Genomic DNA, 72,089 nt, shown 5'->3' with positions numbered 1-72,089 from the left:
TGTGTGTGTCCTAGGGTCACTTGGGGTCCAATTTGAAGACACTGAAAAAGTCCGGTATCGGTTGACCGAAGTGTTTTCCCTAAGGTCTGTCTAAGGTCATTTTCATTTTGAGCTTACGTATTAAGTCATGCAAGTTATGCATGCAATTATTACAATCAAAGCCCTATTTACTATACAAACCTTTCCTACTTAAATATTACAGATCGGAATATAAATGACAACAAATAAATTATATCTAGGGTCTTCATTTTCCTCCGGGTCTTCGAGTGCCATCATAGGATACTACCAAGATAAACCTGCACATCAACTTGGCAGTCATTAAATACTTGATTATTTGTCATAATCAAAAGAGGGTATGATCCACAGAGTCAACAATCTGTGTCTGTACTCATGGTTGCCTTGAGGATATCTCTCCATGTTGACTTTTTGAGTTTGATATCTGTTTTGATGCTAACAAAGCACAAGTATTTCATGTGAGCATTTAGTGTTTTTGAACAGGTTCATGATTCAGCATACACATTAGGTAAAGGACATAGAAGCTTGGAGGAACATAAAATAATATTTTTTTGGCGTATTCCATGAAGACTGAAGAGAAAAATACAAATACGTTAATTTAATTTGTATATGAATTTAATATTATATCTCTGGTCTGTAATAATGCATGTATTTGCATGATGTGTTTGAATGCTCATAACGACCATAGATAGACCCTAGGGACCAGCACATCTCACGAAAAACTTTTTTCTAAATAGACCAAAATCATACAAAGTTTTTGGAATAGCTTTAGGGTCAAAATTGGGGCAAAAGTGAAGTTTATGAAAACTTAGATCGACCAAAGGTCGACCGACATCGAATTTTTTCGCTGTCTTCAAAAGGACCTAGAAATGACCCTAGGACACTCACCTATACACTTATATATATTAGTCATTTGAATAGGGTGTTTGTTGTCTGAAATAGGACTGAAATGCATAAAGCGTGCACACTCGGTCGACCGACTGTTCACGTTCAAAAGTTCTCGATCGACCGAATCCGGACCAGGTCAATAGTTTGACCACAGTCTGGTCGACCAAGCTTATGTAGTTCATTTGACCTCGGTCGACCGAACCTCCTAGGGAGTCAACTTTTTGACTACCTAGTTGACCGAGCCTAAAATGTACACCAACACTCTGGTCGACCGAGGGTCCTCGGGAGATGCACCAACTACCTGGTCGATCAAACTTCTTAGTTCAAAATGTCCCAATTGACCGAACCACGCTAAATTGGAAAATCGCCTTCGAACTTAGATGTCCAGTCGACCAAAACTTTAGTTCATTTCATGCCTGGTCGACCGAACCTTAAGAACTTCGGTAGACCGAACTTGTCCTGGTCAACCGGTGCTCTCGGGTTGGAATATTTTTTAAGTGTTTAAACGTCATTAAAACTTAATTAAACTCTTCCAAAATATTGAGCGTGTCCCCAATGGTCATATTTTTCACAAACTCTATAAATATTCCTTCATTACTCCAAATTAGCAACTTTGATTAACTCTAAATTTCTTTCTAATCTTTTGTTAATCAAAGTTCCCCCAACTCATTTTTATTGCAAAAATTCCTTCTTTGGGGCAAATTTTTTTATACAAAACTCTCTAACACTATTCCACTTTTTCATTTCAAAATTACTTTTGAAGAGAGCACATTTATATTTGGGTATTTATTTTTACATGCTTACTCTCACTTATTCTTTACTTTTCAAAATCATTTTGAGAGTATAGCTTTGGTTTTCTCTTGGATTATTTTCTTGAAAAATATAATTTGGGAGAAGTTATTTATTTTACAAATATTTTATTGAGCTTAACTCCTAGATTCTCCAAGTATTTCTAACTTGCATAAATCTTTGTTGGAGAACATAATACACACTTTTCATACATATTCTATTTGTCCAAAAATCATTGAAAGAACAAAACCCTAAGTTCTACTATATTATTATTGAAATATCTTCTTGGAGAAAAATTTTTATTAGGTTTTAAATTTACTTAAGCACCCTTACTCTACTGAGCATTATTGCATATCATATCAGAGTGCATTTATTTGAGTTTAAACTTGTACATCTCAGCTTGTATTTTCAGAAGCAATTTCATGTACAAAAATGGTTTTTATGTAATGGTTGGGTTCAGCCCATTAATTGAATTGGGAAGTCTCAGCCTCGTAAATGAGACCGGTTCAGTTCAGTCTAAAATTGAACTGGGGAGTCTTAGCCCTGTAAGTGAGACTAGTTCGGTTCAGCCTAATAATTGTGCTGGAGTTTTCCTCGCCCCCTAAGGAGAGGATGTAAAAGGCTTTTGCTCCTCCTGGTTAAGTGAGTAGGTTTAGTGGAATCCTTGGGGGTATGCCCAAGGCGGGGACGTAGGCAGTATTGGCCGAACCTCGTTAACAAATCTGTGTGTCATTCTCTTTCTATCTTATTTAAATTCCTGCATTTAAATTTGAGCATGTGTATGAATGTTTGTTTAATGTCTTAATTATTTACATACATGCATTTGATTTAAATAAGATATACTGCGCACGCGTATGCTTGCTTTCAGCGTTAAAAATATTTTACATACATGTGTATATGTTGAGTGGGATATGAAACGTGGTGAATCAGTGAAATGTTTTAAATTAGCTGAAAAGTTTTAAAACTCAATTCACCCCCCTCTTGGGATCACACCAATTACAGCAATTGGTATCAGAGCCTGGTTGCAATAAGCTTAACCACTATTTGCATAAAGATTGCAAATGCTCATTTTTCGGTGTATCCCTGTTTTGAGGGTCAGCGCCTTGCAAGTCCTCGACTGGTTTTATTGCGTAGATTTTATCATGTGATTATCGAAAATGATTTTGTAAAATCAAATGATTGGAGGATTTGGAAAGTGTTTGTCATGCTTATCATATCCCATTGAAAATGTTTTCAAATTACAAATTTCCAAAAATTTGAAAATGAATTGAATTTGCATGACTTGTATTTCAATGCATATCATTTGAGTGCCATGCATACTTTTACTATGCCTTAGTTACTAATGCTTTTATGAGTGTTTATTCTGTTGAGTCCTAAGATCCTTTGGGAAACATAAGAGGTATAAAAAACCGAGAGAGAAATGTACACCACTCCGAGCTTAAATAAGGAGTAAAATGGAAATATATATATCTTCCTCCTTCTACTTTATTTGATGTTTGATTCACATGCTGTATGCTTCATGCTTATATTTATCATGTGAATTTTGTGACAATTGGATACCATCTTATGACGTGTACTTTCAAAGGACTCTTTTTAAACTCATAAGATTTTTGGATAAAGTATTTAAGAGGTTATAATGTTTTGAACACTTAAATAGTGTCTTGTGCTTAAACTCTAAATTTTAATATACACTATCATCATACTATGAACCTTAGGAAGATCAAGCCAGTATGAGAACTTTAGTGAAATATCCAATCCATTGGCCTTAGGTATATACATCATTATGATTGGATGTTACTTGATAATATTGGCTATAACATGCTTATATAGAACTATCAATTCTTCATTCAAATGTCATAAGCTTGTTTTAAATAAAATTCCATTCAAATGGACAAAATGATTTTAAAATGTCATTATATTCGTAATGCTATATATATGTGCTATAATTTCAAAAATCTTAAATGTAGAATGTTTTGTCCATCACACAGATTGAGGTTTAGGGAATCTATCATAGTATTATATATCATGCTACCCTAAACTCATCATGGAGCTTAAACGCTTAATCATATTCAAACACATTCATAAGCTTATCCTCCCATTTGAAATTATCAGTTATGCTTGATACTTACTTGAATATAAAATCCTTTAGCTGCATAACTGAGGGGCAGCAGAAAATTTAAAATTCATCCAATAAACATCTTAAATTAGTGCTTATACTATTTGGATGACTCCTGTGGAGCTAAATGCAAATATCCATCTGTGCTAAATGAATACAATCTGTGATGGATGGATATTGTTTAAATTTGATCTGATGTAAGCTGAATGCCTACGTCCATTCTTATTTAAATGACTATAGTTTCTCAGGAATGGACAATTTGTTTTTAAATAAATGCATATATCCATCTTTTGGTTTAAGTTCAATTATATTTGATGGATAACTTATTTGTATTGAATGCCACTATCCATCGATTACCTAATGATTATATCTTCATATGAAGTTTATATTTTATTTGATATATTAATTGAACTACGTGATTGCATGCTTAGTCTAGAATGCCTCCTATATGGCGGATGCAGTTGATAAGAATTGCATGCTGGTAGTGGAAATAGGTTCTCGCATGTTTAAAATGGATTATTATTTGTTAATTGTGTGAATCTATCAGGTTTTAGGTACATGGAAAAATGGGAAATGTTCAATTTATAGACGAAATGTTGTCGAAATTTTGGTAGAATTTTTACCATAAATGAAACCATGTATTACGATAGATAATTCAATAAATGCTAAAATATTTTTGAAAGGATGAGTAAATCATAAACGAATATCATTTTTCATTCTTAGTTATAGGTGCATGCTGAACCATCCGATTATGCATGTTAAATTTTAAATGATATATGCTAAAACTGAAAAACATGCACAAACTTCATGTTTATTTCCTAGGATGCTAGTTAATTAAATACATTACTACATGTTAAATCCTATTTGTTTGTGTTGAATTGAAAACATGTACACACTTTATGGACCTAGGAGTAACTAGTTCATGGACACCACTTGGTCCTAATCTCTAGAATGTGAACTTCATGTTGGACCCAAATGGTTAATAATCATGTCATACATTTCAGGTCCATGTACCTAGGAGAAGTGCATGACTCAGGCGGAGCTTTATATTCTGTGCATACTCATTAAGCATTTTGAGTTGTGTCATTCTTTTAATCCCCTATTGCATTACCTTTGAGTATATTCTTGATTGACTATCTTGTATTAAAATGAAATGCAATATGTCATGCTGGTATGTGCTAAATGCTTATATTTGCTGCATACTGAAAATCTTTTGAAAGGATGAATTTTTGAGGAATGCTCTTAAATGACTATCATCTTGAACTTAATGCAAGTATGTATGCATGAAAATATACAGGGGGAGTTAAGTCCTACTTTCAAGAAAAATGAACTTAATGCTTATAATCTCCTGCATGCTAAGTAATATTTAGAAGGATGAACATGTGTTGAGTGTACTTAAATGAAATCCATCCTTGAACATCAATGCACTTTTGTATGCTTGAGACTATACCGAGGAGGTTAAGCCCCATCCTTGAAAAAGGAAAAGAATCACCTGACCCATGGACTCACATAGTTTCTATTGTTTCTACTTTTTGAGTCTGAAAGCCTTTCTAAATACCTTAAACATCATATCCTGTCTTGAGTGAATATCTTTGACATGGATTGTTCTGAGTACACATGAACACCATGCATGACTTAGTACTTGATATTTAGCGCATGTGTGTTTAGGGACATTTTACTGGTGAAATTTATTCGCCTAACACATATCCAGTAAAATATGAAATTAATGCTTATATTGTTTGGACTTTCACAAATTATATCAGTGTAAGTAGTTAAAAGAATCTAAGCTCATATTAAAAATGATAGGGGGAGCATCTTTTCTTTAAATCTCTATCTTATTATGCTCGCCAAATTTTTCGCTTAGATTTGTGTTATGTTAGCTTATTGTGACATGTGTTTTATTGTAATGTCCTCATTGAAAATAATAAATGAAAATATTTTGTTTGCTACAGTGTTTTAGGTTTTGCCATATGATCCCTATTCTTAAATTTATTTAACATCCTTGGATCTATATGGTTGCATTTTTCTGATACTTTGTGATTTGTGTTTAAATGATAAACCAAGAAAATAATGCTTGCTTGAGTTTTTAAATTAAAGTTTTTTTTAGCAAGCATAAACCCTCAGTATTTATTGAAAATTTTAAGGGGATATATTTTTACACACACACACACACACACACACACACACACACACACACACATATATATATATATATATATATATATGTGTGTGTGTGTGTGAAAGCAAGAATTGAACTTATATAGAATATATTTTATGTCTTGCTTGTGTGCTTAAATGCTTTTATGACTTGTGCCTTTCTGTGTTAAAATCTTGTGTTATAAAATTTTAATTTTAAAAGGGTGCTACATGACGGTTCATTGACTTATATAAAATGCATGTGAACTAGTTAGATCATATTTATGCTCAAACCTTCTTTTTGGTATCATATGCAATGTGTCTTTAACTCAAATCTTCCATGAGTCTTATGATATGTTTTCAATTGCAGTGGTTTGTGTATATTTCTTATCTAGCTATATTTTACATGTCAGTTTAATCCTTTAAATGACTAGTTAAACTGTTCTATATGCCTAATGGCTATATCTTTAAAACAGTTTAAATTTTTATGCCCAACCACTATATCACATAAGGGGCAAGTTTTTCAAAAAGGAGGAGTTCTCTTTGCTGAGTCTGTTTTAAATAATAAAATTATTTTCTACTCAGCTTAGCCCTTTTTGCTGATGTCAAAAGGGGGGAAATATTTTTGAGTAAAATGTTTATGACCATAGGGGCAAATATCTTGAGGGGCAAAAACATAGGGGTAAATATCTGAGCATGTGCTTTAACATTGAAATTGAATGCATAATCTTTTGAAATGTCTTCTTTCGTGAATATGTGTGAGCATTAATGTTTATATTTTACTTTATGCATATTCTTAGGGGGAGCTTTTTCAGGCTGTACCCATTTTGCTCTTGTGCGTTTGTCATCATAAAAAACAGGGAGATTATTGACTTTTTGAGTTCGATCCCTTTTTTGATGATGACAAAATACAAGTATCTCATGTCAGCATTTAGTGTTTTTGAATAGGTTCATAATTCAGCATACACATGAGGTAAAAGACATGGAAGCTTGGAGGAACACAAAATCATATTTTTCCAGTATATTCCATGAAGACTGAAGAGAAAAAGATGAAGATGTTAATTTTAATTTGTATATGAATTTAATATTATATCTCTGGTCTGTAATAATGCATGCATCTACATGATGTGTCTGAATGCTCAGAACGACCATAGATAGACCCTAGGGACCAACACATCTCACGAAAAACTTTTTTCTAAATAGACCAAAATCATACAAAGTTTTTGGAATAGCTTTAGGGTCAAAATCGAGGCAAAAACGAAGTTTACGAAAACTTAGATCGATCGAAGGTCGACTAACATTGGATTTTTTCGGTGTCTTCAAAAGGACCTAGAAATGACCCTAGGGCACTCACCCATACACTAATATTTGTTAGTCCTTTGAATAGGGTGTTTGTTGTCTGAAACAGGACCAAAATGCACAAAGCGTGCACACTCGGTCGACCGACCGTTCACGTTCAAAAGTCCCCGGTTGACTGAATCCAAACTAGGTCAACAGTTTGAACACAGTCTGGTCGACTAAGCTTATGTAGTTCATTTGACCTCGGTCAATCGAACTTCCTAGGGAGTCAACTTTTTGACTACTTGGTTGATCGAGCCCAAAATGTACTCCAACGCTCTGGTCGACCGAGGGTCCTCGGGAGATGCCCCAACTACCTGGTCAACCGAACTTCTTAGTTCAAAATGTCCCGGTCGACCGAACCACGCTAAATTGGAAAATCACCTTCAGACTTAGATGTCCGGTCGACCGAACCTTTAGTTCATTTCATGCCTGGTTGACTGAACTTCAAGAACTTCGGCCGACCAAACTTGTCCTAGTCGATTGGTGCTCTCAGGTTGGAATATTTTTTAAGTGTTTAAACATCATTAAAACTTAATTATACTCTTCCAAAATACCGAGCATGTCCCCAACGGTCATATTTTTCACAAACTCTACAAATACCATCTCATTACTCCAAATTAGCAACTTTGATTAACTCTAAATTTCTCTCTAATCTTTTGTTAATCAAAGTTCCCCCAACTCATTTTATTTCAAAAATTCCTTCTTTGGGGCAAAAATTTTTATACAAAACTCTCCGACACTCTTCCAGTTTTTCATTTCAAAATTACTTTTGAAGAGAGCACATTTATATTTGGGTATTTATTTTTACATGCTTACTCTCACTTATTCTTTACTTTTCAAAATTGTTTTGAGAGTATAGCTTTGGTTTTCTCCCGGATTATTTTCTTGATAAATATATTTTGGGAGAAGTTATTTATTGCACAAATATTTTATTGAGTTTAGCTCCTAGATTCTCCAAGTATTTCTAACTTGCATAAATCTTTGTTGGAGAACATCATACACACTTTTCATACATATTCTATTTGTGCAAAAATCATTGAAAGAATAAAACCCTAGGTTCTCCTATATTATTATTGAAATATCTTCTTGGAGAAAAAATTTTATTAGGGTTTAAATTTAGTTAAGCACCTTACTCTACTGAGCATTATTGTATATCATATCAGAGTGCATTTATTTGAGTTTAAACTTGTACATCTCAGCTTGTATTTTCAGAAGCAATTTCATGTACAAAAATGTTTTTTATGTAATGGTTGGGTTCAGCCCATTAATTAAACTGGGGAGTCTCAACCCCGTAAATGGGACCAGTTTGGTTCAGACCCAAATTGAACTGGGGAGTCTTAGCCCTGTAAGTGAGACTAGTTCGGCTCAGCCTAATAATTGTGCTAGAGTTTTCCTCGCCCCCTAAGGAGAGGATGTAAAAGGCTTTTGCTCCTCCTGGTTAAGTGAGTAGGTTGAGTGGAATCCTTGGGGGTATGCCCAAGGCGGGGACGTAGGCAGTATTGGTCGAATTTCATTAACAAATCTGTGTGTTATTCTCTCTCTATCTTATTTAAATTCCCATACTTAAATTTGAGCATGTGTATGAATGTTTGTTTAATGTCATAATTATGTACATACACGCATTTGATTTAAATAAGATATATTGTGCACACGTATTCTTGCTTTTAGCATTAAAAACATTTTTTTATACACGTGTATATGTTGAATGTGATATGAAACGTGGTGAATCGGTGAAATGTTTTAAATTAGCCGAAAGTTTTAAAACCCAATTCACCCCCTCTCTTGGTAACACTCAAATTACAACAAGTTAGATACTTTTCTACATCTATATATACACCCAAATTAAATTGTTTTAATTACCAAAAATTAAATTCAGCATTCAAAATCTCTCTCAATTGCTTTCAAATTCCCAAGGCTCTCTCTTACTCTCAATTTGCAGGAAGCTTACTAAGTTCTTACTGATTCTACTCACTGATATTGTGCTACATATACAAATTCTTTCGTCCATTGAATGAATCATATGGTGAAATACTTTTAAAGCTTCAATCTGAATTTCATATTGTGAATTACATTGAAGTTTATAGTTTTGAACTATACTAATAAGCTCTTTTAGGAGCAATTCTTGTACATCTTGTTTCAAATCTCTTTAACAGATTGATTGACGGTTTGCTTGTTGAATCGTTGGACCAAACGAGGGTATATAGTTTGGAGAGGAGGGCTCTAGCCTACTTAAAGGAGTGGTTGTAAAGGTGTTGTTTTGCCTGGTAAAGGAACTAAGCTAATGGAACCCTTTGGTGATTTGCAAAGGCGATGACTTAGGTTGTGTTGAAGTCGAACCTGGTAAATCTCGGTGTTCTTCTCATCCTTACTTTATTTATTTTCTGCACCATATATCCTTGTGTATGCTAAGTGCATGTTACAGGGCTTAAAATTCATGTTTAAAGAAGACTCTTGATTTTTAGAAAGTACGTTTTAATTAACCATTTGCAGAAACCCACAAGGGAGTACGTTGGTTATTTTTACGGAAAACTTGATTAAGAGAAGCACAATAAAAATTTCATTCAAAGCAGGTTTGCAAACAACTACTGGGCAACTGACAAGACGCATAAAAAATCTCGAATGATTGTTTCACTTTCCTACTTTGGTTGGTTGGATTGTATGTTTAATTTTTCAGTACCATTTGGTTGTGATTATAAGCTGATTAAGTTGCTTTCTTGTTGTTGCATCAAAACAAGTAAACAGTTAAAAAGAGGTTAAGCTATTCTAATTTCACTATTATTTTTAAAATTAGAATTTTCAAAGAGTTAGTCGACTAGATCATGAAGGGTCAGTCCCCTAGGTCATTAAAAACACTTAAAATTCAAAGGCAGTAAGGTTTCAGTTGACTAGGTCATTACGAGTCAGTCACCTGGGTCCTCTCGGATTTGCCAAAAATCCTTCTGTCTACTTGTCAATCACCTAGGCCAACCATGTCAGGCGCTTGGACAAACAAAATTACTGATTTTCAAGTTTGTTTCCAAATTCTTTTTGCTCTTTTGTTTTCCCCAAAGCAATTTAAGACGTTTGATAAATATTTTCTGAGATTTTTCAAAATATGATTTATAAGCTTCGAATCCAACCATATCATCATTTTAATAAAGTGCTTACATAAAGACTCTCTTAAGACTTAAACATGTTCTAAACTTGGAGTCTTCATGCTTGTCATTTGCTGAGTCCATCTAGCCTTTAAGCTTCAATATACTTTAAGCTTCATTAGATTTTTCCATCTTTGAATCCAAGCTTTTCTTTCTTTAATTTTCTTTTATTTCATCATGGGCCAAGCATAATCTTCATGTGAGCTTCTTTACAAACACTTAAGCTTGATGCTTTGGAGAATTGATCTGTTATAAAAACTTTTGAGCTTGATCTCTTTTTTTGAAAGCTTTAGAGCCCCGTAACATATCTTATCAAAACATTTTGTTGGCCTCACAAGGCTTAACATCTTTTTTTGATGATGAAAAACGAGAGGAGCTTAACATATTTGGTTAAGTGATGACATTTTAGGACTCAACTATGAAAATGCAACGTCAAGTATTCACAAGAATCCGTTGCAAGTTTATACTTCAAAGAAGGATGATCATCTGAAACTTAAAGCATGGATTCAAGGATGACTTATTAAAGCTTGAATAAGAGCTCAAAGAAAGACAAGCATGAAGGCTTTAGTGCTTAGAATGTCAAAGTCTTAAGAAGTTTTTATGTAAGTACTTCAAACAATTTCAATATGGATGCATGAAACTCTTAGGTTAATTTCTTGGACCTAGATAGCTTTTAAAATACTTAAAAAATATTTTTATAATGTCAAAAATTATTTCAAAAGGTTAAAATTATTTTTGAAATGAAAAGCACCAAAAATAGGATTTTCCAAATGCTATTATTTTTTCTATATCTGCATTGATATACATTTTTATCTATCCACTACTCCTTATTTTAAAAAGTATTCAACATAAACATTGTGGGATTTTCTCTTAGCTTTCCATTGATACCAAGAACGTATAATTTGGAGTTTTATATAAAATGTTATGACTAAAATACTGAAGGGGGGCCGAAGTTGTCAAGAAACTGAAGATTAAGTTCAGTCTTCTAAAGAATTTCCGGATGAATTTCTGAATAGACAGAATACTTTCAGACGTCTGAACCGTGAGTTCACTCATCTGAAATGGGGTTTTAGAAAACTGAACCCTTAGTTCATTCATCTAACCCTGTGTTCAGTTCAATTTTTTCAAAGCATTAAGGAACTTCAGAAGACTGAACCCGAAAGTTCAGTCGTTTGAACACTGTTAACGGACATATTTTAAAAAAATTTTAAATTCAAATTCGTATTTATTGTGCTCCAAACTTTCTATAAACTTGGGAAACACTCCAACTCACTTGGGGAACACAAAATAGACTTGATTTCTCATCTATAAATAACCCCCTAAGGCTAAGGATTAATTGCACCAAGAAAATATAACAATTAAGCTTTCTTGCTCTCAAATCTCCCAATTCTCTCAAAGTTCTCTTGTGCAATCAATTTCTAAATTTCACTACTGAGATTTTGTTTATTTAAATGCTACGGTTCTTGTGTTCTTAACTAAGTTTTACAACTAAGAAAGAAGCCCGATAATATCTTCTTGAGCTTCATCTTTCCATATTGTGATTTTTCTTGAAGTATATAGTTTTAAATTTTGCTAATCAACTATGTTGCGAGAGTGTCCTTGTACACCATTTTGCTTCTTGTTTCTTTGATGATTCTAGGTTGTTGGATAGTTGACCAAGTGTGGGGTATCACTTGGAGTGGTGTTGTTCTAGCCTATTGAAGGAGCGACCAAGTGTGGGGTCACTTGGAGAGGTGTTGCTCTAGCCTACTTAAGGAGTGCTTAAGCGTGGGGTATCACTTGTAAAAGGTTTTTTCCATCTAGAAAGGAACAACGTAGTGGAATCCTTTGGTGGTATTGGCCAAAGGCAAGAACGTAGGTTGGGGAAAAGTCGAGCCTCGTAAAAAACCCGGTGTCACTCTCTTTCCCTTAATCTCTTTATTTTCAACATGGATTAACTTTGTTGATGATTTATATTTCTTAATCATAAAAACTACGTGGTTTGGATTTTAAATAAACTAAATTTTAATTTATTTTTGGGATTGCGGAAACCGAAAGGGAGTACGTTGGTTGATCAATAATTTGCAAAAATCTTAAGGGAGTACGTTGATTGGTTAATAACCCAAAACTTATTAACGGAAGATTTATTTGAAATCTAAATTTTGGAAAGAGTGTGGATGTTTATATTGATTATCATATTGAAAGATCAATTACATTAACCACAGGTCTTGAATCAAATAATCATATATACAAGGTTGCATAAAACTCAATATCTTGAATTCTTGAAAAGCTGTAAATTGCCAAAAGAAGTTGCATAGTATATCTTGATTTGAATATTGATTGGTTTGATTGGTTGACTAAGTTTTGTTGTGTGATTATGGATTGAATAAAAATAACTAAGTTTTTGTGTGATTGTTAAATCAACAAAAAGTCAAGAAGCCATTGAAAGAATTAAAAGAGGTTAAGAATCTTAAAAAGAATTAAAAGAAAATTTTAAATAACCTAATTTACCCCCCTCTTCTTGAGACTACACTTTAGTTTTAAATTGGTATTAGAGAGGGGTTATAACAATTCCTAACAAGTAGTTATATAAAGATCTAGATGACACACTTAGGCGTAGCTCCCTTTGGAGAGGGTCAAACCTCAACTGGGCCTCCTATCTTTTGTGGTTTAAACTACACATTTTGGAAACAATGCATGAGAATTTATCTACAAACCATGGATTGGAAAGCATGGAAGGTTTTCACACATTGTGACCTTATCCCTACCAAACTTGTAGATAGTAAAGAAATACCCAAAGAAGAAAAAGAATTGACCGACAATGACCATAGAATGTTACAAGTAACTTCAAGTTCTATGAATGCATTGTATTGTGCCCTTGATATGAATGAATTCAATAGGGTCATGGCTTGCAAATCAGCCAAAGAGATTTGGGATAAATTAGAAGTTACTTATGAAGGAACCATTGATGTTAGAGATAGTAGAATAAACATGCTCACAAGCAATAACCGAAGGAAGAAATTTGAAGAACACTTCCTTAGATGAACTCATAGGTTCTCTCCTCACATATGAAATGGCAATAAATGAAAGAAGTGGAAAAAATAAAGCTCAAGAATCTATAGCTTTCAAAGTTTCAAAAGAAAACTCTAGTAGTGAAGATGAAGAGGATGAACTAGCCTTCATATCCAAGAAACTTGCAAGAATACTAAGGAGAAAAAATAAATTCAAAATAAAAATCCAAAACTCAAGTTTAGATGAAGAAACTAAGAAGAAAGAAACAAAGAAAGAACTACCTACATGCTATAATTGCAAGAAAATTGGACACCTAAAACCGGATTGTCCAAAACTTAAGAAAGATTCTAAAAAGAAAAAGAAAAAGGCAATGAAAGCTACTACTTGGGACAATATAAGTATAAGTAGTCCCGATAATAAATCAAGTGATCAAGAGGTTGCTTGCTATATGGATTGGAACGATGAGGAAAGCTCCTCATCCAAATCCTTAAATAGGTCTTGTGATGATTCAGTAGAAGAATCCAATGATGAGTACATGCCATCTTATGAAGAACTTCTAAATGATTTATTCAAAGTGCATAAGATGTTAGTTAATGTGACTAAACGATACACATCATTGAAAAACAAGAATGAAGGAGTTATGAAAGAGTTAGAATCCCTTAAACTTTCTAAAAGAGAAAAAAAGATTCAAAAATCAAGAAAATAGAAAATAAGAATGAAGTTCTGATGAATGAATTAGAGTCTAAAAACCTTGCTGAAAAAGAAAAAAATTTGAAAATCAAGAGATTAAAAAGCAAGAATGAGAAGATAATAAAGGAACTAGAGGATTTAAAGTCCAAAACTTTCATGGATAATGAAAAGGACTTATATATTTTTGAATTAGAGAATAAAATTACTAAGATGTCTCAAAACCAAGAAAAGGTGAAAGAAAAGAGCAAAAATATAAAAAATTCAAAAATTTATGATCTTAGGAAAGAAATTAAGGATCAAGCCAAAATCATTTACAATTTCATAAAAGGAAAATAAAATTTTGACAAAATGATTGGCTCACAAAGAATGTCCTTAAATAAATAAAGCATAGGATTTAATGGGGTTGAGAATACAAAGAAAAAGAATCTCTACATGGGATACTTTACAAAAGCCTCTAAATATTACGCTAGCATTTCTTCAAATGCTTACACTCACACTACATGCTACCCATGTAAAAAGAAGGGACATATAAAGTTTAAATGTCCATTAAAGAGAAATGGTGTAAAAACTAAACAAATTTGGAAAGTAAAATAAACATCCCTTATTAAACCATTGAGACCCAAGAAAGTATGGGTACCAAGATGAAATAAGAAAAATCTTAGTAATATTGTTGGCCTTAATCAATAAATGAATCATACAAGGCTTAAGTTAGAAAGTATTAAGATTTGAAAAGCAATACGAATTTTGGGTGTTCATATGAAATCAAAAGAAAAAGAATATCTGAAGCAAATTGAGCTTATTGCATGAGTATTTTGATAAAGAAGAGAGGTTGGCAGAGAAATTTTGAAAGAAACAAACTTCAAAAGAAAACAAAGGTCAGCTGGCTGACTAAACAACACCTTTAAGGAGAAAGGATAAGTCAGCCGATTGACCATAAGCATAACCGACCAATTGAAAGTAAAATTTTAAATAAGTTTTAATGGAACTTAAATTTAATATGAAATATATTTGAGAATAAGAGATACTTGAGCAACATAAGAGCAATTTAAGTAAAAGTGTATTACTATACAAATAATAATGATATGCTTTCTGCTTATATCTTATGCTACATGCTTACATGCTGATATCTTGATAGTGCCAATGATATGAAAATGATTGATGATTTATGACTTACTATATATTGAAAATATGAGCATGAAGTTACTAAGCATGATTTAGAAGCATAAATTTTTATATGATATTAATATATGAATATGAAATTAATCCTTGACCATAGATGCTAATGATGGATCACATGGATAAATTGAAAAATTTGCATCTAAATAATTTAGTATCCATGAGCAGTGCATAATGTGACATTGGCATCCGTATCTATAAAATATATTGGTATCTATGAATATATCAATTAATATTTGAGCATGATAAGCATAATTATATCTATAAGCATGTTATGATGATACTGATATGATAATTGGTATTTGATATTAGTATTCATGAGCACATACATGATATGAATCAATGTTTGAAACATGGGATGATAAATTTAAAAACATAATTGGTATCAAATCTGAATGTATTAAATTCAGGGGGAGTCATATGACTCATTTATTGTATTATGATTTTTCCCTAATTTTTCAATCGATATCATTAATGAAATTTTCAATTGATATCATGAATTAATGAAATGTTCAATTAGTACTATTCTTTAATGTTTTAATTGGTATCACAAATTCAAAAATTCAATTGGCATCATGAATTAGTGAAATTTTCAAAGAGGGATAATGTTGTTAGTAAAGATGTTACAACACATATATGAATATGAAATATACATGACTATTTGACTATTGAAACACACTACATATGCCATACTGAAAAATAATGAGTTGAGTGTGTACATATGCTTGATATGCATGTTTGATATTCATATGCTCAAAATATGTTTTTATTTGAACCTAATCATTTTTTGTATCTTACTCTTTTTGATTGATGTCAAAAGGGGGAAAAGTTTTGAGCAAAAATTGAGCTTGGTATTGAAAAATTTTGAAATTTTGAAAAATTTGAACATGATATATGTATCAAAAGGGGGAGAAGCATTTGATACTAAATGATGATCTTGAACTTAAATAATGGATGATCATAGTAAAAGAGTTTTTGAAATTGATATATTGTAAAGTTTGTTGAGATGATACTTATTGTAAGGGGGAGTCTTTTTAAGGTTCACTCAAATTTTTGCTCCTTATTTGTCATCATAAAAAATGGGGAGATTGTTGGCCTTATAAGACTTAACATCTTTTTCTGATGATAACAAACAAGAGGAACTTAACATATTTGATTAAGTGATGACATTTCAGGACTCAACTATGAAAATGCAAGGTCAAGTATTCACAAGAATCCGTTGCAAGCTTATACTTCAAAGAAGGATGATCATATGAAACTTAAAGCATGGATTCAAGGATGACTTATTAAAGCTTGTATAAGTGCCAAAGAAAAGCAAATCAAGAGAGCTCAAAGAAAGACAAGCATGAAGGCTTAAGTACTTAGAATGTCAAAGTCTTAAGAAGTCTTTGTGCAAGTACTTCAAACAATTTCAATATGGATGCATGAACCTCTTAGGTTAATTTCTTGGACCTAGATACCTTTTAATATACTTGGAAAATATTTTTATAAGGTCAAAAATTATTTCAAAAGTTTAAAATTATTTTTGGAATGAAAAGCACCAAAAATAGGATTTTTTAAATGCTGTTATTTTTTATATATCCAAATTGATGTGTATTTTTCTCTATCCAAAACTCATTATTTTACATAGTGTTCAACATAAAAGTTGTGGGAAATTATCTTAGCTTTCCGTTGATACCAAGAACGTATAATTTGGAGTCATATAGAAAATTTTATAATCAAAATACCGAAGGGGGGGCGAAGTTGTCAAGCAACTAAAGATTAAGTTCAGTCTTCTAAAGAATTTTTGGATGAATTTATGAACAGATAGAACACCTTCAAACGTCTGAATCATGAGTTTAATCATCTGAACAGGGATTTTAGAAAACTGAACCCCCAGTTCAGTTGTCTGACCCTGTGTCTAGTTCAATTTTTTCAAAACATTAAGGAACATTAGAAGATTGAACCCGAAAGTTCAGTCGTCTGAACACTGTTAACGGACATATTTTTTAAAATTTATTTAATTCAAATTCGTATTTCTTGTGCTCTAAAATTTATGTAAACTTGGGAAACACTCCAAGTCACTTGGGGAACACGAAATAGACTTGATTTCTCATCTATAAATAACCCCCCAAGGCTAAGGATTAATTACACCAAGAAAATATAGCAATCAAGCTTTCTTGCTCTCAAGTCTCCCAATTCTCTCAAAGTTCTCTTGTGTAATCAATTTATAAATTCCACTACTAAGATTTTGTTGATTTAAAGGCCATGGTTCTCGTGTTCTTAACTGAGTTTTACAACTAAGAAAGAACCCCGATAATATCTTCTTAAGCTTCATCTTTCCATATTGTGATTTTTATTAAAGTATATAGTTTTAAATTGTGCTAATCAACTATGTTATGAGAGTGTCCTTGTACCCTATATTACTTCTCGTTTCTTGTTTCTTTGACGATTCCAGGTTGTTTGATCGTTGATTGAGTGTGGGGTATACTTGGAGAGGTGTTCTTCTAGCCTATTGAAGGAGTGACCAAGTATGGGGTCACTTGGAGAGGCATTGCTCTAGCCTACTTAAGGAGTGTTTAAGCATGGGGTATTGCTTGTAAAAGGTTTGTTCCATCTGTAAAGGAACAATATAGTAGAATCTTTTGGTGGTATTGGCCAAAGGCAAGGACGTAGGTTAGGGAAAAGCCGAGCCTCGTAAAAAACCCGGTGTCACTCTCTTTCCCTTACACTCTTTATTTTCAACATAGATTAACTGCGTGGATGATTTATATTTCTTAATCATAAAAACTACGTGGTTTGTATTTTAAATAAACTGAAGTTTAATTTGTTTTTGGGATTGCGGAAACCGAAAAGGAGTACGTTGGTTGATCAATAATTTATGGAAACCTTAAGGGAGTACATTGATTTGCTAACAACCCAAAACCTATCATATTTTGGAAAGAGTGTGGATGTTATATTGATTATCATATTGAAAGATCAATTACATTAACCACAGGGCTTGAATCAAATAATCATATATACAGGGCTGCATGTAACTCAATATCTTGAATTCTTGAAAAGCTACAAATTGCCAAATGAAGTTGCATAGTATATCTTGATTTGAATATTGATTGGTTTGATTGGTTGATTAATTTTTGCTATGAGATTATGGATTGAATAAAAATAACTAAGTTTTTGTGTGATTTTTAAATCAACAAAAAGGTCAAGAATTCATTGAAAGTATTAAAAGCGGTTTAGAATCTTAAAAAGAATTAAAAGAAAATTTTAAATAACCCAATTCACCCCGCCCTCTTGGGACTATACCTTAGTTTTCACATGTTAAAATCCTTTGCTTTGTTATCATCAAAACAAGATTCATAAGCCTTGTTTGGTCAACAATCTCCTCCTTTTGATGATGACAATCAAGAAGCAAAAAATTGAGTTAGCCTTAATAAGGCTCTCCTTTACAATAAGCATCTTAACAATATTTATAATATCAGGATCAATTTCATTTTAATTTCAATATCATGCTCATATACCAAGATCAATTATCATGCTCATATATATCATCATATATCACCATTTGCAATATCAAGATTAATTTCAATATCATACTCAAATTTCAATTTATAGTGAGCCAATATACATGCTTAGGTATGCAATCTCATGCAAGCCAATATACATGCTTAGGCACGCAATCTTATGTTCAATTTTTGCCCAAAACCTCTCCCCCTTCTGACATCTATAAAAAAGAGTATGATATCAAGAAAAACATACAAACAAATGTTAAGGCAAAGAGCAACCATAAGCAAAAGTATATATCCAGTGAAGGCACAAAGCAAAACTTTGCATTTATCATGCATAAAAAGATAGACAACAAGTTCCAAAGTAGCATGAGAAAATGCAAACGATTATATGTCAAAATTTTCAATAATTTCCATAAATCATGATTTCATAGCTTAACAAATCTAACTCTCCTTGAATGAAATGTATTTCATGTTCAATAAATTCATAATTTCATTCTTGAAGGACAAACTATGTATCTAAGTATTGTATGAGTGTAAATATCATGTGAAGCTATCATCATTCTCAATCATGCTTTTAAATTCATCATGTCATGCTCATGCTCAGTTTGCTAAATTTTATCTCCCTTTTTGTATCAATAAAAAAAAAAAAAAAAACCAAAGGAAATATTATGCAAAGGTAATAAGGACCAAAACATTTGCATTTAAATTACAATAACAAAGTCCATAATCCAGCATATATTTCAATCATAACATGATTGTCCATCACTAAGATGTTCAAGAGAAAACAAAAAAAAAAAAAACTAAGCATAACAAAATAATATTTCAGCCCAACTTAGTGTTTGGTTTCACAAAATATATATGCATCTTGCATTTCCATCAGATTTGTATTCTCATGCTCATGTTTTCTTCAAACACTTATCCTTATTCCTTCTTTGAAATTCTTATGCAATAAAATCAATTTGCTTCAAATTTTCTTTCTTTTGATTTTAGATAATTCTTTTGCATATGAATATCAAAATTCATATGGCTTTTCAAATCTCAATACTTTCTAAGTTTTAGCCTTGTTTAATCTAAGCTTTCTTGATTTGTGGCCAACAATGACATTCTTGTATTTATTTGTTTCAATATTATAGTTGTCAATAAACTCATAAACTCTTCTTTAAGATTTTCCATTTCAACTATATCAATATCCTTGTATTAATTAGGATTAAGTGACTTTCCATATATTGAACAAAGAGAAATTTTCTTCTTATATTTAAATTTGACTATCTTGAATCTTGTAGACTATTCCTAATATATTTGGAGTGAACGAGGTCTTTTATCTAGGTACTCATACTTTCTTGGGTCCGGATGGCTTAACAAGTGATGTTTCATTTATTCTCCAAACTTGTCTGATTATTACATCCTTTCTTTTTAATGAACATTCAAACTTAATGTGTCTTTTCTCCTTACATAGAAAACGTGTGGTATGTGTGTAAGCATTTGAGGAGGTGCTAGCATAGTCTTTGAAGACTTTTGCAAAGTACCCCATGTAGAGGTTTTTTTACCTTGTATTCTCAACTCCATTGAATCCTATGCCTTCTTTATTTACGGACATCCTTTGTGTGCCAATCATTTTATCAAAGTTCTCCTTTCCTCTAGTAAAATTGTAAATTATTTTATTTTGATCCTCAATTTTACTTTCAAGGCAAAGTATTTCTAAATCTTTAATTCCTTTGCTGTTAGCTTGCAACCTTACTAGTTCACTAGTCATTTGATTCATTTTGCTTTCAAGTTCATTAATGACTAGATCTTTTGCAATCGGAGTTTGAGATCTTAAATCATCTAGTTCTTTTATCACTTTATCATTCTTTCTTTCTAATCTCTTGATTTATAAATCATTTTCTCTTTCACCAAGATTTTTAGATTCTAATTCTTTCATTACAACTTCATTCTTATTTTTTAATGAGGTGTATCATTTAGTTATATTAACTAGGATCTTATGAACCTCGAATAGTTCACTTTGTAATTCATCATAAGATGGCATACTCTCATCATTAGATTCATTAGATGAATCATCACAAGAATTATTGAATGATCTGTATGAGGAGCTTTGTACTTCATCGTTGTCCTATGCCATAAGACAACCATTTTCAATCTATTGGTCACTTGATTCACATTTTGAGCTACTTGTACTTACATTGTCCCATGTAGTGGCCTTCATTGCCTTTTTCTTTTTACTTTTATAATCTTTATTGAGCTATGGGCACTCCGGTTTAATGTGGCCCACTTTTTTGCAATTATAGCATATAGGAGGTTTATTCTTTGTTTCTTTCCTATTAGTTTTGCCTTCATCTGATTTTGAGTCCTGAAATTTTATAGTGAGTTTATTCTTCTTTCTAAGGATTTTTGCAAGTCTCCTGGTTATGAGGGCTACATCATTTACATCCTTCACTTCTTCATCTTCATCACTAGAGCTTTCACTTGAGGCTTTGAAAGCAATGGATTCCTTGTTTTTGGATTTTCCACTTCTTTCATTTATTGCCATATCATATTGAGGAGTGAACCTATTACTTCATCTAGGGAGGTATTTTTTAAATTTCTTCCTTCTATAATTGTTGTGGCCTTAGGTTCGCAAATTGGTGGAAGTCCTCTAAAGATTTTTCGAATCATTTCATAAGTTGAGTAATTTTTCTCGAAGGCATTGAGGGAGTTTATTATATGGGTGAACCTAGTGTACATACTAGTGATGGTTTCATCTAGGTTCATCTTAAAAGCTTCATACTCGCTTGTAAGCATGTCAATTCTATTATCTCTAACATCAATCGTTCCTTCATACGATACCTCTAACTTATCCCAAATTGATTTGGCTGACTTACATGCCATGAACCTATTAAACTCATTTACATCCAAGGCACAATATAGTGCTTTCATGACACTTGAATTAACTTGCAACATCTTAAAATCATTATCGGTCATGTCTTTTTCTTCTTTGGGTACTTCTTTGCCATCAACTAATCTAGTGGGGATGTGGTCACCATGTGTGACAACTTTCCATGCTTTCCAATCCATGGTTTGTAGATAAATTCTCATTCTTTGTTTTCGAAAAGTTTAGTTTACACCAAAGGAAATAGGAGGTCTAGTTGATGATTGACCCTCAGCAAAAGTTGATACACCTAGTTGTGCCATTTAAATCTTTAAGTAGCTTCTAAATTAGGATTTGCTACAACCTCGCTCTGATACCAATTGAAAAGGAAGGTGTATTCCCAAGAGTGGGGGTGAATTGGGATTTTATAATTTCTTTATACCCTCTTTAATTAATTCTTTCTTAACTCTTTTTGGTTTTAGTAAACACACATGCTAAGTCGATTTAAAATCACAAATATTGCGGAAAATTAATATAGTTATAAACCTTTATGAAGAAGAATTCCAATTCGAATACTTCTTTCGGCAATTTATTTCAACCAACCAAGATAACCAAGACAAGATTCACAATATAGAATAATTCCAGCAATGCTTCCAAGATTCATCAATTTATTAAGTCAAAGTAGAGTTTAAGTATGTAGCTAACAAATGCTTTGTATTGATAGACTTGATTTCTCAATATAAAGCACTATAGAAATTTGCAATCACTCTTCCCAAACTCATAATTTAAACAAACTTTTAATTAATTAATAAGTCTTGGGTGTTAATCAATCAACGTACTCCCTTACGGTTTCTGCAATTAGTATTGATCAACCAACATACTCCCTTTCAATTTCAGCAATCCCAAAGTCAAAATAATTTTCAGTTTATTTAATATCCAATCCACGTAGTTTATATGAGTATAAAATTAAAAAATCCAACCATGCAGTTTATACGAGCAGAAAATTAAATGAGAGTAGGGAAGAGAGTGACACTGCGAGTTTTATGAGGTTTGGCTATACCCGCCTACGTCCTCGCCTTAGTCAATACACCCAAGGATTCCACTATAGCACTCCTTTCGAGGTAGGAACAACCTTTTACAATCCCATATTCAATAGGGTAGAGTTCGCCTCTCCAAACGATACCCCATGCTTGGTCCAACCTTTTATTCTTGCTTGTTTTAATTCAAAACTATAAAAGTAAATTAATCTATTTCCAATTTAAACAAAATCACACCACAAACTTAAAACAAAATACAATCCAATCAAATATAAAACTCAACCAATAATTCAAGAATAATTTTTCCCTTTGATAGAAGTCCTGCAACTGTTTTGCAAAGCCTGTTTTGAATGAATTTTTATTGCTTTATCTCTTAACTAGGATTTCCGAAAATTAACCAACGTACTCCCTTTTGGGTTTTCGCAAACGGTTAATTAAAAATGTACTTTCTTAAATCAAGAGACTTCCTTAAATATGATGTATAAGCCTTGCAACTTGCACTTGGTATACACAGCATATAATGTGAAAAGTAAAGAGAGTAAGGAGAAGAAGAACACCGAGATTTATGAGGTTCGGCTTATTCCTAGCCTACGTCCTCACCTTTGGTCAATTCCACCAAAGGATTCCACTAAGTATGTTCTTTTACAGGGCAGAGCAAACCCTTACAAAAATTCCCTCTTTTTAGGTAGAGAAACCTCTTCAAGCGAACAATCTTCACTTGGTACAACGATCCAAACAATCCTTGAACCGTCAACAATACAAAGAGATTGCTATAATGATCTGTGTACAAAAGAAACTCTCAAAACAGAGTAGAATTGTACAAGTTAGAGAACAATCAATACTTCAATCAAATAAACACAAAAGAAACTATGAAGCTCAAGTGTTTAGAGATCACCAAGATTTTGTTTTGGATAATCAAACTCAGAGTATGAATCTTGGCTTTGGTACTTCAGTAGAGTTTCAGAACTTTTCTCTCAGATGGAGTGTAAGCAAGAGAAAGCTTTGAGAGATTGAATGCTTTAATTTCAAGAGAGCTGAGTAATTGCTTGGATTATTGAATTCTTGAGTTTAAAGGAGTATTTATAGGCATTCTTGGCTTAGTTTCCTTGTTCCCTAAGTATCTTTGAGTGGTCTCCAAGTTTTTACAACGTTCAAATTTTGAAAAAGCAATTTTTGAAATTTTCCCGTTGGGGTTTAAAAAATAAAACCCGTGCAGTCAATCGGTTGGACAGGCGACTGGGTAGTTCAAAAATCATAGGGTCAGTTGGCTAGACATGCGGCTGGTACCATTTTGTCTCCCAAAAATTATTTCAAGAAATTGTCAGTCGGTTGGATAGACAAAAGACTTGATTTTCTTTTTGATTTTTTCATTTCAACTTTACACTTATGATTTGATTTTTCATAAAAGATTTCAGGGATTTAAAAATGAGTTTCTTAAGTTCATACTGGTCCCTTAAAGAGCTTCATATTTTCTAAATTGTCACTTGATACGAAGTACTTACATTAAGCTTTTCTTAAACATGATGCTTCAAGTCTTTGATAAGCCTTTTGACTTCAAGTCCCTTTTTATCTTTAAGCATTTAAGTACTGAGGCTTCAAGTCTTCTTCTTTACTGCTTGAAAAGATTTGTTGAAGCTTTCTCTTAATATTCATAACTTGTTCTTTTGACATGATAAAAATGCACATCTTGTTCTCTTGATGATACTTTAATTCATGTCTTCTTTCTCTTGTTTTGAGATATGTATTCCTAAAACAAAATCACTCAACAAGCAAGTTATACCAGCATCATTTGTTAGCATCAAAATAAGATTGAAAAGCCTCGTTTGGCCAACAATCTCCCCTTTTTTAATGATGACAAATGAGAAGCAAAGATAAGAATAAAAATAAACTCTCCCTTACTATATGCTCCCCCTTACTATATGTATATGTATCTAGTATCAAATCTCAAAGGTTTTTTTTTTTAATGCACATACTCATCCATAGATATACATTCACATAAGCATCAGATTCACAATATTCCATTCATAGGGAAAAGTGCATTGTCATAACATATGTACTCATATACTTTCATCAAAAAGTGCATAGTTATAACAAAAGTGCATAGTCATAACATAGTCATAACAAAAGTGCATAGTCATAACATAACTTAAGTACTCATATACTTCCATCTTTGCTTGTCACACACAAAAACTCTCCCCCTTTTGGACATCAATCAAAAAGTAGGGGAATAAGTAAGCAAAGCTACCATCCAAAATTATAGTACATATCAAAATAAAAAAAACATTTTTTCAAGGAAATCAGTTATCATCAGCTTCATCTTCATCAGCTTCATCTTCATCTTCATCATCATCATCATCATCTTCTTCTTCTTCTTCTTCGTCTGATTCATCAGCTTCACCTTCCTCATGTTCTTGTTCTGTGTTTGTCTCATCATCATCGTTGCCATCTTGAGAGCTCTCTTCATCAGTACCATCATTACTTGCAGGAGATGAACTAATATCCATAGGATCTAAAGGATGAGATAAACTAACAAGGTGTTTTTCAATGCGACCAACACATTTATCAAGTGAGGAATAATTTGCTTGAAGAGCGAAGAAGTTGGCTTAAAGAGAGTGAAGTCCGGTTTGCATGTTTTGACTAAAACTAGTAAACTGCTGAAAAAATGGATTGAACCAAGCACGAGGTCTAGAAATAGGAGGAGGAGGAGGTGCTTGACATCCACTTCCTTTAAGAATCCATTCATCATTGTCTTTTTCATATCCCATCAACTTAAGAGTAGTCGAGTTAAAAATGTCATAATGAGTACGTTTGACAAAAAGATTGGATGATGAGGATATATGTAATTTGGAAAAAAGTATATTTAGAGTTCCTCTATAAGGCAGGGTAACTCGTCGTGCCTTTACACGTGTGATCATCCATTGAAGCATGAGGCTTGGTAAGTCCAGCTTCTTGCCCTTGGTAGGCACCAGAGAACGAAGCAATCAGCATAAGAAATATAAGCATGAGATCCTGCTTGAGGAAGGATGTTATATGTGATGATTTTCTGCAGTAGTTATGCCTGAAGATTTAAATGTTTATATAAGGGAGGACCTTCAAATGAAATAGGAGCATGGTCCAATACCAAAGGAAGAAATTCTTCTGGAGTGAAGTTTTGTTCGTAAATCCAAGACGTTCCAAAAGTAGGACATCTAAACTCGCCATTTGGTATGTGAAAAACTTTTGTAAGTGATTTCGATGTAAAAGATATGGACTTCCCCATGACTTTTGTTGAAAGTCCGTTTGCTTCTTGAATAAGATTTGCATAGAAAAGTTTGATAAGAGTCAGAAAGTGTCCCTTAGCTTGGAATAGTATGAAGTTTTTCCATCCAAGAGTTTTGAATAATGAAAGGACATGTGGAAAATCAGAGGAAAAGAAAGAAGTGTCAAGAATTTTACTAAGAAGAGGTTCCGTCATGCTTAGTTGATTGTGGTAGAAGGTTTTGGCATAAGGAGCCACGAGCCATTATTCAATGGCTGGATCTTTAGTGTGTTGCTGTGAAGAGGTAGATGCTTTCTTGTTTCTAATGGATTTGATCCTCAGCATTTTGATGATTTTTTAGTTTTGGAGGATGATCTTTGGTGATATTTTGAGAGAGAAGAATAGAGGAGAGGAAGAGGTAGAATGTAAGGTTGAGAGGAAACCCTAGGTCAGTTGGTTGACCACGCGAATGACTCGTATTTATATAAATAAAGTTAAGGTTTTTCGTTAGTCAGTCGGCTGGGTCTAGAGCCAGTCGGCTGACTGCTCTCTGTTTCGAATATTAATCATTCAGTCAATCGGCTAGGTCTGGTGCCAGTCAGCTGACTTCACCCTGTTTGTTTATTCTACACTTAATTTCATTATTGTGCAATTGACCTAGCTCTCTCCTAATATTTATAAATCTGTCTTCTGTGAGAGGTTTAGTAAATATATCCACCCATTGATCAAATGTATTTATAAATTCAAGAATTATGTCTCCTTTTTGAACATGATCTCTTAAAAAGTGATGCCTTATATCTATATGCTTGGTTCTTGAGTGTGAGATAGGATTTTTTGATATATTAATCGCACTTGTATTATCACACTTTATTGGTATTGTTTTGTAATCTAGATTGAAGTCTTTTAGTTGTTGTTTCATATATAGTATTTGTTGACCTTATCGATCACGCTCGATTTTGATTATGACAAATACTCTTTGTATCTAATGAGTGTTTGAGGTTTTGTGTAGGAACTAAGATTGTTAAGATCAAGATGGGCACAAAGCAAGTAAAGTCTGAAGACCGATTATCGATCTTACTTGTAATATAATTCATTTGTGAAAATCGGTCTATAATAGTAAGTAGGGCTCTGGTTTGTAATAAGCTCACACACATCACATGTATGATTTACGTAAGCTCAAACAAACCATAAATGAAAAGTGACCATAGAATGACCTTAGGGCTTTGGTCAACTGACACCAAACTTTTTCGGTGTATTCATAATCATAAATGACCTTAGGACACACACATTTGCACCCATGTTTGTTAGGCACTTCATTCGGATTTATGTGTGTTAAAATGGGACCGAAATGCACACTTTGTACACTTTTGGTCAACCGAACCAGGTAGTTCATTCTGCCTTGGTCGACCGAACCTAGTAGTTCAAAACGCCTCGGTTGACCAAAACCTCCCTAGGTCAACATTTTGACCATCTGGTCGACCGACCCTTTTTGTACTCCAACTACCTGGTCGACCGGGGGTCCTCTGGAGAAATCCCAGTGGTCTGGTCGACCGAACCAACCAGTTCAAAATGGCCTGGTCGATTGAACCTCAGAAAATTTAGAAATCGCCCTCTCCTGGTTGATCGAGCCTTTAGTTCAAAATCCTCCTGGTCGACCGAACCATATGAGACCTGATCAACCGAAACATTTCTGGTTGACCAGACCTCTCGGGTTGCTCTAATTTTTACTGCAGTTAAACAGGGTTAAAATTCTAAAAACATCATTAAAATTTCTTAATAATACCCAATAGGTCCCTAACGGTCATATCTTCTCCCATGCCTATATATATGAGATCATTTGTGAAAATGAAGTATGATTAGCCACTTTGATTAGGGGAGAATTCTCTGAAAACTCAAAAGCCTATACTACTCATTTTTTAGCCTCATTCACTCATGCTTATCGTTTATTAGTGCCTACATCATTAGTAAGTGGATTAAGTGTTTGGAAAGGTTTGCTCTCCATTGTTCTATTTGATTGACACGATTTTATTTGAGGGCAAAACCAAAAGATTCTTAGGGGACTTTGGTTGATACGTCTATCCTAAGAAGACTTGGATAGATCTTCTAAGCTTGCACCTTCATTGCAAGATCTTGAGAAGATTGTATTTGCTGTTGGTTGCAAAATACTTTCAAAATACCTTCAAATATCTAGTGTGCTTTATCTTGATAAATATTTTAAAGAGATATTTGTTTGTGTAAGAAAAATCTTTGTTGCAATATTCATTGATTCATATCTCTAGTTGAATACAAAGGTTGAACTCTTTTTCGCAATCCAAGCATATACTTTAATTGATACTTACATGTTTGAGATACCCTGCTGATTGAAATACTTGAGACTCGACATCTTTGTGTGAACTTATTGGTTGAATATCTTGTGATACAAAAATTGCTTGTTTGACATTCTCACGTTTCTAGAGTTGAACATCTAGACCACATTGAGCTTACATATTGAATCATATTTGTGGTGTATGTTATTGCATGAATTTGGGTACACATATGCTTTACTTGAAAGCAAATTCATTGTACCATTTGATTGTAATACACATCTGTTGTATTTTCAGGAACGGGCCTGAAAAGGGAGACTAGCCCTAGAATAGACCCGGATTGGCTTAGACTCGGTTAGGAAAGCTAGGTGCGTCGTCCTGTAAAGGCGTGTAGGTTGAGGTCAGCCCCACTAATTGACCCGGTTAAGGTTGAGGTCAGCCCTGTATTAATTTGACCTGGTTGTAAACGGTGCTGCTTCACCATTAAGTGAGCTATTAGTAGAATCCTTAGGCTTGCGAGCTAGAGGCGGGGATGCAGGTACATTTGGCCGAACCCTGATAACATATCGTGTGCCTTGTCCATATTTTTACATTTTACATTTACCGTACATGTATGTTATTGTGTGAATGATGCACTAAATTTAAATTTCCGTATACTATATTTATCAGCGCATTTGGAATTGCATCAAAAGACCCTAGGTTTGTGTAATACTGATTGTAGGATTAGTTGAACCTAGGAAGAAAGTTTAAAATTCCAATTCACCCCCCTCTTGGGAATACACCTTTTCTAACAATATTTGTGCACAACAACTTCCGGCTGCTACATATTTAGCTTCGGCAGTTGATAAAGCTCTGGAGTTTTGTTTCTTTGAAAACCATGACACTAAGGATTGTCTGAGAAAGTGACATGTGCCACTTGTACTCTTTCTATCAACTTTACATCCAACATAATCAGCATAAGAATAACTTATCATTTTGAAATCAGTATCTTTTGGATACCATAAACCTAGATCAAGTGTTCCTAGTTGATTACGCGCCGAAACTGCGTAATTGGACGTTTAACCCGGGCTTTACAGTTTATATTTTTAATTAAATGTCCAAAATCATCTAATATTTTAATAAAGTGCCAAAATCATCATTCTTGAACTTTATTGCACTATTTATGAAGTTTTGGTAATTTTTTTGTCGCAGGAAAATTCCAAGGAATCAAAACTAACACCTGTTCGTATTTCATGCATAACTTTTCCGTCCGAGCTCCGATTGAGACGATTCAAATTTCTAGAGAAAGAGAAAAGGATCATATACAAATTTTGTATTTTAAGTTTTATGAGATACAGGCTCCAAAAGAGTCATATTTGTGACGAACAGAGAACAAATAAAATGAGAAAATAAAAAAATATATTTGAATGAATAGTTGATGTGACCCGGCCATGCATGGCTGGGTCAGGTCAGTGCTATCCGGGTCTAGGGCACCTGTTGCCTCCTATTTTAGCTCCCCTGTTTCTTCCCCCTGCATAGATAGCTCCGGCGGGATCCTCTTCTCTTCCTTATTTTTCCTTAGCTTTTGTCTTCTCTCCTCTCTTCTTCTTCTTCGTCTTCTTCTTCTTCTTCTTCTCTTCTCCTGTCCCCTCTCTTTCCCTTAGTTTTTTCTCTATCTTCTCTCTTGTTCATTCTTTTCTCCCCTGTTTTCCTTAACCTTTTGCAGTCTCTCCCTCTCCCTGTTCCTTCGTTGCTGCGCCGGCTTCACGGACCACCCCAGCACTCCTTAGCTCACCGGAGTACCTCCATCCTCTGCAGCATCCTCAACACTCCACCCGAGTCCCTATTCCACTCCAGCAGCAGCAGCAGGTCCTCTGCAATTTGCTACAATTCTCCATCTCAAACCAGCCTCCACAGTCCCCTACTGCAGCCGAGACCCAAAGCCACAGCAGAAAACCACCAGCCCGAGACTTCTCTGCCAGCAACACAGCACGACAGCAGCTGCCATGCCCAGTTCCTCCAATCTGCCAGTACCCGAGAGCTCCATCATAGCAGTTTCTGAGTCTTCCACGGCCTACCATGGCCGCCTCTCTCTCTCTCTCTTCTTCTCTTTCTCTTCCAGTTTTCTTCTTCACTTTTTACTGTTATTATTATTGTCATTGAGTCTTGAGTTAATTTGTATTGCAATTTATTAAAGTTTTGATTTTTTTTTCTCTTACTCTGATTACTGTTTAGGGATTTTTGCTTGAAATATTTATTTAGTTTTTTTTTCTATTGCAGTATTCAGTTATTTATTTATTTATTTCTTTTCTTTCAATTAAGTTTGTGTTAGATTTGTTTAATGTTTCAATTTAGTAGTTTAATATGGTGATGTCTAGTTTTGTCCTAAAATAAAATAAAAAAAAGAAGAAAAAAAAAAGATACAAAATATAAAAGTATATTTTTTTTATATCAAAATTCGGTTTAGTTCAGGGTCAGTTTCATTGAAGTTTTCGTTTTTATTGTGTTCAGTTACCATTTGAACTACTTGAGTTTTTATTCGTGTCTATGTTTACGTGAGTTTTGCTATTGCGTATTTAAAGATCAAGGTTGTCATTTTTAATTAGCACGTGTTTCGGTTTTGTTTGAGTAGATTAGGCTTTCTATTCTGGCTATTTAATTCAGTGCAAGTTAGTTTTAGGATTTTAATTCGAGTGTTTGTTTTATATAAGTTCCAACCAACTTTGAAAACTCCGAATTTGAACTAAGTTCAGTGCATTTTTGTTTTCAATTGGGTAAACGTAAAATCTGATATTAAAACGCATTCCCGGAGGAGACGATCTAGCCCTTAGGCTTAATATTATATGACAGAACTCCTATACTTGGGATAGCTTCTGAGCTGCTCATTTTTCGAGTGAGTCACTAGTAAGTACCTAAGTATTCTTTCAATTGCTGTTAGATGTGATTCTTTAGGTGCTGATTGAAATCTTGCACACATACATACACTGAACTAATATTGGGTCTACTAGCGGTTAAATATAGTAAACTACCAATTATTCTCCTATAGTGTTTTGTATCTACTTGTTTTCCTTTTTCATCTCTATCAAGGCTAGTTGAAGTACTCATTGGGGTTCCAGTTGCTTTACTTTGTTCCATATCAAACTTTGTAAGCATATCTTTAATGTATTTAGTTTGATTTATAAACGTCCCATTTTTAGCTTGTTTAATTTGAAGTCCTAGGAAATAATTTAACTCCCCCATCATACTCATTTCAAATTCTTTTTGCATATATGTGACAAAGTCTTTACATAGAACTTCATTTGTAGCGCCGACCACTTGTATTTGGACAATTAACATGTCTTTGTTTTTGTTTTTAATGAATAAGTGCTATCAAGGTATCCTCTTGAGAATTCATTTTTAAGTAAGATTTTACTAAGCCTTTCATACCGAGCTCTAGAGGCTTGTTTCAAACTATACAATGCTTTTGTCAATTTAAATACATGATTTGAATTTTTTTGTATCTTCAAATCCTGGAGGTTGTTTGACATACACTTTTTCATTTATATAACCATTTAAGAATGCACTTTTTACATCCATTTGATATAGCTTGAAATCTTTATGAGTTGCATAAGCTAAGAGCATCCTAATTGCTTCCATTATAGCTATAGGAGCAAAAGTTTCATCATAATCAATTCATTCTTCTTGATTATATCCTTGTGCTACTAGTCTAGCTTTATTTCTTACAACTACTCCATTTTCATCTTTTTTATTTCTAAACACCCATTTAGTTCCTATGATTGATTTATTTTTGGGTTAAGGTATAAGTTCCCACACTTAACTCCTTTCAAATTGATTTAGTTCTTCCTGCATAGCTATAATCCAAGAATCATCTTTTAAAGCTTCTTCAATGTTTTTAGGTTCATTTTGAGACAAGAAGGTATAATGGTTACAAATGTTTTTCAATGAGGCTCTAGTGGTTATACCTTTTGATGTTTCACCAATAATTTGATCTTTTGGGTGACTTTTAGCATATCTTCATTCTTTAGGTAATTCTAGATTTTCTATGATGTTTTCATTTGGAGCTACATTATTGTTTTCTTCTTTTATTTTAAGTTCTTCTTCTTTTTGTGAAGTATCTTCTTTTTCATCAACCTTAGCATTATCATTATTATTTGATTCATCAAAACTTATGTGTATTGATTCAATAATAGTAAGAGTTCTTTTATTGTAGATTCTATAAGCTTTACTGTTTGTAGAATAACCTAAGAAGATGCCTTCATTAGATTTTGCATCGAATTTTCCTAAATCGTCTTTGGTATTAAGAATAAAGCATTTGCATCTGAACATATGAAAGTAAGACATATTAGGTTTCCTACCTTTCTAAAGTTCATATGGTGTTTTGTCTATACTTAATCTTATAGATACCCTATTTACAATGTAGCATGCTGTATTTACAACTTCTGCCCAAAAATATTTAGGTAGATTATGTTCATTTAGCATTGTTCTTGCCATTTCTTGTAGGGTTATATTTTTTCTTTCAACAACTCCATTTTGTTGCCAAACAAGTCACATTCTGATTCACTAGATTTTGATTCACATTTTGTTGCCAAAAATTATTTCAAGAAATTGTCAGTCGGCTGGCAAAACATAATTCATTTTGAGTTAGTCGGCTAGTTATTTTGCCTTGGTTAAGTCAGTCGGCTGGACAAACAAAAGACTGGTTTTTCTTTTGATTTTTCCATTTCAGCTTTATACTTATGATTTGATTTTTCATAAAATATTTCAGGGATTTAAAAATGAGTTTCTTAAGTTCATATTGGTCCTTTAAAGAGCTTCATATTTTCTAAATTTTCACTTGATACGAAGTACTTATATCAAGCTTTTTTTTAAATATAATGCTTCAAGTCTTTGATAAGCCTCTTGACTTCAAGTCCCTTTTTATCTTTAAGCATTTAAGTACTGAGGCTTAAAGTCTTCTTCTTTATTGCTTGAAAAAATTTGTTGAAGCTTTTTCTTGATATTCATAACTTGTTTTTTTGACATGATAAAAATGCACATCTTGTTCTCTTGATGATACTTTAATTCATGACTTCTTTCTCTTGTGTTGAGATATATATTCCTAAAACAAAATCACTCAACAAGAAAGTTATACCAGTGTCATTTGTTATCATCAAAATAAGATTGAAAAGCCTCGTTTGGCCAACAATAATAATAGATAGAATTTGAAGCTTTAGAAGTATATCACCGTGAGCTTCTTTCTTGATGGAAAGAATTCATAATATGCTTAGAATTTTGTGAGAGTTTAATAGCAAAACTCAGTATAGAACTTTAGAAAGTATGTGAGCAAGAGAGTTTTGAGTGTTTTGTAAGCAAGAAAGCATTGATTGTCGTGTATTGCTTGGTATGTTGAATCCTATTTCTTGGCGCGCACGCGCCTGCCGGGGGGGGGGTATTTATAGATGTTTATTAAAGTGTATTTCATGTTCCTCATGTGACCTGGAGTGTTTCCCAAATTTTTATAACGTTTAGAATTCAAAAAACTCAATTTTGGAAACTTCCCGTTATTTTTAAAATTTGAATTTCTAAGAGTTAGTCAACTGGATCACGAAGGGTCAGTCGCCTGGGTCCTCTCGGGTTTGCCCAAAATCTTTTTGTCTACTTGTTAGTCGCTGGGGCCAACCATGTCAGGCGCCTAGATAGACAATATTGTTAATTTTCAAGTTTTTTTCCAAATTCTTTTTGCTCTTTTGTTTTCCCCAAAGTAATTTATGACTCTCGAAAAATATTTTTTGGGGTTTTGCAAAATATGATCTCTAAGTCAATGAGTTCCTAATAAGCTTCAAATCCAACCATATCATCATTTGAATGAAATACTTACATGGAGACTCTCTTAAGACTTAAACATGTTCTAAACTTGGAGTCTTCATGCTTGTCATTTGTTGAGTCCATCTTGCCTTTAAGCTTCAATATACTTTAAGGTTTATCATATTTTTCTATCTTTGAATCCAAGCTTTTCTTTCTTTAATTTTATTTTGTTTCATCATGGGCCAAGCATAATCTTCATGTGAGCTTCTTCACAAACACTTAAGTTTGATCCTTTAGAGACTTGATCTATTATAAAAAATTTTGAGCTTGATCTTTTTTTATGAAATCTTTTGAGCCCTGAAACGTATCTTAGCAAAACATATTAAGATCCTTTACTTTGTTATCATCAAAATAAGATTTGTAATCCTAGTTAAGCCAATAGTTCCCATAGATCCCAAGATTGAAAATTCATGTAGGTCCATTAGGAAACCTACCTCTAATCCAGAGATAACTGAGTATTTTGAGCCAAAAGTCATGGCCGAACAAAACCCACTAGTTCCCACTGAACAAATCCTAGAACCCCAAGCTCCTTGCTTACCTGTGGTGGGAGAGCAACCCCTTTGACCTCTTAGGGACTACTTTTTACCTAACACATACACCTCGCCATCTTGCATTTAGTTCTTGGATGTTCAGGTAGCGCAATTCATGATAAAGACTTCTATCATCTCGATGCTGCCCATTTTTTTTGGGAACTCTACTAAAAATCCTTACCAGCATTTGGATGAATTCTTGGAGATTTGCTCCACCATTCATACACCAAATTTTAGTGATGATGCTCTCAATCTTAGCCTTTTTCTGTTCTCTTTGAAAGATAAGGCTAAATATTGGTTGACATCTTTAGAGCCAAACTCGGTGGCCAACTGGCCACTATGCAACACAAATTCCTAAAAAAATACTTCCCAATTGGGAAGACGAACCAGCTTCAGAGAGCCATTACTAGTTTTTCAAAGATGGATAAGGAAATTTTCTTTGAGACTTGGAAGCATTTTAAGGATCTTTACATCAATGCCCACATCATCAGGTCCCTAAGTGGCAACTGGTGCAAACCATCTATGAAGGATTAGCTGAAAGAGATAGGTCAATGGCAGATGCATCATGTGGGGGAACTTTCCTCACTAAACACGAGAATGAGGCCTAGGTTCTCTTGGAGAACCTCACTGAAAACTCTCAGCAGCATGTTAAGGCTGCTCGTAGACCCTCCAAGCTTTCTACCTCTAGGCCTAAAGAAGTCTACGACTTGGCTGCAAGCCATGACCTTGCTTCTACCCTACACACCATAGCTCAAAAGCTTGATCGGTTCTTGTCTCAAGAACAGTAATTGTGATCCATGGCATGTGCAGAGGTGTGTGCCATCTGTGCCGATCCTTCTCACTTTAGTTACAATTGCCCACACATACTTCCTAATCCGAGCTTGTGCAAAAAGAAGTAAAAGTCACCCATAATTGGTATGAATGTTCGCAAAAAAACCCCTGCTTCAATGCTGATGAGTCCCTAAAATGCATGATTTTAGACCCTCATTTACCTTTCATTATCCTTAGTTTATTATATATTTACCTATTGTTATTATTGTTTCGTGCTATGCAAGGTTTGCTTGTCTTTTCAGGAAAAACAGGTTAAACCCAAGGAGTTAGGCATACAAAAAACTATAGGAGAATTTGGAGTCCACAAAGCTCAGTTCAGATGTTCATGCAAGCTCCTAAAGCTTCGGATCACCAAGAGAGAAGAATACTATGTTCGACCAAGTGGTGTTACTAGCAACACAAGGGGTGATTATGTGATCATTTGAAGACTCCAAGGTTTCAGACTGAAGGAGAATTGTTGCAAGGATTGACCAAGTCTTCAACCAAGTGACTCTCAAGGGGTAACCACATCGAACTACTAAGGCATACTAAAGCCAAAAACTACCAAGAGTATCAACGAAGTGTTCGACTAGCGAGACCTTGATGGACAACTATGTTGAGTTCCTCAGATTTCCTGAAGATTGAGACACTGCAAGTCTCAACCATTAACTCAACTAGCAAGACCCTATGGAGCGACTTAGTCGAAAGTACTAAAGATTCAACTAGGGCATGATCAAGGGAAGCATGGAAGTGACTTGGTCGATAGTGACGATCTTTTGTGCGAGATTTGCTGCATACTTTCCTAAACTGAAAATCAAATCTTGTAAACCCTAGAGCCTATAAATATTTGCCATGAACCTAAGCTCTGGGTTCCTCTTTGGCCATTTCTAGGTTAGTGACAAACCTAGGACATCATCGAGAACCACCGTAGAGTAGATTTACCTGCTTTCCTTTACATTCCTATTGTGGTTCTCTTTTGTATTTCTAAATGTTAGTGATAGACAAATTCGTTTGCAATAAGAAACCATTTTTCTTGCTTTTCTTTACATGCTTTGATTTATTGCTTTGATATTGATGAAGTCTTGCATAAAAGGATAAGCACTACTACAGCCTCAACCAGCTAGAAGTAGTTGGCTACAAAACTGCAGAGGTGCTCGTGTGATTGTTGAGATAGGGTAATACTTCGGTTTCCAACCGTGCTCTAGACGGTTGGTGCACCCTTGCTACTCTGTGCCCTCGACTTACCCTCTCCCACTTTGGCTTGAGAAGCTAAGGTTAGTACTCTTATGTATATCTAGTTGAATGTAGTTAGAGGCACAACATCGAGCGTCTGATTCAGATCCAAGCATTGATTTGTAGGAGTAGAGTACTTTAGCTTTTACTTGATTTCTAATAGTTGATAAAAACACACTCATTTCAAAAATACCACCTTTTTCACCTTTCTTTTACGAGGCATTAATAAAATAATTGAGAAAAGGTTTACAACTACATGGTTTAGTCTCTGTGGATCAACACCCAATTTCCCCACTTTTCACTAAACTTGTGATTGTTAGGTAATGTATAAATATTATTTTTGGAAGTTAAGGACCCAAGCCTTGGTGAGCCTATTAAATTTTGGCGCTGTTGCCAGGGACTAGGGTACGGTTGTTAGCCAATTTATAATTTAGTATTAGTGTTATATATATTCTTTTTTGTTTATATATTGAAGTGTTGAATCTCTGTGCTTAAATTGAATATGTTTGGTTTGCGTTCTTTGGACCTAGAGCTAATTATTATAGACCCTGAGATTGAAAAATCCTCTAGGTCCCTTAGGAAGCCAACATTGAATCCTGAGTTTGCTAAGTTGTCTGAGCTGACAATCATGGACGAAGAAAACCCACTAGTTCCCACCGACCAAATCCTAGAACACCAAGCTCCCTCCTTACCTGTGGTGGGAGAGCAACAACTTCGGCCTCTTAGGAACTTCTTTGTGCCTAATGCATACACCTCGCCATCTTGCATCTGAATTCTGGATGTTCAGGCGGCCTAATTCGAGATAAAGACATCTATCATCTCGATGCTACCCACTTTTTATAGGAACTCCACTAAAAATTCTTACCAGCATCTGGATGAATTCTTGGAAATTTGTTCCACCATCCGCATACCCAATTTTAGTGATGATGCTCTCCGTCTTAGGCTTTTTTCCATTCTCTCTGAAGGATAAGGCCATATATTGGTTGACATTATTAAAGCCAAACTTAGTGGCTAATTGGGCCACCATGTAACATAAATTTCTAAAGAAGTACTTCCGAGTTGGGAAGACTAATCAGTTTCAAAGGGCCATCATGAGTTTCACATAGATGGACGGGGAAGTTTTTTTCGAGACTTGGGAGCGCTTTAAGGACTTACTCGATAAATGTCCACATCATCAGGTCCTAGAGTGGCAATTAGTTCAAACCTTTTATGAAGGGTTAGTTGATAGAGATATGTTGATGATTGATGCATCATGCAGAGGTACTTTCCTCACAAAGCATGAGAGTGAGGCTTGGGTTCTCATTGAGAACCTAGCTGAGAATTCTTAGTAGTACATCACTGCTACTCGTAAACCCCCCAACCCATTTGCCTCCAAATCTAAGGGAATTTATGAGTTGACCACAGACCATGACCTAGCACCCACTCTACAAACCATATCAAAAAATTTAGATCAGTGCTTGTCCTTAAGATAGCAACAGCAGTTAAAGGCTTGTGCAGAAGTGTGTGCGATTTGTTCCGACCCCTTCCATTCTAGCTATAATTGCCCACATGCACCATCACTACCAAAGCTTGTGTAGGAAGAAGTTAAATCTACCTATAATTGGTACAATAGACCATCAAACGACCCCTACTCTAATATGTACAACCCTAGGTGGAGACAACATCCTAACTTTTCCTAGAGGCCACAAGCTTTAGGTTTTCAATCCCAAAAACCTCCACATGTGGGGATTTGCTTCAACATTGGACTCCTTGACATTTATTCTAGTCAGGAGTGATGGTCCCACGATTACCAAGCTCTGACGATAAGGTACCACAGGTTGGTACTCCTTATTAGTATCAGCCTCCTCATTAACAAACTGCTTCTCTTCTAGGCTCGCTTCCTCTGGTTTTTCTTTGACGTTATCTGTCTCAACCGTAACTTTAGGTGTCGGGAAAACTGGTTTTCTATCGATGAGTATCTTAGGTTAGGAAACTTCTTTCCTGCTTCTTGAAGTAATGGCGACCTTTGCTATCTCAAGAGAAAAATTATGTATTTGTTGTTGTTGCTGCTAGTATTCTTGAGGACTAGGCTGAGGTTCTACTAGAAATTCCTCTTTTTCTAAGTTATCCAAGTGCATGCTCATCTCATTAATGGTGTCCAACAATTCATTTATGACTTGAGTATACTGATTGATTTGAATTTGCATGAACTGATGGATGGCATCCTCAAAAAACATCCCCTGTGAAGCAGGTGCTGCATTAGATTGAAATCTTGATGGTGCAAAACTCTAAGCGATCTTTTGTGGTTGATACTAAGGCAGAAGAATGTCTGGACAATATGTTGGCTCATATTCATCTCCACCACTAATTGTGCTGATAGGTTGTACTGTCATGGGTGTCTGATTGTATCATGTATTCCATTGTTGGACACTTTCAGCTAGGTAATCAAAGAATTATAATGCATGATCTGGTTCCTTGTTGAAGAGTTCTCTATTGCACATGGTATGGAAAAAGTGCTTGCAATCAGGAGTCATAGCTGTATAGAAACAATTAACTAACCTCCATGATTCAAACTCGTGATGTGGACAAGTACTTAGTAGATCCTTGAACCTCTCCCAGTAAGCCTGAAAAGTCTCGTCACCCTTCTGCATAAACTAAATGATCTGTTCCTGTAAAAATTGAGTTCTCTGTGAGGGACAAAACCTATGCAGAAATTCACGCTCCATATCAGCCCAATTAAAGATAGAGTGAAGTCTCAAAGAATTAAACCTCATTTGCGCCCTATCCTTGAAAGAGGTAAGAAATAAACGCAGTCTAGTAGATTCATCAGTACTAGCATGAGAGAAAAAAATATTGCAAGCCAACTAGAACTTTGTCAGGTGCCGATAAGGGCACTCAGATTCTGTCCTGTAGAATTGAGGTAGCGACGACTTCCTCCAGCACTGCATAATGAAATTAAGATCATCATTATCATGAAATTAAGCTTATCATTAGGTAAAGTAGTTGTTGGACTAAAAAGGTTTTTCAATCGGTTTTGGTGATAACAAACAAAGGACTATTTAACTTGGAAAGGTCGAGCTTTTATGTTTCAGGAAATATGGTTCAAGCTCAAGTATGGTTCAAATCAAGCTCAAGTATGGTTAAAATAAAGTTCAAAGCATGGTTCAAGTAAAGATCAAGACTGATCAATGATACAAGGAGAAACTAAAATATTTGCATCTCAAGAGCACAAGAATGAGAAAGAACTCAAGCATGTCTTATGAAGGATTAGAAAACATATATTGTAAGTATTTCAAAAGCTAAAATATCATTTGAAATATGTTTTGAAGCTCTTTCAAGAGATTATAAAGTCTTAAAAGATCTATTGAAGTTTTCTGAAATAATTTTTGTAAAAATCAAAAGAGGGTAAAGCAGTTTGTAAAGAAATTAAAAAAAAAAAAAAAGATTCTTGAAAAATTAGATGACTGAACTTTTCAGTTCAGATATCTGAAGTGGCAACTTCAAATGACTGAACTTCATGTTCAGACATCTGAAGAATACTTCAGACATCTGAAGACTAAGTAGAGATGTCTAAAGATTTTATGGAGCAAACAGAAAGAGGCAGTAGCAGTTCAGACGTCTGAACTCGCAACTTCAGACATCTGAACTTGGAACCTCAGACGTCTGAACTCTGACTCCAGACATCTGACCCTGTATCTAGTTCTATTTTTTAAGGGTTTTAGGAACTTTTGACATTTGACCTCGAATCCTCAGATGTTTGAACACTGTTCAATGGGCAAAATTTTAAAAATCTTATTTTTTAAAATTTAGCCGTTTGAACCCCAAATTTTCTAACATCTTGGGAAACTCTTTAAGGAAACTCTTGCAACAAGGAAACCTACTTAAAAGCCTATAGATATTTGGTTCTTGTTAATTAAAAATATACCAAGCATTGAAAATCTCTCAAGCTCTCTTACTCTCAAAATCTCTCTTTGATCAAACTCTTGCAAGCTGAAAGTATTGTTATTCTGAAACTCTTGCTCATCAATTTTTGAAGAAAGGTTACTGATTTCTCATCTAGAGAAAAGGAATTTGGTGAAATATTTGTTAAAGCTTCAAAAGTTTATTTCTTTCTTGATATTTATCTTTTGAAGTACATAACTTTTATTTGTACTAATTTGCTCTTTGTGTTAGCATCTCTTGTACACCAGCTTTTTGATATCTCTCTTGTAGATTTTGGATGATTCCAGGTTGTTGGATTGTTGACCAAATAAGGGTATATTGTTTGGAGAAGGCAGGCTTTAGCCTTGACCAAGAAGTGGTTGTAAAAAGGTGTTGTTCCACCCAGTAATGGAACTGCTATAGTGGAACCCTTCGGTGTTTTGCCAAGGGCGAGGACGTAGGCTGTGTTGAAGCCGAATCTCGTAAAAATCTTGTGTCTTTCTCTCTGCTTTACTTTATATTCTATACTTGCTGTTGTTGTATGATCTAAAAGTGCAGGTTGCAGTTTTTAAAGTAAGAAAGAAACAAAGACTCTTGACACTTAGAAAATACGTTTTGATTACCATTTGCGGAAACCCAAAAGGGAGTACGTTGGTTAATCTGTCGAAATCTTAATCAAGAGAAGTGAAAACTAAGAGCATACTCAAAGAAGGTGGTAAACATTACAGAGAAATTACCAAAAAGCACTAATATTCTTGGTTAAGTGATTGAATTACTTTTGTCTCATTGATTGGTTTGTTAATTTAAGTTTCTGTATTTTCAAGTGTGAGTATCATTTATCAGTTGTGTTTTTCCTTAGTATCATAAGTAAAAGTTTTAAAACATTAAAATAAAAAAGAATCCAATTCACCCCCCCTCTTGGGAAGCTATTCCTAATTTTAGTAGTATAAGATGGTGCAGTGGTGTGCTGAAGTTGCAAAAAATCCATAAGCGTGCGTGGTGCAGGTGCAACCATAATTTTTTCAAAGCTCAATTCTTTTTTGTTTTTTGTTTTTATTTTTATTTTTCATGAAACTAATTAAAATGACCGGAAAAATACTAATTTGAGACTGAGGCTGACTTTCCCCGGCAACGGCACCAAAAACTTGCCTCACTCTAAAAATGAGCAGCTCGAAAGCTATCCAAGTATAGGAGTTCTGTCATATAATATTCAGCCCAAAGGCCAGATTGTATCTTCAGGAAATGTGGTTTAATCTCAAATTTTATTTATTTCCAATCAAAAATAAAAAGTCACTAAACTCAGTTCAGATTCGAGTTTTCTAGATTTTTTGGGATTTCTTTTGACAAATTAAATGAACATGCAAATTAAATCCTAATCCTAGCATGCACTGAATTTAATAATGAGAAATGGAAATTTTATGTCTAATCAAGCAGACATTAAAACACGCGTTGAACTTCAGGCAAGACTAAAAATGATAACTTAACGCATAAACTTAAACGTGCAATTAAGAAATTCAATCGAACGCAACTGAAAAACCAAATATTTTACGCAATCAAGAACTAAACAAAAATTAAAACTTTAACAATAACACTAAACGGAAACACGATAAACATTCAAACTTAAATTAAATAAAACTCACAAAATTTAAATTTTAGGGAGGACAACTATTTAAAGCACAAAGAAGATATTTTTTTTTTTTTTTTTTTTTCCTTTTTTAAAAAATCAACCTAGGTTTTAATGAAAGAAATGACCCAAGTAAAGACTAATTCTAATGAAAATATTAAATAGGAAAAAGAAGGAAAATAGATAAGCTTTAATAATAAAATCCAACAATAATTAAAAATTAAAACTTTAAATGAAGTCCTATGAAAAAATAACAATATTCAATTGACAAGTTAAAAGAAAGAATTAAAAAAGTAGAGAGAGAGAGAGAGAGAGAGAGAGAGAGAGGCAAAGAAAGCCTACTGCCCGTGGGTGAGGTTGGAGTAGCAACAACAGGCCGTGTTGCTGAAGCAAGCAGAGCAGGAGCTCTTCTCGGGTGTTCCTCCAAATAGCACACAACAGAGGAGACTCTCGTGTGTCTTGGAATAGCAGCAAAAAAACAGGGACTTCAACAAGGATCTTCAGTAGCAAGGGAGATAGACGTTGAGCACTCGGTGGCACAGCAGCAGAAGTGGCACATGAGTTGGATGGTAGCCACAACAGTGAGTGGAGAGCAGCCGGGTGTTCTGGAGTTGCAGCAGTTGCTGGGAGGTTCGAGTCTAGCCAACTACAGTTGCAATAGAAGCTAGCTATGGTAGAAGCTACCTCGAGTTAGTGGCCCGGTGCAATAGGAAAAAAGAGAGGAAAGGAGAAGGGGAAGGAAGGGAGAAGGAGAAAGCAAAGGGTAAGAGAGGAAAGAAAATGGAGAGAAGGGAAGGTTCAGAGGGGCTTGGGTGTTGCAGGAAAAGGAGGAGAAAGGGGAGAAGGAAGAAAAAGAAGGAGAAGGAGAAGGAGAAGGGAAATGAAAGAGGAAAAAGGGGCTCTAGCTATGGCAGAGAGGAGACAAAGTTGAGGGAAGGATGAGGGCTAAGAGTAAGGGTTTGAGAGTTAGAGAAGGAGAAGGAGAAGGGAAGGGAAGGGAAGATGGGCAGGTGCCACCTTGAAGGGAAGAAAAAAAAGGAAATATATGAGGGGAAGGGGGAATGCCCTATGCAGCAAGATACTCGGACCCGGCTTGGAAAACCGGGTCACATCAGGGCCAAATTTAAAGTTTCTTTTTCTTTTTCTTTTTTTATTTTTTTATTTTTTTTATTTTTCTCTGCGAACGAGGCTAATCTTGACCCTCTTAGAGCTCGTTTCTTTCAAAGGTCAAAACACGGAAGTTTTAGATAATCTTCTCATATTTCAAAAATTTTTGAATCATCTCGATCGGAGCTCAGATGAAAAAATTATGCATGAATTACGAATTAATGTTCGTTTTAGCTCCTGATAATTTTCCTATGATAAAAAAATGTCAAAAATTCAAAAACTGCTCGATAAAACCCAAATATAGACCCCAATGCACAAATTAAAATGCCTAATTACGCAGTTTAAACGCGTAATTAGCAGTATGAAGAGGGAAATAATAGAGTTTGTGAAGCAGTGTTTGACGTGCCAGTAGGTAAAGGCTGAGCACTAGAGACTGACAGGACAATTACAACCATTCCACATCCCTGAGTAGAAGAAGGATCACATATCTATGGATTTCGTCACAGGTTTACCGCCGATGCTACATGAACAGAATGTTATTTGGGTGGTCGTTGATCGTTTAATGAAGACCACTCATTTCCTCCTTATTAAGGTTAGTTATTCTATGAACAGACTGGCAGAATTATACATTTATAAGATCGTTTGACCCCATGGTGTGCTAGTATCTATTGTTTCAAACCAAGAGCCACGTTTTACATTACGATTTTGGAGGAACTTGCATTAAGCTTTGGGGTCTCAATTAGCATTTAGCACGACATTTCATCCTCAGATTGATGGGCAGATAGAGAGGACAATCCAGATACTTGAGGATATGTTACGAGCATGCGTGCTAGATTTTGGGAGTAGTTGGACCCAGTATATGACGATGGTTGAGTTTGCATATAATAACAGCCATCAGGCTAGCATTAGGATGGCGCCTAACGAGGCATTGTACGGTAGGAGGTATCGTTCTCCACTATACTTGGATGGAAATGGGTGAGAGGTGAGTTTTGGGACCAGAGTTTGTGTAGCAGGTGTACGATAAAGTCCGACTTATTAAAAAAAGAATTAGTGCAGCTTAGAGTTGGCAGAAAATTTATGCAGATACTCACCACCAGAAGTTGGTATTCAATGTAGGAGACCATGTATTTTTTTAGAGTAGCACCGGTGTGAAGAGCTATAAGGTTTGGGAAGAAAGATAAATTGAGCCCTTGGTTTATTAGCCCATTCGAGATACTTGAGAAAGTGGGTTGAGTTGCTTATAGACTAACTGAGGAAATATGTCCTAGACCCCTCGCATGTGATCAGCTACGAGGAGATAGAGCTTAGACATACTCTGGCATATGAAGAAATACCAGTGTAGGTTTTCTGAAAGCTAGACAAAATCGGCTTACGGTTTTTGTTAACTGTACTGAAGATATATAAGAATCAAGAGCTTATTTACTTCGATTACTTCGATTTCGGCTCCTTTAAAGCCCGGATTGACGATTAGGAACCACCAAGGGGTTCCTGAGAAGATTCTCTACAACGTAGGTAGAGCGGAATTTCAGTTTGAGGTTTTGGGGCACCATCCCAAAACTGAGGTTATGAGGTAATTTGAGTATTTATGGGTTGTTTATCTGAATTATTGGATGTATAGGCCTAGATATGTGAATATGACTATAGTTTTGGGGTTGAGCTAAGGAATTGGAATTTTGTGAAATACATGATTGTGGTGCAAAAGCTATAGGCATGAGTTAGAGTTTCAGCAGGTATTTTCCTAGAAAATAAGGTAAAAATGATAATATTTTTCTGGTTGATATTCAACATATAAATTAAGAATATACAGGTTCGGGAAAAATGTGAATATGATAATTCAGGGAAATTCACTTGATTGACTGGGGAAATGCATGTGTATAATTTCAGGGCATTGAAATTACGAACGTTGTAGGTGTGAAACAGAAAAATAATATACCGTTCTCAGAAAGTCAGGTAAGAGAAATATGTTATGCCAGTTAAATTAGAAATTTTATAAGTAAATTCAAATCAGTTTCTTAGGACAAGTCTTTAAAAGTACTTGAACTATGGTTTAAATATGATTTTTCATTTTGAAGCTCACTAGGTAAAGACATACTAAAAATTATGAAGTTTTAAGGTCTTGGAACATGTTTTTCAAAGTTAAAACAAGTTAAAATTCCAAGGTTAATTAAACAAAAGAGAGAGAAATAAAAAAAACTTAAATTGAGAAATAATTAGTTGATAGCCGACTTTCTGTCAATAGACAGACGACTGGCAAGTTAAGGAACCTGAACAAAGAAGACAGAAGCCTGACAGACGACTGTTAACCAACTGATAGATGACTGCCAGTGAAAACTTAGACGACTGCCACCCTTCTGTATGTTTTTTAAAATTGAGTTGTTCTTGTGACACACGACTGCCACCTTGAGGATAGGCGACTGCCACCTCTCAGTTTGTGAATTTTGTAGTTGTAATGCATGGATAGCTGACTACTAGTGACTACACAGTCGCTTGGCTCGTGGCAGATTGTAAAATTTCCAATAGGCATATTTTTAAAATTTAAATTATTTGAAGCCCAAACTAATTTACAACTTGGACCCTACACCAAGTAAACTTAGGAAACGAGCTAGATATCTTCCTACATCTATAAATACCCTCAAGTTCCATTGAATAAAACACAAACACAAGAAGAGAAATCAAGAAATCAATTCAGCATTCAAAACTCTCTCTCAAGCATTTTGAAATTCTGAAAGTGCTCTATTGCCCACAACTTGCATGAAGTTGCTAAAAGTCTTGTTGATTTTCACTGAGATTGTGCTTCAATTACTACTTTTTTCATCTATTGAAAGAATCATATGGTGATACAACTCTAGAGCTTCAAATTTGAATTTCATATTTTGAATTTTATTGAAGTATTGTATTGTGCTGTAATTGTTGTACTAATTAGCTCTCTGTGAAAGCCTATTCATTGTACACATATTTTGTTTGTATTTCTTGTAGATTAACGAATCCAAGGATTGTTTGGATCATTGGTTAAGCAAGGGGATATTTCTTAGAGAGGCGGGCTTTAGCCTAGTTAAAGAGTGACCGAATGAGGGGACATCATTTGGAGAGGTGGACTCTAGCCTATTTGAAGGAGTGACCGAACAAAGGGATATCATTTGGAGAGGTGGGCTCTAGCCTACTGAAGGAGTGTGTAAAGGTATTGTTTTGCTTGGTAAAGGAACGAGTTTAGTGAAGCCTTTGGTGGTTTGCCAAAGGTGAGGACGTAGGCTAGGTATAAGCCGAACCTCGTAAAAATCCCCGTCTCACTCTCTCTTTCCTTTACTCTTTACTTGTAGTACATATACAATTGCGTGGATGTTTTAAATTTCTAAATCATACAACCTACGTAATTTGGAAATCAAGTAAACTTAAAGTTTAATTTTGATTTGGGTTGCGAAAACCGAAAGGGAGTACGTTGGTTAAATCATATTTTGCAGAAACCATACGGGAGTACGTTACTTGGTTAAACATCGCAAAGATAAATTAACTAAGAGTTTATTTGGATTTTGAATACCGGGAGTTGGATTCTATATTACACATCATATTAAAGAGGTAAATCCTATCATACAGGGCTTTATATTAGCAAGCATAACATTTCATATATACAGGGGTTAATTCAATTTTATATCTAGGGCTGACAATATAAGCTATATTGTGATTGAATGGTTTAAAGTTTGATATTGAATGGTTTGTGTTTATATTCCAAAGAGTGCTGAATCTTCCATTAATCAAATAGCGCTACAATTAACTTATACTTGACAAATCATTTGGTTGTTTGGTTTAAACATTGTGCTTGATTTGTTTGGTTGAATGATTGATTACTTGTTTGGCTAAGCAATAGTGTTGTTGATTGGATAAAAAAATCTAAATTCTTTTGTGATTAAAGAGTTAAAAAAACAAGTCAAGAATTAGTTAAAAGAAATAAAATAAGTTTAAGAATTCTCATAAGGAATTAAAAGAAAGTTTTAAAATCCAATTCACCCCCCCCCCCTCTTTGGACTACACCTTGCTTTTCAATTGGTATCAGAGCGGGGTTATAGCAAGTCTTAATTAGTAGCTATAAAAAGATCCTAATGACTCACTTAAGCATAGCTCCCTTTGGAGAGGGTAATTCCTCAACCCGGCCACCCATCTTTTGTGGTTTGAACTATACTTTGTGGAAAAAGAGAATGCAAATCTATCTTCAAACTATGAATTGGAAAGTTTGGGAGGTTGCTATGGATGGTGACCTAATCCCCACTAAGATAGTAGATGGAAAACAAGTTCCTAAAGAGGAAATTGATATGACTGACTTACATTATAAGATGCTGCAAGTTAGTTCTAGTGTTATGAATGCCTTATATTGTGCTTTAGATGCTAATGAATTTAGTAGAATAATGGCTTGCAAATCAGCTAAGGAAATATGGGACAAGCTTGAAGTCACTTACGAAGGCACTATAGATGTTAGGGATAATAGGCTCGATATGCTTACAAGTGAATATGAAGCTTTTAGGATGAACCCGGATGAATCCATAACTAATATGTTCACTAGGTTTGTTGGCCTAACAAGGTCTTTCAATTAGCTTTGGTGATACCAAACAAAGGACTATTTAACTTGGAAAGGTTAAGTTTTTGTGTTTCAGGAAATATGGATTAAGTATGGATCAAGTGAAGATCAAGTGTGGATCGAGTGTGGGTCATCAAGGAAGATAAAATAACGAATGATCCAAGGAGAAACTAAGGCATTTGCAGATAAAGCCAGCTCAAGCAAATATTCAAAGAATTTCAAAAGCAAAGAATGAGAAAGAACTCAAGCATGACATATAAAGTCTTAGGAAACATATTGTAAGTATTTCAAAAGCTAAATATCGTTTGAAATATGTGTTAAATCTCTTCCAAGAGATTATGAGAACCTAAAGACCTATTTAGGATTATTGAAATAAGTCTTGTAAAAATCAGAATAAGAGAGCAAATTAGTTTTAATGAAAAATATTTTCTAAAAACAGTTTCTTGGCTGTTCAGATGAATGAAGTGGTAACTTCAGATGGCTGAACTTTATGTTCAAATGTTTGAAGAATTACTTCAGATGTCTGAAGAATAAGTGCAGACGTCTGAAGATTTTCTGAGACAAAACTGAAATAGGCAGTAGTTGTTCAGACGTCTGAACTCGACACTTCAGTCATCTGAACCTGACACCTCAAACGTTTGAACCCTCTCTTCAGACATATGACCCTGTGTCTAGTTCATTTTTTAAAGGGTTTCAGGAACTTCAGATGACTGAACTCGATTCTTTAGACATCTGAACACTGTTCAATGGGCAAATTTTTTAAAATCTAATTTTTTAAAAATAGCCGTTTTGAGCTCCAAATTTTCTAACAACTTGGGAAACTCTCTAAGGAAACTTTTGCAACAAGGAAACTTGTTTGAAAGCCTATAAATTTATGGTTTTTGTAAATCAAAATACACCAAGTATTGAAAATATCTCATAAGCTCTCTTACTCTCAAATCCTTATCTTGATCAATCTCTTGCTAGCTGAAAGTGCTGTGATTATGATATTCTTATTCATCAATTCCTGCAGATAGATTATTGATTTCTCATCTGGAGAAAAGGAATTTGGTGAAATCCTTGTTAAGCTTCAAAAGTGTATTTTTTTCTTAATATTTATCTTTTGAAGTACATAATTTCAATTTGTAATAACCTGCTCTTTGTGTGAGCATCTCTTGTACACCAGCTTCTTATTATCTCTTTTGTAAATTTTGGACGATTCCAGGCTATTGGATCGTTGACCAAGCAAGGGTATATTGTTTGGAGAAGGCGAGCTCTAGCCTTGGCTAAGGAGTGATTGTAAACAGGTGTTGTTCCACCCGGTAACGGAACTGCTATAGCGGATCCCTTCAGTATTTTGCCAAGGGCGAGGACGTAGGCTGTGTTGAAGCCAAACCTCGTAAAAACCATATGTATTTCTCTCTTCTTTACTTCCTTTTTTCTGTACAAGCTGTTGTTGTGTGATTTAAAGTGCAGATTGCAGGTTCTAAAGTTAGAAATAAACAAGATTCTTGATATTTAGAAAGTACATTTTGATTAACTATTTACGGAAACCCAAAAGGGAGTACGTTAGTTAATTTGCAGAAATCTTGATCAAGAGAAGTGCATACGAAGAGGTTATTCAAAGAAGGTGCTAAACATTTATAGGAAAATTGACAAAAGTACTAATATTCTTAGTTGAGTGGTTGAATTGCTTTAGTTTATTTGATTAACTTGTGAATTTAAATTTCAGTGTTTTCAAGTGTAATTATCAGTTATTAATTGTGTTTTTCTTGGTGTCATAAGCAAAGCTTAAAAATTATTAAAATAAAAAAGAATCCAATTCACCCCCCTTCTTGGGAAGCTATTCCTAATTTCAAGGTTCACTCACATAATAAATTCCCTAAATGCACTAGGAAAAACCTACACTACTTATGAGATGATTAGGAAAATTCTTAGAGGGCTGCCACCAAAATGGGAACCAAAAGCCATTGCCATTACTGAAGGAAGAAATCTGAAAACCACTTCCTTAGATGAGTTAATAGGTTCTCCACTTACATATGAAATGACAATAAATGAAAGAAATGATAAAACCAAAGCCCAAGAATTAATAATCTTTCAAGCCTTAAAAGAAAACTCAAGTAGTGAAGAAGAAAGGGATGAAGATGAAGTAGCCTTCATATCTAAAAAGCTAGCAAGGATACTAAAAATAAAATAAAAATTCAAAAGAAGAAACCAAGATTCCGAATTAGAAGAAGAAGATATTAGCAAAAAGAAATCAAAGAATAAAACTCCAACATGTTATAATTGTAACAAAGCTAGACATATTAAACTAGAATGTCCACTACATAAGAAAGAATCTAAAAAGAAAAAACAAAAACGTCATGAAAGCCACTACTTAGGACAACATAAGTACAAGTAGTTCGGAAAATGAATCAAGTGACCAAGATGTTGCTTATATGTGCTTTATGACATGAGATAATGAGGAAAGCTCCTCATCCAAATCAGATAATGAATATTAGTGATGAATCAAATGATGAAAGCATGCCTTCTTATGAAGAACTTCAAAATGACTTATTCGAAGTACATAAGATGCTAATCATAGTAACTAAACAAAATACTTCATTGAAAAATAAGAATGAAGGAATGATGAAAGAATTAGAATCCCTTGAAAGAAAAAAGGATTCAAAACTCATGAAAATAGAAAATAAGTATGATGCTACAATAAAAGAGTTAGAATCTTAAAATCTTGCTAAAAATGAAAAGGATTTGAAAATCAAAGAATTAGAAGGCAAGAATGAAAAAATGATAGAAGACCTTCAATCCCTATCCTCTATAGAATATAAGAAAGATATATATATTTCTGAATTAGAGGATAAAATCGGAAAACTATTTCTGGAATTAGAGAAATCACAAAAGAAGGTTGATGACAAGAAAGAGATAGAGATAAATGATCTCAAAAATCAAATTGAAGGTAAAGAAAGAATCATTTATAACTTTACAAAAGGAAAAAAAAAACTTGGACAAAATGATAGGCTCACAAAGAATGTCTTAAAATAAAGAAAACATTGGTTTTAATGGAATTAAAAATAAAAAGAAAAAGAATCTTTACATGGGTTATTTCTCAAAAGAATCAAAAAATTATGCTAGTACATCCTCTAATGCCTACACTAACACCATATGATATCAATGTAAGAAAAATGAGCATATAAAATTTGAATGTCCATTTAAAAGAAAGGGTGTAAAAAATAAACAAGTATAGAGAGTAAAAGAAACATCCCTTGTGAAACTTATTGGACCCAAAAAGCTATGGGTACCTAGATGAAAAGCCTCAAAAAACTCAAAGTGTTTATTGAAATACATAAAAATTTAAATAATATTGTTGGCAAACATCATAAGATGATTTTTACAAGGCTTAACTTAAGAAAATAGAAAGTATCAAATTGAGCTTATTACATAAAGTACCTTGATTAAGAAAAAAGATATTTGAGAATGAAAGTCTATATGCTAAATGCTTACATACCTATATGATATGATATATGCTACATATGTATGACTTTGCTTGTCTTGACTTGTATTGAAAATTTATGGCTCACTATGTTGAAAATTTGAGCATGAGATTATTGAGCATAAGCATGAATTCTGATATAAAATTAATTCTTGACCATGCATGGTGTTGATGAATCACATGGATAAACTTACTATTCTTTATATTGATATCCATGAGCTATGAGAGATATAATGGTTATATTGGTATCTATGAGCTATGAATAATGTGATAATGACTTTGGTATCTATAAAGTCTTTGGTATCCATGAATATTTTTGGTATCACATTTTAAAAATTTTAATTGGTATCACAATTTTAAAAAACTCACTTGGTATCACAATCTAAAAGTTAAATCTATTTTTGAGCATGACAAGTATTATTATATCTATGAGCATGGTATAACATTGATAATATGGGCATGATATTGATATTTGACATATGATGTGAAAAAATGTTTTACACATGGGATGATAAGCATAATTGGTAACAAAATTGAATGTATTGAATTCAGGGGGAGTGTTATGACTTATTGCTCATATTATGATTGTTTCCCTATTAATCAAATTCTTAATTGGTATTAAAATTAATAAAAATTTTAAATTGATATCATGAATTCAATTTTAAATTGGAATCATAAAATCAACAATTGGTATTGAGTGTGTTCATGTGTTGGATATGCATTGTTTGATGATATGCTCAGAATATGATTTATTTGAACTTAATTATTATTTTTTTCTCTTTTTGATTGATGTCAAAAAGGGGAGAAATGTTAAACAAAAATTGAGCATGAACATAATATATCAAAAGGAGGAGAAGTACGCGATGTTGATTGATAAACTTGAACTTGAATAAAGTGATGAGCATGATTGTAAAATGAAGTGATGACCATTATTGTTATAGAGTTTTAATATTGATCTTGCAAATATTAATGAAATGATGCTTATTGAAAGGGGGAGTCTTTTAAGGCTCACTCCAATTTTTGCTTCTTGTTTGTTATCATAAAAAATGGGGAGATTGTTGGCCTTCCAAGGCTTAATATCTTATTTTGATGTTAACAAACAAGTAGAACTTAACATGCTTCTATTAAGTGATGTATTTTCATGACTCAATGATTAATGCAAGGTTAAAGAATTCGTGAAAGCTTATACTTCAAAGAAGGATAATTATATCAAGCTTGAGGCATGGATTCAAGAATAAAATCTCAGGTGATCAACATGAAAAGCTCAACATGGAAAGCTCAAAGTTCAAATGAAGCTCAAACTTCAAAAGCCATATCTTGAAAGTTCACAAGGATCAAGGAACTTGAATGCCTTACATAAATACAAGTGATCCATAATGAAAGCTCAGAGAAGTTTGAAAGTTCATTGAAGCTCAGTAAAGAAGACAAAGAGAACATTAAGCAAAGAAGAAGTCAAATCAATTTCTTAGGATAAGTCTTTGTAAGTACTTCAAATATGGTTCAAATATGATTTTTCATTTTGAAGCTCATTATGCAAAGAAATACTAAAAATTATGAAGTTTTAAAGTCTTGGAACATTTTTTCAAAGTTAAAACAAGTTAAAATTCCAAGGTTAATTAAACAAAAGAGAGAGAAATAAAAAATGACTTAAATTGAGAAACAATCAGTTAACAGCTGACAGTCTGTCAATAGATAGACGACTGGAAAGTCAAGGAACCTGAACAAAGAAGAAAGAAGCCTGACAGACGATTATCAACCAACTGACAGATGTTTGCCTGTGAAAACTAAGACAACTAAGTACATTTAGCCAGCTGACTGTGTAACGCCTCAATCTTGGTCTTCCAAGGAGCACTACGTCTTTCCTTCTCCACCTGGACCAGACAATAGGGGGCAGACCTTATCAGACTAATGACTGGCCCCAAAAACCAACACGTGTCCATTTTAGTGTGTTTTTTCTTCACTCACACACTTCCTGAGAAAACTTCTCAGGTGGTCACCCATCCCAAGATTGCTCCAAGCCAAGCACGCTTAACTATGGAGTTCTTATAGGAAGGCTCCCGAAAAGAAAGGTGCACCTTGTTTATATGGGTAGTAACATCTAGTCTTTTAAGCCTTTCATCCATGGGGTATCACATTCTCCCCCACTTATAGAACCCAACATCCTCATTGCGAACCCACATTTCCAAACCCAGGCGATGTGAATCTTATCACACTCTGGCTAGGTGTTGGCTCTGATACCACTTGTAACGACCCTAACCCGCCACGTGGGCCCGAAGTGCTACTTTAGTAACGTCAGTGTACCTGATACCTTATTCATCAAATACAAAACGCATATACACAGCGGAAATAAAATATAAAATCCTCAAATTACATTACCAGAGTTCAAACTATCTTTATATACGAATATATCCATTTCCACATAACTACATCCCATAAAACTAAACAAAAATAAAATCTCTATCTATATACTACCTACATAAATTTACACCACTAGTTCGGCTCCTCTAGCCCGCTAGACCCGATCTTTAGGATTTCCTGAAAAGACAGTTTGTAAAGTAGGGGTGAGGCATAACTCAGTAAGGGAAAGACTAAGTTAATGTCAGTGTATGACCAGCATGCATTTAGTGTACAGAAAATTACCAGTTCACCAAGAAGATAAACTCATTTATGAAAACATTCTTATTTCACACTCACACACACACTTAGCCAAGGATAGGGAAGATTAACCGCCATACAAGTAGCTTCCCTTTACTCTAGTACCATTACTTCTACCAGGGCACTCACCTTTCTCACTAAGCCCTCGAAATTATCTTATTAATTAACTGTATTCACATAAATTAACAGATATGCATATAAGACACTTCCTGTGATAAACACACCATTTACATCCCCATGACACGGGTTGTGCGGCCCGAAGGCTGGACTAAACCTGGGTGATCAGCCCAAACAAAGTCAAATACAACATCCTTTGCAAACACATCTGCAGGCATCCACAGCAAAGCTACAGGTCCGACGCCCTTACTTCAACCTCACGCAGGCAGTCGGCTGGAATCCCTACACTTCTATCCAGATAGTGTGGGTGCACATGGTCTAACTAGCAACAGTACCGTGCTCACAATACACTGGTCCCCAGGGTTCTTAAAGCATATCTTGCAATTTAGATAATATAAATCACCATTTAAAATATTAATTCATATATATTTCCTGTTATTCCAAACACCTAGCCCCCGGCCACAAAATATAACCCGACATATAGCCATCAATTAAAACTCGGCCCTCGTCCGTCAAATAATAATCCTGGCCCTGGGCCAATCAAATAACACCCGGCCATTAGCCGTTAATTTAAACACCTGCATTTCATAAACAATTCCAGTATTTTCACATCCATTTCCAGTATTTCTCAAACAATTCAATATTTCAAAATCCCAAATCCAGATATACAAAAATCCATAAAAATTAAATCATATGTCACACGATTTTTCCACATTCTAACATATCCATATAAATAAACAAGCTTTCCACCATTTATTTTATTCAAAAATATCATAATATATATCCTAGGTTTGTAAAATCCATTTGAACGGTTGGTTTCCAAAATAGCCTTTAAATTCTCAAATGAATAAATTTATATAAACATAACAATTTAATTGATTCAATTTTCATAAAATTACTGACTTAACTTAATCCCTTTACCTGATTCCTGAAAAAATAACTTGATAACACCCTGGCCTACGCCCCAGGTGTTCAAAAACCCTTAAAACCTGAAATTCAAATTTCACCATATTATTCGCCATAATTCTTAGAACAACTTTCCCTAAAATTTCCCTAAGTTTTGAATACCCTAAATAGCCTAATAAAAGCCTAAATTATCAAACTTACCCCCGATTTAGGATTGGTACCCCGGAACTCCAATTCAAAAACTCGCTCTAGCTAGATTGTAGAGAATCTCCCCATGAGTCTCCTGAAAATTTCCGTTTGTTAATGGGGCTTATAATTTAAGAGAAATTGAGGTAAGTTTGAGATTTGGCCTTACACTAGGAGATATGTCTACGCCGCTCCTACAACATATCCGCTCCAGTAGAAATGTCGGTGGCAGCGAGCAGAGCCCAACAGTATTTTCGGATTTTTGATCGGCCAAATAACGGAGACGAGATGGAGGAGAGTGGGAGTGAAGAGCAGAGGAGACGAAGAAAAAAATGAAACTACGTAGGGGATGAGGGCGGCGGCTTTTTCTTATGTCAATCCTGAGATTCAATCTCAAGATTGATTTGGTTCTTATCTATATGTTTTATATTATTATTATTTAATTAATGATAATTATATAAATTAATTATATTATATTATTTAATTAATGATAATTATATAATTAATTTATTTTATTACTTTAAAAAAAAATTTTAAAATTTTAATTTTTTGTTTTTAGGATCACTACATTCTCCCATTCTTACAAAAATTTCGCCCTCGAAATTTGTTAACTATTACCAATCACATTCTTAACTCACTACCCTTGTCTATAGAAGATTCAGTAGCCATCCACATAGCGGCCCCATCCCACGTTTATTAACTACCCTCACTTATGGTGGAGGAATATCGTGTTTACAATACTGCCCTTGGAAAATTACAATATCCATAACAAAGTTTCCCAAAGATTATCCATAACTAAAACTATATATAACTAACCACACAACGTACTCTAATCACTCTACATACAACTATACCCTTACCTGTCTGGTACTAGCCCTCACTGAACAGCTGTGGGTACTTGTGGCATATTTCTGTTTCTAACTCCCAAGAAGCCTCCTCAACTGCATGATTTCGCCACAGCTCCTTCACTAATGGAATATCCTTAGTACGAAGTTCCTGTATTTTCCGATCCAAAATCTGAACTGGTACCTCCTCGTATGCTAGAGTGTCCCTGATCTCCAACAACTCATAACTAATCACATGCAAGGGGTCTAGAACGTACCTCCTCAACATGGACACGTGAAACACGTCATGTATCCAGGATAGCACTGGGGGTAGTGCTATCCTGTACGCCACCGAACCAATCCTCTCTAGAATCTCGAACGGTCCAATGTATCTAGGGCTCAGCTTGCCCTTCTTTCCATACCTTATCACTCCCTTCATTGAAGCAATCCTCAAGAATATCATATCACCTACTTCGAATTCTAGCTCCAGTCAGCGAGTATCCGCATAACTCTTCTATCGACTCTGGGCTGCCTTGATCCTTTCCCTGATAAGTTTGACCTTTGCAGAGGCCTGCTGAACAAGCTTTGGTCCCAAAATCTGCCGCTCGCCTACCTCATCCTAGTACAATAGAGATCTGCATCGGTGACCATACAAAGCCTCATATGGTGCCATTCCAATGCTAGCCTGGTGACTGTTATTGTATGCAAACATGACCAATAACAGATATCGAATCCAACTACCCCCAAAATCTAACACACATGCCTATAGCATATCCTCAAGAATCTGAATGGTTTGTTCTGACTGTCCATCCATCTTAGGGTGAAATGCAGTACTAAAAGTGAGTTGAGAACCCAATGCTTCCTGCAAACTCTTCCAGAAATGGGAAGTAAACGGTGGATCCCGATCTGAAATGATGGACACAGCCATGCCATGTACTCTGACTATCTCTTGAACATAGAGTTCTGCCAGCTTATCCATGGAATAACTGGTCTAACTGGAATGAAATGGACAATCTTCATCAATCTGTCAACCACTACCTATAAGGCATTCTGCCCATGCAACGCTGAAGGCAATCTCGATACAAAGTCCATCGAGATATGCTCCCACTTCCATGTAGGGATGTCTAGTGGTTGAAGTGGTCCTACTGACCTCTGGTGTTCTGCCTTCACTTGTTGACATGTCAAGCACTGTCCCACAAATGTAGCAATTTCCTTCTTCATGTTACTCCACCAGTATGTTTCACGCAAGTCTCTATACATCTTCGTGCTACTTGGGTGATCAGTATAGAGAGAACGGTGAGCTTCCTCTAGAATCGTCCTCTTTATCTCTATGTCATCTGGCACACACAATCGAGTGTGAAATCTGAGAACTCCATCCTCAGCAACATCAAAGTCTGTGTGCTGCTCATCCTATATCTTCTTCACAATCCCCACAAACTCTGCATTTTTTAACCGAGTTGTTCTGATTCTTTCCCGTAAAGTCAGTTGAACCACCGGACTTGAAATGAGTGCCCGATGATTCCCTTCTACCAATTCTACACCCAACCTCTCTAGGTCCATCATGATATGATAAGAAGCCATAACTGCTGAGGTTGACGTACCCCCAGATTTTCGGCTCAATGCATCGCCTACCACGTTCGCCTTTCCTGGGTGATAGCTAATGGTGCAAATGTAATCATTTATCAACTCGAGCCATCTGCACTGCCTTATATTCAACTCCTTCTGAGTGAAGAAGTACTTGAGACTCTTATGGTTAGTAAAGATCTCGCACCTTACACCATAAAGATAGTGTCTCTAGATCTTCAGTGCAAACACAATTGTTGCCAGCTCCAAGTTGTGCGTAGGATAGTTCTTTTCGTACTTTTTTAGCTGACGAGACGCATATGCAATGACTTTCCCTTACTGCATTAGAACACAACCAAGTCCCTTTTGTGATGCATTACTGTAAATTACAAACCCACCCTCACCTGATGAAGGGTCAACACTGGGGCAGTGACTAGACGCTGCTTCAATTCCTAGAAGCTTTGCTCACATTCGTCGGTCCAGTCAAACTTCACATTCTTTCTTGTGAGTCGTGTTAAAGACCCTGATAATTTGGAGAACCCCTCAACAAATTGGCGATAGTATCCAGCAAGACCTAGAAGAATTCTAACTTCCTGTACGTTCTTTGGCCTTGCCCAGTCAATTACAACCTCCACTTTGCTCGGATCTAGTGAAATCCCTTCCTTGGATACCACATGACCCAGAAATGCAACCTGCTCTCGCCAGAATTCACATTTCTTATGTTTAGAAAATAACTTATTTTCCATGAGCACCTGAAGTACTAGTCTCCGATAAGCTTCATGTTCCTCAAGGCTCCTCGAGTAAACCAAAATATCATCTATGAACACAATAACAAACTGGTTTAAGTACTCGTGTAATACTCTATTCATCAAATCCATAAATACTGTTGGAGCATTTGTCAACTCGAACGACATAACCAAGAACTCGTAATGGTCGTACCGAGTCCGAAAGGCAGTCTTCGATACATCATCTGATCTAACCTTCACCTAATGATATCTAGATCGTAGATCGATTTTAGAGAAAATCTGCGTACCTTGAAGCTAATGAAACAGGTCATTAATTCGGGGTAATGGATACTTGTTCTTCACTGTTACCTTATTAATCTCTCAGTAGTCGATGCACATCCTCATCGACCCATCCTTCTTCTTCACAAAAAACACCAGTGCACCCCAGGGTGATACACTCGGTCTAATAAACCTCCTACCTAGAAACTCCTGTAATTGCTCCTTTAACTCCTTTAATTCAACTAGAGCCATTTTGTATGGGGCTTTGGAGATTTGTGTTGTCCCTAGGATCATATCAATTGCAAATTCCATCTCCCGATTAGGAGGCAACCCCGATAAACCCTTTGGAAAAACATCAGAGAACTTCCTTATCACTGGGATATCTTCCAACTTGAGTTCCTTCTTCGGAGCTTCTTTCACCATTGCTAGGTAATCCCGGCATCCACCCAAAAGTAACCTCTTTGCTTCGATAGGCGAAAGGATCCGTGTTGCCGAACGGACACATGACCTAATAAATACAAACTCCTGCTCCCTAGGAAGTCTGAATACCACCTCCTTCCTGCGACAGTCAATGCTTGCGTAGCTAGATGCTAGCCAGTCCATACCAAGAATAATATCAAAACCATGCATATCAAGGACTATCAAATTAGCAAGCATCACTCTCCCCTAAATCCCTACTAGATAATCCCTAATCACCTTACTACATAATAACACTGACCCTGTCGGTGTGCCCACTACTAAATTTGTCTCTAACAGTTGAACCCCTAACCCACATAGTTTAACAAACCTCGAGACACAAACGAGTGGGTTGCACCTGACTCAAATAATACAATGGAACAATCTAACAGTATGTAAATAGGATATAACCCGACTTAGAAATTTCACCCTTAACATAATTAATGCAAATATGAAATATTGGAACTGATTTAATATACAGGTTCTAATTTAATAATTCATATTTCAATTCTATCACAAAACCATTAAGGTAAAAATAATCTCCATCCCAACAATAACTTCACACATATACCCACTCATCCTAATATTCCAACCTAAATTTTATGAGTTGAAGTCCCTCAACCCAGAAACGAAACCATCGATGGATTTACCATAGTTTTCTAAAACTCGTGACTGATTCAAAAAATCACAGAAGTCCGTCAATAGATTCCTTCCTCCAAGCGTCCATACTAAAACTCGTCTTAACCTACCCAATCCTATCCCTATCTTATCTCAACCTATACTCAGGTAATTATCAATCCTCGAAGTCTGTAGAACCTAACAAACCTAGGCTTTGATACCACCTGTAACGCCCCAACTTGGGTCTACCAGGGAGCACTGCGTCTCTCCTCCTCCACATGAACTAGACAACAGGGGGGCAGGCCTTATCAGACTAATAACTAGCCCCACAAACCAAAACGTGTCCTTTTTAGGGTGTTTTGTCCTCACTCACACACTTCTTGAGAAAACTTTCCAGGTGGTCACCCATCCCAAGATTGCTCCAAGCCAAGCACGCTTAACTATGGAATTCTTATGGGAAGGCTCCTAAAAAGAAAGGTGCAACTTGTTAATATGGGTAGTAAAATCTAGTATTTTAAGCCTTTCATCCATGGGGTATCACAGAATGCCACCCTTCTGTATGTTTTTTAAAACTGAGTTGTTCTTGTGACACACGACTGCCACCTTGAGGACAGGCAACTGCCACCTCTCTGTTTGTGAATTTTCTAGTTGTAATGCGTGGATAGCCGACTTCCAATGACTACACAAATTCTTGGCTCGCAGCAGATTTCAAAATTTCCAATGAGCATATTTTTGAAATTTAAATTATTTGAAACCCAAACTAATTTACAACTTGGATCCTACTCTAAGTAAACTTGGGGAATAAGTTATATACCTTCTTGAATCTAAAAATACCCTCAAATTCCATTGAATAAAACACCAACACAAGAAGAGAAATCAAGAAATCAGTTCAGCGTTAAAACTCTCTCTCAAGCATTTTAAAATTCTGAAAGTGCTCTATTGCTCACGTCTTGCATGAAGTTGCTAAAAGTCAAGCTGATTCTCACTGATATTGTGCTTCAATTACTACTTCTTTCATCTATTGAAAGAATCATATGGTGATACAACTCTAGAGCTTCAAATTTGAATTTCATATTCTGAATTTTATTGAAGTATTTTCTTGTGCTGTAATTGTTGTACTAATCAACTCTTTGTGAGAGCATATTCTTTGTACACATATTTTGTTTGTGTTTCTTCTATATTGAAGAATCCAAGGATTGTTTGGATCGTTGGCAAAGTGACTCACTCGAAAGATGAGCAGCTCGAAAGTTATCCCAAGTATAGGAGTTCTTTTGGCCCAAGGGCTAGAAACTCTCCTCAGGGAATGCATTTTAATCTCAAAATTTATGTTTGTCCAATCGAAAATAAAAATGCACTGAACTCAGTTCTGATTCGGCATCTCAAGTTTGTTCAATTTCACTTTTAACGAATTAAATAACACGTAAATTGAAATCCTAAACTAACATGTATTGAACTAAAGAACACTAATGGAAACCTTAACCTACTCAAGGAAACATCGAAGCACGCATTAATTAAGGACGGTAACCTAGAACATGGAATTAAAACACGCAGGAATGGAAACCTAATCAAACACACACACACGCGGAATAAAAATCAAATCTTTAACATGAACTAAAAATTATGAATCAAAATCACAATTTAAACCGAGACTAAAAGCTGAACTTTTAATACGAGCCAAGAACTCAAACCGAAGGAACAAAACACGAACAAAGATCTAAATTTAACGAAACACAATAACACCTTTCTCCTTTTCTTTATTTTTATTTAAGAACTAGAATGGACATCACCAAATTAAGGTACTAAATCAAGCATTACCGATCCTAATACATACTCAATTAAAAGAAAAAGAAAATAAGTAAATAGATAAATAAATACTGTAAGAAGAATAAAAGGCCTAAATAAATATCCCAGTGAAAATTCGTACTTTAATAAAAAGTCTAAACAACAATCAAAGTCTAAAATAAAATTCATACCAATTTAATTCGATGCTCAAACAAATAATAAAAATACAATAAACATAAGAGAAAAGTTGAGAGAGATAGAAAGAAGAAAAGAAAACAAAGGCCTGTGGAGTGCTTTGTCTCTGGAGTCTGGAGCTTGGGTGGAGTCCTAGCCGTGAGGTAGCTTGCTGCAGATGGTCGGAGTTGCAGAGGGGCTGGAGTAGAGGGACGCCGCGGTGCTGCTGTGTTGTGGAGTCGTTGGAGTTGCTAGAAAAATGGTGGCTGAGGGATGTTGGTGCTAGCAGTAGGTGGCTGGCCGTGGAGCAGAGGAGAAGAAGATGGCTACTGCAGATGCCGTAGGGTGCTGCTGGTGTTGTGCTCTGTCCTTCTGCCGTAGGGGCTGTGCAGAGATGGAGAGGCTGGTGTGGTGCTGGTTTTGGCGGAGAGATTTTCAAGAGGGAGAGAATGAAAGAATAGAGGGGGAAGGGAATAAAGAGAGTGAGAATAGGGAAGAAGAAATACAAACCGAAATAGAGAAAGAGAAGACGGAAATAAATCAAGGTAAAGAGAAGAAGAAGAGAAGGAGAAAGAGAAGAGAGAAGAGATAAGAGAGTGAGAGTTGGCTGGGGAAAGTGCCCAATAGGGAAAAAGCAAGAACAAGAGAGTATTTAAATGGGAAAAAATTGGCTTGCCCTAAACCCATGGGACCAACTTGACCCGGCAACTTGACCCAACCCGAATTGTTATATTTTTTTTTCATTTTTTTCATTCTCTGTTCATCGCAAATCTGACTCTTCTGGAGCCCGTTTATCACAAAACTCAAAACACAAAAATTGTAGATAATCCTTTCTTATTTCTCTATAAATTTGAATCGTCTTGATCGGAGCTTAGACGGAAAGGTTATGCACAAAATACGAACAGGAGTTGGTTTTGGTTTTCGAGATTTTTTCCTACAACAAAAAATTACCAAAACTTCATAAATAATGCAATAAAGTTCAAGAATGATGATTTTGGCACTTTATTAAAATATTAGATAATTTAGTTATTTAATTAAAAATATAAGCCATAAAGCCCGGGTTAAGATGCCTAATTACGCAGTTTTGACGCTTAATCACACCCCCTAACTAACGTTTTGCTAGTCTCTAGCAAATGACGTGAATGAATCTCAGGGTGCTATCTACAACTACATACTCTGGTAATCATGAAATCAATGCACATGCAATATAACTATACCACTTCACATACAAGAACATAACTGAATTTCACACAAGCTTGTTCATATTCAATGCACACGACTCCCAAGCATGCCACTCATGCAAGTTTCATCGTTTATATGTGATTTGAGCGTAGTATACTCACATGAAGTTAATCAGTGGCACATTCAGAGTTAATGCAATCATATAAGTTCGAGTATAAATAGGTAAACTCTCGAGGTGTGTGTAATGTGTGTGACTCAGTACACCTAGGGTGCCTGTGGACACCTACAGGATGGTCGCTTTGACTTGGCCTAACTAGTATACCCTTAAAAACACTCAAAGAAAATGGATTCACTCATCATATGTGAGGAGGAGTGTCGCGATCAAACATCCCACATACTAAAAGGAACAACAGTAAGTGTATAGAGTAGGCTAGTCTGGAAAGGATCTAACCTATCTATGAGGTGTCGGGTCCTTCACCCTAGCATCTTCTCACCTACTCGCCACATCCAACCGAGACCACCCTAGATCAACTTACTCACGAACTTGTCGTGAATACATCTGAGGCATTAACCGGTTGAAGCATCTTCAGACGTGGAAAATATATGTCGTCCTTTACTTTTTGTGATATGTATTTGGACCGACATTGACATTTCATTTCATGCGCATGTTTATTTCTTGTTCTTTCTTCCGCTCATTCTTTTTTTTCTGTCTTTTCTTGAGTAATAAGGACAATCTTAACACTTCTTTTGTAATCTTCATACAATCAATGGGAATTGAGCTCAAATAGGGGTTCATGAATTAAGTCTATCTCTAGGGGTGGCTCAGCCTTCACATTTTGAGTAGGCTACAAGACCTAGGTTTCTATCTCCCCACTAGGTGTCACCTCTAGGCTAGCAAATCAAAAACAAAACTAGTGCACAAAGTAATCATCCAAAAAAAGAGAATTGAGTTCTATGAACTCTGATTTGATATTAACGCTCAAAAGGACGATAAATAGCTCAAGGATATCTCACAAGGTGTCATAGTCACCACAGGTGCTCTCTCAGTGCTCACAGGAAACCCTAAGTGCAATGAATCACGTGAATATGTTTATTCAGCCTTGTGAGATGCCGTGTAGATACAAGAAATTATATAGCCAAATTAACACGAGTGTACTACCAATCGATTCTTCATGGAGTCATAAGATCATATAGAGAGAAACTACGCATGATTGACTCAAGTGTGTAATTCGTAAGTTATGCGCAAGTATGTGAAAGGTATACACAGTGTTAAGCATGGCATAGTGCAGTGTAATTCCTCAGTGCTCCTCCTTTCTTTCTCTCTTTCTTTTTGATTTTTTTTGTTTTATTTTTTATAATACAAAACCCAGTACGTGTACGTGCATAGTGTCACATGCGAATGCTCATTCCCCCCAATTAAAGTGGAACATTGTCCTCAATGTGAAAGCATAGGGGAAATAGAAAATACTGTGCACGGGAAAAGTAATGCGTACCTGAGTGGCGAAATAATGGAAAACAAAGATCGAACTACGAGAAAAAAGACCTAAAAACTAACTAAAAATAAAATAAGACAAAATAAAAGGAAAATAAGGAAAAGAAAAACCTCACAATTGTTTGGCAGAGGTTCAGGAGGAATTTCGTCTGGTGGCCGCAGGTCTATAAATTGCACCAGTGATTCTCCAAATTTGAGCCGCCATAGTGGATCAGTCTTCATACCTGCACGAAAATCAGCCTCAAATGAATAAATGTGTGTCAAAATACCAAACAATACGTGTGCAGGTCGACCCTCATGTGTAGACAAGAAATGGTCCTTATTCAACATCGTGTCTAGGAAATGTTCTTCTTTACAAACTAACGTGTGATGAGAAGTTATTGGAGCAATTACCTGTAGTTCTTCAGAAGCATTAACATTAAAAGTTTTACCTGGTTCTTTGAAAATTATATGCTCACCAGACTGGTCACCCTCTTTATCGGGTGTACATATCATCTCACCACTACAAAAGTCTGCCTCCATATTAGGCTCCTTAACATCTAATTTAGGCGGGGGTGACGGTTCCATGGTTTTTGAGCTCAGAGTATAACGTACCGCAGGTTGGTACTCCGTATGAGTATCAGTCTCCTCATCAACTAAATGCTCCGCTTTTGGCCTCATTTCCTCTAATTTTTTGTTGAATTCATCTATTTCAGCTGTAACTTCCGGTGCGGGGGCAACTGAATGTCCGACGATGAGCATCTCAGGTGGGGGGATTTCTTTCTCGCTTCTCGAGGTAGTGGCGGTCTCTGCTGTCTCAAGAGAAACATCATGTATTTGTTGTTGTTGCTGGTAGTACTCTTGAGAACTACGCTGAGGTCCGCGAGCGATTCCTCTTGTTCTAAGATGTCTGAAATTAGGAATAGCTTCCCAAGAGGGGGGGTGAATTGGATTCTAAAAATTTCTTTTGACTTCTTTTAAGAATCTTTAACTTCTTTAAACACTTAACCAATTCTTGACTTGTTTTTTAATTCCTTAATCAATCAAGAACTTAGTTCTTTTATCCAATCAATTAAACACAATCTTCAAACCAAACAATCAATTTATTTGGCAAGTACAAGTTAAACAACAAACAACCAAACCAAGATATAAAGTATTCAGCACTTTGGTAATATAAGATCTTAAGATAGTTTGTTTGTTTATATAAGCCCTGTGATTATGAATTATAATTTATGCTTACTGAAGTAAAGCCCTGTATAAATAAATCCAATCACTCTTTCCAAATATTTAGAATTCAAATAAACTCTTGGTAAATTTATCTTTGGGGTGTTAACCAAGTAACGTACTCCCGTATGGTTTCCGCAAGATATGGTGTAACTAACGTACCCTTTCGATTTCCGCAACCCAAATCAAAATTGAATTTTAAGTTTACTTGATTTCCAAATATGCATAGTATGTATAATCTAGATATTTAAATCATCCACGCAGTTGTATATGAACTGAAAATAAAGAATAGGGAAAGAGAGAGTGAGACGGAGATTTTTACGAGGTTCGGCTTATACCCAGCCTACGTCCTCGCCTTTGGCAAACCACAAAAGGATTCACTAAACCTGTTCCGTTGACGGGTGGAACAAAACCGATTACAACACTCCTTGGTTAAGGCTAGAGCCTGCCTTCTCCAAACGATATTCCCTCGTTCGGTCACTCCTTACATAGGCTAGAGTCTGCCTCTCTAAGCAATATCCCCTTGCTTAGCCAATGATCCAAACACCTTGGAACGTCAATGAACTACAAGAAACATAAGATAAAATCTAAGTACAAGTATACTCTCTCAAAGAGCAAGTTAGTACAATTTCAGCACTATATACTTAAATGTAAAATATCAATAGGAAATAGAATGAAGCGCAAGTGTAGAATTCACCGATATCCTTCTTAGAAGAGGATTAGCAGTAGGAATTCAAAGGAAGAAGGATCAACGCTTTAGAGTTCTCAGCAAAAGAATTTTTCAATGAGTGAGCAAGAGAACTTAGGAAGAACAAGAATACTTTCAACTTCTCAAAACAGATTTTTCAATTCTTAGTTTATTATTTGTTTTGCAAAACCATGTATTTATAGGCTTTCAAACTTGCAAAAGTTTCCTTAAAGAATTTCCCTATTTATTAGAATATTTAAGGTTCAAACAGCTATAATTTAAAACATTGGAATTTTAAAAATTTGCCCGTTGAACAATTTTTAAATGTTTGACAACAATGACCCCGTTTCAGTGTTTTGGCCATAACTTTTTCTGTATAACTCCAAATTAGGTGGTCTTGGTGTCAAAAGAAATCTAAGAGAAAATAATACAACTTTTATGTTTACCACTATTTAAAATAATGAGCTTTTGATAGAGGAAAATTCACCTCAATGCAGCTGCATAAAAACTGACAGCATTTGGGAAAAAACTCTTTTTGGTGCTCTTTATTCCAAAAATGATTTTAACCTTTTTAAAATAATTTTTGACCTTATAAAATATTATTAAGGTATTTTAAAAAGTATCTAGGTCTAAGAAGTTAACCTAAGAGCTTCAAAATATTTCAAATGATATTTTAAACATTAAAGCACTTACATGAGACTTCTAAAATATTAACATTCTAAGTTCTTGAGTTTTCATGCTTTGTCCTTGGATTGAATCCATCTTTTCTTCAAGATTCCATATTCTTTAAGCTTTCTTACTTTGCCTTTCTTTGAATCTTTTGACTTTAATACGCCTTGGCTTTCAACAACTTATTCATGTCCTCATGTTCTTCAACAAGTAATTCATGTCTTGGCTCATTTAAACTTCATTTGATCCTTGTGAGCACTTTGACCTTGCTTCCATCATATTTGATCCTTGTGGGCACTTTGACCTTACTTTCACATATATGAATCCTGAAATATCATTACTCACACAATTACATTAAATTTGACTTGTTTGTTAGCATCAAAACAAGATAACAAGATTTTAAGCCTTGTAAGGCCAACAATGTCCAACTGCATGCTCATCGCATTAATGATATCCCGTAATTCATTATTATGATTGACTTGAGTTTGCATGAACTGCTGTAGCATGTTCACCATCTCTGTTATGCTTTCCTCGAAAAGGTCTGATGGCATACAGCTCTAAGGGATCTGTTGTGGCTAGTATTGAGGCGGAGGATCATCTGGATAATATGTTGGCTCATACGCTTCTCTACCACTAATTGTGCTGATAGGGTGTGCAGTCATAGGTGCCTGATCGTATCATGTATTGCGCTGTGGGACATTGTCAGCTAAGTAATCAAAGAATGATAATACTTGATCTGGGTCCTCACTGACGAGCTCTCCATTAGACATAGTCTGGACAAAATACTTGCAATCAGGGGTGAGAGCAGCATAAAAATAATCAGCTAACCTCCATGAGTCAAACCCATGATGTGGGCAAGTACTTAGTAGATGCTTGAATCGCTCCCAGCAAGTCTGAAATGTCTCGTCATCTTGCCGCACAAAATTAAGAATCTGTTCCTACAAAAATTGAGTTTTCTGTAAGGGACAAAATGCATGCAGGAATTCACGCTCCATATCACACCAATTAACGATAAAGTGAGGTCTCATAGAATGAAACCAAATCAGTGCCCTCTTCTACAAAGTAGCAAGAAATAAATTCAGTCAAATAGATTCATCAGTTTTAGCATGAGAGAAAAACATGTTGCAGGTTAATTCAAACTCTACTAAGTGCTGATATAGGCACTCAGATTCTGACCCATAGAATATGGGTAGCAATGACGTCCTCCCGCGCTGCATCATGAATTTAAGCTCGTCATAAGGCAAAACAGTGGAAGAGGATGCAGTGGCATATTCAAGCTGCAAAAAGTCCATTATCATGCGCGGTGCAGGTGCAGCCATTTTTCAAAACTAAAATATATTTTTTTTTTCTTTTTGCATTTTCTTTTCTTTTTTTATAAAACTAATAAAAATGACGGGAAAAACGCAAATTCGAGACTAAGACCAACATTTCTCGGCAACGGCGCCAAAAACTTGACTCACTCGAAAAATGAGCAGCTCGGAAGCTATCCCAAGTATAGGAGTTCTGTCGTGTAATATTAAGCCCAAGGGCTAGATCGTCTCCTCAGGGAATGCGTTTTAATCTCAAAATTTACATTCGTCCAATTGAAAATAAAAATGCACTAAACTTAGTTCAAATTCGGGATCTCAAGTTTGTTCAATTTCACTTTTAACGAATTAAATAACACGTAAATTGAAATCCTAAACTAACATGTATTGAACTAAAGAACACTAATGGAAACCTTAACCTACTCAAGGAAACATCGAAGCACGCATTAATTAAGGATGGTAACCTAGAACATGGAATTAAAACACGCAGGAATGGAAACCTAATCAAACACACACACACGCGAAATAAAAATCAAATCTTTAACATGAACTAAAAATTACGAATCAAAATCACAATTTAAACCCAAACTAAAAGCTGAACTTTTAATACGAGCCAAGAACTCGAACCGAAGGAACAAAACACGAACAAAGATCTAAATTTAACGAAACACAATAACACCTTTCTCCTTTTCTTTATTTTTATTTAAGAACTAGAATGGACATCACCAAATTAAGGTACTAAATCAAGCATTACCGATCCTAATACATACTCAATTAAAAGAAAAAGAAAATAAGTAAATAGATAAATAAATACTGTAAGAAGAATAAAAGGCCTAAATAAATATCCCAGTGAAAATTCGTACTTTAATAAAAAGTCTAAACAACAATCAAAGTCTAAAATAAAATTCATACCAATTTAATTCGATGCTCAAACAAATAATAATAATACAATAAACATAAGAGAAAAGTTGAGAGAGATAGAAAGAAGAAAAGAAAACAAAGGCCTGTGGAATGCTTTGTCTCTGGAGTCTAGAGCTTGGGTGGAGTCCTGGCCGTGAGGTAGCCTGCTGCAGATGGTCGGAGTTGCAGAGGGGCTGGAGTAGAGGGACGCCGTGGTGCTGCTGTGTTGTGGAGTCGCTGGAGTTGCTGGAAAAATGGTGGCTGAGGGAGGTTGGTGCTGGCAGCAGGTGGCTGGCCGTGGAGCAAAGGAGAAGAAGATGGCTACTGCAGATGCCGTAGGGTGCTACTGGTGTTATGCTCTGTCCTTCTGCCGTATGGGCTGTGCAGAGATGGAGAGACTAGTGTGGTGCTGGTTCTGGCGGAGAGATTTTTAAGAGGGAGAGAATGAAAGAACAGAGGGGGAAGGGAATACATAGAGTGAGAACAGGGAAGAAGAAATACAAACCGAAATAGAGAAAGAGAAGACGGAAATAAATCAAGGTAAATAGAAGAAGAAGAGAAGGAGAAAGAGAAGAGAGAAGAGAGAAGAGAGTGAGAGTTGGCTAGGGGCAGTGCCCAATAGGTAAAAAGGAAGAACAAGAGAGTATTTAAATGGGAAAAAATTGGCTTGCCCTAAACCCACGAGACCAACTTGACCTGGCAACTTGACCCAACCCGAATTGTTATACTTTTTTTTCATTTTTTTCATTCTATGTTCATCTCAAATTTGGCTCTTCTGAAGCCCGTTTCTCACAAAACTCAAAAAACCAAAATTGTAGATAATCCTTTCTTCTTTCTCCAGAAATTTGAATCATCTCAATCGGAGCTCAGACGGAAAGGTTATACATGAAATACGAACAGGTGTCGGTTTTGGTTTCCGAGATTTTTCCTGCAACAAAAAATTACCAAAACTTCATAAATAATGCAATAAAGTTCAAGAATGATGATTTTGGAACTTTATTAAAATATTGGACAATTTAGATATTTAATTAAAAAGATAAGCCATAAAGCCCGGATTAAGATGCCCAATTACGCAGTTTTGATTCGTAATCACTAAGTAAGGGGATATTGCTTAGAGAGGCGGGCTTAAGCCTAGTTAAGGAGTTACCAAACGAGGGGACATCGTTTGGAGAGGTGAGCTCTAGCCTATTTGAAGAAATGATCGAACAAGGGGATATCGTTTAAAGAGGCGGGCTCTAGGCTACTGAAGGAGTGTGTAAAGTTATTGTTCCGCACAGTAAAGGAACAGGTTTTGTGAATTCTTTGGTGGTTTGCCAAAGGCGAGGACGTAGGCTGGGTATAAGCTGAACCTTGTAAAAATCCCCATCTCACTCTCTCTTTCCCTTACTCTTTACTTGTAGTACATATACAATCGGTGGATGTTTCAAATTTTTAAATCATACAACCTACGTAATTTGGAAATCAAGTAAACTTAAAGTTTAATTTTGATTTGTGTTACGGAAACCGAAAGGGAGTACGTTGGTTAAACCATATTTTGTGGAAACCATACGGGAGTACGTTACTTGGTTAAACAATGCAAAGATAAATTAACTAAGAGTTTATTTAGATTTTGAATATTGGGAAGAGTGTTGGATTCTATATTACACATCATATTAAAGAGGCAAATCCTATCATATAGGGCTTTATATTAGCAAGCATAACATTTCATATATACAGGGCTTAATTCAATTTTATATCTAGGGTTGACAACCTAAGGTATATTGTGATTGAATGGTTTAAAGTTTGATATTTAGTGGTTTTTGTTTATATTCCAAAGAGTGCTGAATCTTCCATTAATCAAATAGTGTTGCAGTTAACTTATACTTGACAAATCATTTGGTTGTTTGGTTTAAACATTGTGCTTGATTGGTTTGGTTGAATGATTAATTACTTGTTTGGCTAAGCGATAGTGTTGTTTTGTGGATAAACAAATCTAAGTTATTTCGTGATTAAAGAGTTAAACAAACAAGTTAAGAATTGGTTAAGAGAAACATAAGAAGTTTAAAAATTCTCAAAAGGAATTGAAAAAAAGTTTTAAAATCCAATTCACCCCCCCCCCCTCTTAGGACTAAACCTTACTTTTCAGATAGATATTATATAGAAATAGTATTATATAGTATCAAACCCTAACAGAACAGAGCAGTTTACAAAACATGGTACCATAACTATACAGTATAGATCGTGCAACCATAAATCTCAGAAAGAGTATGTGTTAGCTTTACCATGATCCCAAGAGGGGGGGGGGGTGAATTGGTATTTTTAAATTTTAAGCTCTAGGTCAATCACCTAATACCAGTATATTCATAACCCTATGGTCAATCTTGTGCAATCAATGTAAATGTGTATCGAAAAGTAGATAAAGCAATTTAATCAAATATACATGCACCAAAAAGCAGTAAAGTAAGGGTGACACAGAAATGTTATCGAGGTTTGGCCAATTGCCTACGTCCCCGCCTTGGCTAACAAGCACAAGGATTACCACTATGACTTGCTCACTTAAATGGGTGGAGCTGCACTTATACAAAATTGGTCAAATTAGCACAAAGTTGACCTCAACCTTCACAACTAGGTCAATTATCATAGGGCTGACCTCAACCTATGCAATCCTTACCGGGCCGGATTACCGCTCCCTCAAGCCACACCTGGAGCGCTCAAAATTACAATCAAATGGTACAATCAGAATGCTTTCATGTAAAGCGGATATGTACCCAAATAAGCTCAATCAAATACACCACAATATGATTCAATATGTAAGCTCAATATGGTTTGATATGCCAACCCTCAAATATGTTTACTATCGATGTATTAAGTGCGTGAGAGTGCAACAGACAATCTTTGTATCTCAAGATATTCAAGCAATCGTGTTCACACAAAGATGTCAATCAAGCCTCAAGAATATCAATTAGCAAGATATCTCAATCACTTGTATATGTATATGCTTAGTTTGTAAAATATATAATCTTTGTATTTAGAAAATAATATGTGAGTGAATAAATATTGCAACAAAGATCACTTTCACAACCACAGATATCTTTTCACAAAATATGTTGATCTAAGTCACACAAGATATTTGAGAA

At 35.1% G+C, this 72,089-nt stretch overlaps 1 non-coding gene across 1 annotated transcript; it reads right to left on the bottom strand.

Moving 5' to 3' along the window:
* Positions 1-34,928: 34,928 nt before the first annotated feature.
* Positions 34,929-35,033, bottom strand: LOC131161038 (small nucleolar RNA R71). The gene has a single exon (XR_009138201.1). It is a non-coding gene; the product is annotated as a small nucleolar RNA R71 (small nucleolar RNA).
* Between the last annotated feature and the right edge of the window lie 37,056 nt (positions 35,034-72,089).

This window comes from Malania oleifera, chromosome 7, assembly GCF_029873635.1.
Source record: "Malania oleifera isolate guangnan ecotype guangnan chromosome 7, ASM2987363v1, whole genome shotgun sequence".
Lineage (NCBI taxonomy): Eukaryota > Viridiplantae > Streptophyta > Magnoliopsida > Santalales > Ximeniaceae > Malania > Malania oleifera.
Note: the sequence above shows the minus strand (reverse complement) of the source record. Positions and strands in the feature narration are given on the sequence as shown.